At 40.3% G+C, this 53,362-nt stretch overlaps 3 protein-coding genes across 8 annotated transcripts in view; 1 reads left to right on the forward strand and 2 right to left on the reverse strand.

Moving 5' to 3' along the window:
* Nucleotides 1–3,080, reverse strand: part of marveld3 (MARVEL domain containing 3) — an 8,400-nt gene extending 5,320 nt beyond the window's left edge. The window contains exons 1-3 of one of the 5 annotated variants that reach the window (XM_012961255.3): nt 2,938–3,080; nt 1,510–2,080; nt 679–782 (exon numbers count right to left, since the gene is read on the reverse strand). In XM_012961255.3, coding sequence (XP_012816709.2) covers nt 679–782; nt 1,510–2,080; nt 2,938–3,013 — 751 coding nt within the window. In that variant the 5' untranslated portion in view covers nt 3,014–3,080. Of the gene's footprint in view, nt 1–678; nt 783–1,509; nt 2,081–2,711; nt 2,870–2,895 lie in introns of those variants that run through there. The other 4 variants (XM_012961258.3, XM_031900155.1, XM_012961256.2 and 1 more) reach the window with 4 other exon arrangements.
* Nucleotides 3,081–3,227: 147 nt separating this feature from the next.
* On the forward strand, nt 3,228–9,426 carry tinf2 (TERF1 (TRF1)-interacting nuclear factor 2). The gene is given in 7 exon segments (NM_001143925.1): nt 3,228–3,255; nt 4,578–4,771; nt 4,848–4,946; nt 6,673–6,774; nt 7,179–7,277; nt 7,722–7,860; nt 8,999–9,426. Coding segments are annotated over 7 exon segments (1,089 nt in total).
* Nucleotides 9,427–15,544: 6,118 nt separating this feature from the next.
* Nucleotides 15,545–51,907, reverse strand: spire2 (spire-type actin nucleation factor 2). Of its 2 annotated transcripts, none has more exons than XM_004913632.4 (15): nt 51,793–51,907; nt 31,933–31,976; nt 31,102–31,443; nt 30,960–31,028; nt 30,550–30,714; nt 29,910–29,996; nt 29,692–29,815; nt 26,245–26,408; nt 25,831–26,047; nt 25,200–25,321; nt 24,788–24,922; nt 22,923–22,999; nt 22,465–22,492; nt 17,723–17,838; nt 15,545–17,191 (listed from the first exon to the last, which is right to left on the reverse strand). In XM_004913632.4, exons 3-15 carry the CDS (start codon nt 31,441–31,443, stop codon nt 16,993–16,995), a joined length of 1,845 nt encoding a protein of 614 aa, XP_004913689.1. In that variant the 5' UTR covers nt 31,933–31,976; nt 51,793–51,907; the 3' UTR covers nt 15,545–16,992. The 2 variants fall into 2 exon arrangements, with proteins under 2 accessions (XP_004913689.1, XP_002933730.2); XM_002933684.3 differs by lacking the exon at nt 51,793–51,907 and adding an exon at nt 47,750–48,028.
* Nucleotides 51,908–53,362: the final 1,455 nt, after the last annotated feature.

Genomic DNA, 53,362 nt, shown 5'->3' on the forward strand with positions numbered 1-53,362 from the left:
AGTTATTTTAGTTAATAACCTGCAACACCGGCCCTCATCTCTTAAAATGCACAGGTCCAGGACTTTTTCTAAGCACCATGCCTAAGCATGCCTGCAAAGTTGGGCATATGTGCAGTATAGAAATCAGTGTACTGCACCCTAAACAGTGTAATGAATGCACTCTGAATGTTGCAAGGGAGGCTTGGGAAAGCAGAAAAAAAAATTTTCTGGTTGATTTTTTTGCTTGGGGTAGCAGATTAGCAATTAGAATTAGTGTGTGCCTAAAAATGTTATCTTAACATCTCTTTGAAGGCACTATGGATCCAAAACCACCTTAATTTCCTTGTGAATGCTAATTAGCTTAGTTTCCAATATTATAAATATTGTATTTATATTACATATATAATTCAATACAACTATCAATTAGATTCACATTCTCAGTTAGTACACGTTTTTGTCATCTTTATTAGTTGCTTTTTTGTTTGTAATCTTTGAATGCTGGAGAATATCCTAGTATGTACAGTACACCCATCCTACATCTGGGCAACTCCAAGCTATTTAAAAGTCATACAGGACAGGGATTATTCTTTATTTTACCATGGTATAAAAATACAATGTTAATGGTAAATACAGACCATAATTTATTGTAGCCTTAGCATTTTTTAACAATGTTTTGCCAAATCCACGCTGTGTACTTACCACGACTAGTGCAAAGGTATCTGCATTTATGGCAATCCAAGATTCCACCATCTGTCTCATGCTCTTCAACATATTCCATATTAGAGCCATGCACAGAGAAGGTTCTGTATGACACAAATTACAGGATACAGTGACTATACACTTAAATCTTTATTAGTTGGCCTAGTATAAAGTAAAGAGTGTTTTGCCAAGGGCATGTCCCTCCTTAGCAATAACATAACATTCATCTAGCTTTAACCTCCACATTCACTTGTATGGCCATCACTCGAAGTAGACACACAACTGAATGCACTTTTTCTTGCAGGCAGTTATTGTACAACTGTACCGGGTATACCATGCTCATGGAGCGGCTAAACCCCCTGGCATCACATGCTAAGAATCATACTGTGTGTTATTGTTATAGGAGTAACTGTGTTTTACACAATGATAATTAGCACAGATTTTCATTACTAAGAAGAATGTTATCATTTAAATTTTAAACGGAGAACTGTCATGTTCTCAAGTTATACTACTAAAAAAAACATAAAATATGAGAATAATCGAAAATTTGCCAAGAGGCACCTCAAACTCTATGGGATTCTGGCGTTGCCATGACTTAATAATAAAATGGCAATCTGCCCCATATTTGAGCACACCGACAACACTGGAATCCACTTGAAGTTGTGCACACATGGCAGAAAATGTTCATTTGTGCATTTTAAGGCCAAAATTAATTCTATCAATGTGCAGACATACAGATTGGAAGGGGCCAAACTAGCATGTGCAATAAACCTTAAAGAGAAAGATCTCTATGTTGCTGAAAATATAATTATGCAAAGGGCTTTCTCTAACCTTTGATCAGCATAATATCGCTCCTGTTCTTTGCTATCCATTGGATACTGGTGACGATCTTTGTTGTATGAATAATTTTCACGATATTCATCTCTTTCGTGGTAGTCATTTTGACTTTTTTCTGTATTCCTCCTCCCTTTTTCTGTTTCTTTATGGTAATTCTCTTTTTCCAAGTATTGTTTTTGGCTCATATCCTTTTGGCTCCTATCTTGTCCTCTTTCTTTATAATACCCATCTTTGTCATCATACCGTCCCTGGCTTCTCTCTTGTTGGTTTCTGCTTGCTTCCTTTTCTCTGTAGTATTTTTCTCTCTGCTCAGACCAGGTTTGACTTTTTTTTTCTTCGCACATCTGGTCTCTCTCGGGATAACTGTTTCTACTTCTCTCCTGTTTGTTTCTAGATGGAGTCCTTTCATTGTGATATTGCTTTGAATATTGATCATTCTCCTGCATATGTTTATTATGAGGTTTATGAATATTGCGTTCACTGCTTAGATCATTTTCCTGGTGATGTCTATGTTTTCTAGGTGCCCGATTCTCCCTGTCTGTAGCAGAATCTCCCATTGTGAGACCTATATAAATTAAAAAAGTAGCAGCACATCACAGAAAGCATAATGCTTGAAGCCTACCCTATTAAAGGTGGGATAACTAACTATTGGGACTAACATAACTTTCTATACTAGCATAGTGGAATAAGTACACTGGTATGGATTTTTTTACAAAAACCTGGGGTTTGGGGGGGCTGATAACATATATTTATTAGATACAGCTCCACTGAACACAAGAGACCAGCTCTGTTTAGACCACTGATAAAAGAAGGCTGAATAAAAGAAATATTTATTACTGGTCCCTTGGTACTAATAATTTAAACAAATTGATATTGCAAACAGTGCTTAGGTTTGGCCAAACTTTAAATTGATTATTTCGTTTTTCTGTTATTTATCATATTCAATTTCAGAAAATATTTTAAAATTGGTATGATTGGTAAAACATGGTATAGCGTTTTATAGCTTTAAATGAAACTAATTATGAAGCATGAGAGATGAGGTCTGTATAGGCATGCATGCAAAAACGAAATGTACCCATAATCTGTCAGGTAAGTGAATATAAACTGTTTTAGTGACGGACACATTCTGCGCAATGAGTTAAACCCCTGCAATAGCCACAGAAATATATAAAAAGGAAGACAATAAAACACAGTACCAGGAAGACAACCAGAAAGAATCAATTGAATTTAAACCTAACTAGCACGGACAGCAGGTGAGCCTAAAATGTAATAGAACGTGTATGCTTAAAGTTATAAAGTTGCGGTATGTATCATAATAAGGAATATTTCGCTTTAAACAAATGTATATCGCTTATAAAAACTAAAGATAGCGCAACTCACCCAAATCTTCCTATTCCTTTCCTGCGTAGATAAACTACTTACCTGAACGCGCGCGTTTGATGCCATAAACACACCTGAATGCGCGCCGCCGGCGTACGGAAACGCATGAACGCGCCATTGGTGCTTGGAACGCACCGTGGCACGCATAGGAGTAAATCCACGCCCTGATAATATGGCGGCAAGAGACGAAACTGACTTCCCCTGTTCTGCTGGTTGAATGTTGAATTGATTATATGGCGGCAAGCTTAGTGGCTAAATAATAGTTTCCTCTGTGCTGATTGGTCAATGTTGGAAGGCTATGCCTGGTCTTGTCTGCGGAGCTGGCTGCTAAAATGGGAGTACAGGGTGATCGGGAAGCAGGTGATTGATAACTGGGTTTGGAACTTTTATTTGAAAATTAACTTAGCTTGTAGCTGCCGTGTACTACATCTTATGGGTCCTATCAATGTTACATCAGTTCTGCGTAGGTTATCGGTTAAGTTGTCTATTTAATGGGTTCGTATAAAGTAATGCCTTATGCACCTAAAACATATATCTATGCGGTAGTTTAAGCTCTTAGGAATTAAACTTAATATGTACAAAAACATGCCAGATAATCTCTTAATTGGCTTTGTATGGCAGCAGCCGGTTTAAACTTGTTAATAAAACAGTAAATCATAATGTTTAAAGCAAAAATACTATTTCCATGTTAAAATAGACTTTTGTTGTATTTGCAGCATATTCTTGTAATATACCTACATCTAATTAATTACAGTGGGTAAAAAAATAGCACCACATCCACCAATCTTTTCTTTGCTTTCATCTTTTGCCTAAAAGTTGACCAAGTCTAGTTGCTGAATGGTCACATTGGTACAATTTAGTAAATTACAACATATACACATTATGGTCTGACCTACCCATCAGACTACATGCAGATATGGAAATTCTGTACACTGATTTCTCTCAAAGAGTTTGAAGTCTTACAACACATACATTTGGCTATCACAGCTCAACTAGAGCATACATTAATGGTACTTGGGGAAGATTTATCAAAATGCTGAGCTTAATACATAAAAACTCATTCATGTTCTATTCATTCCTATGGGATTTTTAGAAGCGTATTTATCAATGGCTGAAACAAGAACAATGAAGGAATGAATAAAACATGAGTTTTTATGTATTAAGCTCTAAAAAAATTTTTTTTATAAATCTGCCGCTTAGAGTTGTGCAAAGCTAGATCTGATTTGTGTTAATGAATTGTAGTAGTTATGTTTTGGGCTGATTTATTGAAAATTTCTCCAAAAAGCCCATTAATCCTGTCCATCTGTCTCACTGCTGCCTCTTTTTCCAGGCTGTACAGGGGGGCCGGCACTTAGCACACCACACTGTAGGATAGCTAGTCTGACCTGATAGGGAACTAAAGCCTGTCTTTACGTTTTTGACTGGAGGTCTCATTTTAAACACAGACAGGGACCTGAGAGGATCTGTAGGAAGCTCAGATAAAGGGGCCATTTTTACAGATAGTATTAATTTTTAGAGCAAAGCAAAACCAGTACCATATATTATTCACAATTGCCTGCAAGATTACAGATGTTTTCATTTATTCCTTATGTCTCCTTTAATATGTAAAGGCCTTTCGTACTTAGGATTATAATGTTTCTGCCTTTCTGTGCCTAAAAATTTTTTATTTTTGCTTTCAATAGGTTCAGCTGAATCAAGTGTGGACTTTACAGCAGATCTTGCTGCGGTGACCAGTGCTGTTTGGCAGGTGATGAGAAGAAGAGAGACACAACACTTTGGGAGAATATTGGAGTTCTTGGAATCAGTCCATGAGCAAGTACCAGGTCTGCTTTGTTACAAGCACCATGCAAAACTCAGTGTAGGCCTAAGAGGAAAGGTGAGATGGGATGTCCCATGTATGTGTGTACAAATCCAACAGTGCCCATTTCCTAAATATTTTTTGCTTCCCACAGATGGTGCTTGACATGGTTGAGAAAAGCTGCTCACTGATGTCAATTCTGACAGCACTAAACCTCCATTTTCCCCCAAGGTTACCTGATGAACCAAATGCAGTAAGTATTTAATATAACACTGCTCAGAAAAAAACATTTTGTTTTTGTTTTTTAATAATAGCATACTTCTGTTATCTTTGAAAAAAAAGGGTAGTGTTTATTTTGAAAAATTTCTTTCACTACATTTTACATTGATACATACAATTAAGATCTTGTTGCTGGATTTGAATGTTTCCATAGAGAAAAGATTGGCACTAGACTAGTGCTAAGGAATGTAAAAGCTCCTATACTAACTAACTGCTAACTAACTAACTGCTAGAAAGGTACAGCCCAATTTCAGCTTGGGCAAAACATATGCAACTTGAGCCATTATAGAACAAGATTTTTCCTTCTTCAGCCTACTCATAAAAGTATTATTATTAGTATTATTATTTATATAGCGCCATCAATTTACGCAGCACTTTACAGAATAGAGGGGTACAAAAGACAGAACAGTCAACATGTACATATAAACAATGGTTTGCAATTACATTGGATGAGGATCGGAGACACTAGGGGGAGGGCCCTGCTTGCAAGAGCTTACATTCTAAAAGGAAGGACTGAGACATAAGGTCAGGGTAACTAGCATGGCGTTACAGTTCATGTAGGTGTGTAAAGTGACAATAAGTGCGGAATGAGAGGTAAAAACCAGTGGTTAGGGAATAGGTTTAGGTTATAGGCTTGAGTGAAAAGGTGAGTTTTAAGAGACCGTTTAAAGGCTTGGAGAGTCTGGCAGTGACTAATGGGATGGGGAAGAGCGTTCCAGAGGATGGGTGCAGAGCGTGAGAAGTCTTGGATGTGAGAGTAGGTGATGAGTGAGGAGATGAGAAGAAGGTCATGTGTAGAGCAAAGGTTACGTCTGGCGGTGTACTTGAAGATTAGGGTGGTTAAATAGAGTGGTGCGGCACCAGTAAGTGCTTTTTTATTTAGGCCTATAGCACTATACACACAACACTATATGTGATGAAAGGCACTAAGTTTGCCCAGGAGCAGTAACCCATGGCAACCAATAAGATTTTAAACAGGTGACCAGCAAATGCTACCTGCTAATTGGTTTCTGCTCCTTGGTAAACTTAGTGCTTTTTATTACATACAATATAACACTACATGTCATGTGGGAGTCCTGTCAGCTCAGCTGCCTATGGCCATGAGTCCCCAGGTGCTTTTGTTTGTGACATGTGAATAACACCCATGTGGCATGAAATGTAATCTTGTCAAAATATTTCAGCCAGCACAAGAAGTAAAGTGCAAGCAGGGCTTAGCCCCTGCGTGTTTATTCAAAAAGCTGCTTTTTGAATAAACACGCAGGGGCTAAGCCCTGCTTGCACTTTACTTCTTGTGCTGGCTGAAATATTTTGACCGGACTATGGGGAGAGTGCCGACTCTCTAGGCTGTGCACCAAGTAGTAATTCTCTGGAGGAGGTAAGGGTGTGCTGGTGTAAAAAATGTTTTCCAATTGCATGAAATGTAATGCCAGTGTCCCACTCATATGCCATCTCTTAAATGAGAGAAGGCGTCTGAGCAAAATCTGCCTTCAGGGCTGAATCGGCAGAAGGAGGTAGAAATCCTATTGTTTCTACCTCCATATCTGACGATTCAGCCCTGAACGTCTGTGGAGGATGTGAACGATCTTTCGTGTGACCAGTGGTCGCACGAAAGATCGAAAATCGCCACGTGTGTGGCCACCTTAAATGTTAATGATCACTTTGTTAGATTTTATTTAGTTATACTGGAACTCTTCATTTAGGTGTTGCGGGACCACTCCAGACTCCAACGGTGTCATTCACATTTCCGTAAACTGGTTCTTCGTATGATACGGGATGAGAGGTTCCGAAGGAATTATGTGAAGGTGAGTTACGTGTGAGATATCCAGGGCAGACTACTATTAACAGCTTAGGGTCACCAATTCTCTGGCATCAAGTACCCTTTTTCTAGTCTGTCAGGTTTTTGTTGTCTTTTATCATATATAGCCATCAATGGACACTGCCTATAGGTATTCAAAGGGTTTGTGGTTTCTAGCCATGGTAGAGTGGAGTCTTGGCCAACATGATATGTCACCAACCCTTGGTACTGTTAACTTTGAAGCTTCATCCATGGCCATTATGGTGATGTCTTTATCTTGGTATTATGCTCTCTTTTTGGGGGTATGTGGTGTTTCCCAGTTTTCTTTTCTTTCTCAGTTTTGAAAAATTGTGGACATTCCATAGAAAGATAGACAAAATGGTTTCATATGATATGAATGTGTTGTTACAGACAAAGCTACACAATGAATATGGGGAAACCTTCATGGCCAGCTTGGAGAAACTGCTGTGGGAATTTCTTTACCAGCTACAGACTGTTTTAACTCACCAGGTACATTTCTTATTAAAGACGTTCTGTGCATCATTTTTTCGAAGTGAGGTTTGATGATGTCCCTTGAATGATCATACTCATATGTAAGACATTTATACTGTGTTAAACTGAAATTTCAAATTCAAAAAGACCTAAACGTGACAAAAAAAGAAATAAACAAAAAGACCAAATTCAGATTGCCTTAAAATGCCACTGCTTACATCATACCAAAAGAAAATTTTATGGTAAACTACTCTGGAGAAGGCAAAAGAAACCAAGGGGAATGCAAGTTGCAAAAAAAAAAAACCCACAGGTACCAACATTTAAGCAGTTTGCATTGTTTTGAAACAAAACGCTACAGAAATTTTGTTCTCTGCTCTGTAGATGTTTCTTTTGATATATTATCTCACTGAAAAATTTCAAAGTGCGGTTCTGTTAAGATTTGAATTTTGCTATGTTTTGTAGCCTTCAGAGAACCCAGAGGAAAGTCTACTAACACAGCTGCCTGGAACCCAGAAACAAGATATTTCAAACAACTGGCTCTTTCCAGGAGATGACCATACTTCGCCCAGCTGTTCTCTTCTACAGAATGAGTCACATCTAAGTAAATAGAACTATGTACAATTTAAGGGTTGGCTTTATATCACTGTTCTTAATGTACATTTGAAATATAAAATGCTATTTGATTGTTGGAGTTGTCATTAAGGTTATTTTTACAATGTTTTAAATATTCTTTTCTATATCAAATTTCTGTTATTTATCCTCATCTGCTATTTAAACAACTACCTAGTTGCTAGGGTAAATTGGGTCATAGCAGCCAGAGAAATTTTAAAATAAAGGTCTTCAGGGTGAAAAAAAAAATAAAGATTGCAAAATATCTTATAATGCCCCTTTCTACCTCAGACTAAGTTTTATTTTAAGGTAATTTGCAACTTTAATATTTTATAGAAAGAAAGGTGAGTACAAAATATTTTTTGTCTTTTTTCTAAAAACAGCAATTATGTTGTCATAAAAGTGTAAGCTACCAAACACCCGTTAAGTAGAAAAAGCCTTCAGGGTAGGCGTGCCCTTTATAGGGCACAGGGAACATGGTTGCTGCCTAGAAAAAATGGGAGCAAAGCATTGCTAGCCCGAGCAGTTGATATTGTATGCTCCTCTGAGGGCCAGTTGTTTTTTTGTGCTTGACTTTTACCTCCCAACACTATGAAAATATAAACATGAAGTCACCGTGCTTAAATAGGTACTTCAGTGTAATCAGAAATGGGCACCTTTGCGTTTGACCCATGTGGTGGTTATACATGACCAGTTCTTGTAACCATAATATAATAATACTTTCCAATGCTATAATCAAAAACCGCAAACTATGTAAGCTTATTGTTGAGTGCTTTCAAATAAAATTTTTATATTAACTAAGGGTGTCCAACCTGTGGTATTCCAGCTGTCTACTAATGAATGCTAGGAGTTTGTGGAGCATCAAGACTTTTACAATATGTGTCTACAGTGTATTAGAATAATCTGTATGTTATCCACATTTTCACAAATAGTTTTTTGAGAAACGTTTCAAAGATTTATTTTATCCCCACATAGATATTTCCTAAATTAATATTTTGCATTACCCTACTGTTGCTCCAGATTTTAGAACAGTTCCATTGCAGTATAACAAGATTCACGGTAAAAGACACAGTTGGTAACCAGGGCTCTAAAATGTCTTTAGTTTAAGTCACTAATTTATTTTTGTTTAGATTCTTCCAAGTCGCCTGCTATGTTTACTGTGGGGGAGACGAAAATGAGGAAAAACCATAATTCTGTCACTGTGGAAAATGGGGAACAAGATCCTCTTTTACCTACGCAGTGTGAGAGTGAACAGGATTCTGCTCAGCCAAAGCAAACCTTGATGGGTTCCAAGGCCTCGCTGCCACATGTGACTGATTTTGAGTCTTCTGGAGATGAAGCATTACATAATAAAAAACAAGTCACTGGTATTGAGCTTTGTAGTACTGGAACTTTATCTAAGCCCAGTCTAAAGAGACCACGGTGTAAGACATCTGTTTTTGATATTTTTGGATGGGATTGCAGTTTGAGAATGGAGGTAGATAGTCATAGAAACATATCTCCTCCAAACCCATTTCAGTCTCAAGAAATGGAAACAATGCTGGGAAAAAATGTGTGAAATGGGACATATTTTAGCCTCATACAGCCAGTAAGCATAATGGAACAGGTACGCACGGAAACACTTCTGGCATGAATGTAACAAGAGCTAACCTCAAGGAACACAATTTGCATAGAGTGCTGGGACACATTTCTGAAACTAAAGAAGAGAAGAGCCTGTTACATCCCACAGAAGGAACTATATGGACATACAAGCTGGGTTTAGAGCATTACTACTACGGAGCTATTATGCCAGTTGATGTGCATAGTACATGGCTTTGAGAGACATGGACCATGGCCCCAGACAGCCCTTGGTACAAACTATTGTCTAACTGTTATGTGATTCTTGAAAAAAAAACAATAACTTATTTTTTTGCTTAGCTAAAAATAAATGTAATTGTAAGCAATTTTAATACAATACATTTATTATATTTTAGATCCCTAGGCCTAAGTTTTTAATGTCATAACCAATTGATTTGTATTTTTTCCTTGTTTCTTTTCTTTCTCCTCTCAGCAATTTGTTGAATTGCGCTTTCTTGTCTATTTTTATAAAAAAATATTTCATGCTAACAATAAATTTTGGGTTAGAGAATACAATTTGGTTGTTTGAAAAATGTAAAAAGGGATTGATGTAATACTACAATTAGGAAGGCTACAGTTAGATAGAACTTGAAAACCATATAAGATCTGATTTACTTCTGATGTCTATATAAAGTTACTATTGCTGTTTTGTGCAACTCTCAATTGAGCTTCCAGTAAAATCCTGTTTTTTTTTTTGTTTTTTTTTTTTTAAACATGCTTTATATGGATTCTACTCATTAAGATATATTTTTCTGTATGAAGGACTAGAACAATAATTCTGGGCAGTTGTTGAGTATTGATAATGTTTAATAGTCCTGTTAGCTGACACTTCTAAAAAGTAACTTTTTTAGTATGTGTTTTTTATCTACACAAAAATAGAACACCCGTATATGCATTATTATTATTATATCTCTTTTTTTACATGGTTTGATCATTTACAATACCGGATATATTCTTCTTTCTCTTTACTCCTCAGTATATACTTACACTAATAAACAGCTAGAGGTGGAAATATGTACCCTTAACCGCACTTTGGTTGGGTTTGCTTGAAAGTATTTTTCCTATCACAGAAAAGTTGAGTTTTAGCACCATAGCAAGACTGGAACTGTTTTATGTCTGTTCATCAGCAGCTGAGGAACATCTCTATGTAAGATCAACATTAGGGGGCCCATTCATTCAAACCACAAATTTTCACCAATTAAAAGCACAATTGGAAAAATTTGGAGTAACCATGATAATTTCTGATGTGCAAAAATTCTTTTCTTGGTCATATGACAATATCGTGGTTGCGATCCTTAAGTCACAAAATTTTCGTATCCGAAAACTACGTGTAAACCTTTCTGGCTTTGAAACTTCAATCCATGATTTTGGAAGCCTTGCATAGGACTCAGCTCCAACCTGGCCAAAAGAAAGTCACATTACCAAAGCTTGAATGAATTCCAAAATGGTCATAGTTTTTGCAAAAAATACGACTTTTTCGTGGAAGTTAACGAAAACCACAAAAAAGTCGTACTATTTTAACTATATTATCGTGGTCATTAGAGAGATTTAGTCGGTGATTTTTAAAAAGCGAGTTTCAGTGAAAAGTCTCTTGTCTTTTCCTAATAAGCTATTACTAGAGCTTTCAACAATGGAGAGATTCTATCTCCCACAAATCCATGTGTCATATTCCCCACATTTCCCCCCCACAATTAGAAATTTCATTCAGTGCAATGGGGAAATCAGTGACTTCCCGTTCAGTGGGTTTACTTTCACAGATTCCAATACTTTTAAATGGCAATGCTTTCTTTGTAAAATCGCTCGAAAAAGGGTCTCATAGCAATTTGAAGTAGTGTTGTCAGTTTAGGTAATGGCGATTTATATTCTTCTCTACGTGTAGACAAAACGACTTGTTGCTGGAACTCGGTTTTTAAAAATCGCATCGAATAATCTCTCCGTGGGACATTATCCTTAAGGTATAGAAACCTGAACCATCCGAAAGCCAGCCCTGCAACTCCCCATACTGTATGGCTTTAATCAGTTAATTTTTTACTTCTATTATAAGAAAGTGCATTGTGTTTAATATTTACTACGCATTTTGTTTGTATTCTTTTTTGCAGAGAGTACCAACTGTTCCTAAGTAGCAGAATTATGGATCAAAGGCAGATTTATTACTCTAACATATATTACCAGTCTCTACTCCAAATAGATATTGGTACTGGCATAATGGAGTGAAAATTCTTCAGACAAAGCCTTCTGTCCTTCTTCCACTGTATTTATGTTATTTAATAACAAAACTTTTACAACTGACTTCCCTCTCTCTCTCCCAGTTTCTTAGTTCCAGCAACTTTTCGTCATTTGAAATGCTAGACACAGGTCCAGATGGTGTCTCTCCAAAAGTGTGCAGATCTCTTAGCTCAAACATATGCAGACATCTTCAATGCTTCCCTCAAGCAAGCCCTAGTATACCTATACCGAAAAAGCCTAAAATTGAGATCCTCAACGACTATAGACCCATTGCACTAACAGTTGCTATGAAGTGCCTTGAAAAACTGGTTCTCAAAAGTATCAACTCTTTAATTCCAAACTCTCTGGACCCACTCCAATTTGCATATTGACCAAATAGATCTACAGAAGATGTAGTTGCCTTAGCACTGCACTCTGCTTTATTATACCTGGAGAAACCTAACACATACATACGCATGCTGTTCCTAGACTACAGTCCTGCTTTCAACACTATAAATCCACACAAACTCATTAACAATCTGGCTACACTCACTTTGCTGCAGCACCTCTGTAACTGGATCCATGACTTTCTCACTAACAGACCACAGTTTGTCAAGGTTGAGTACAGCATGTCTACTACAATCTTAACCAGTACAGGCACACCACAAGGATGCTCTCTTAGCGCAAGCTTTTGCCCAAGCTTTTCTCCCTATACACTTCGGATTGTTCATCTGTGGATAACTGAAAAGTCTTCAAGTTTGCAGATTATACAACAGTCCTTGGCCTCACTCAGAAAAATGATGAAACAGGTTACAGACAGCTTGTATGTGACATTATCGAGTATAGCCGGAAACATGACTTGGTTCCCAACACAGCAAAAACAAAAGAGTTGATCATAGACTTCAGGAAACAACTGTATCGACATGAGCCACTACGAATCGAAGATGTCAAAATCGAGCAGGTTGAGAGCATCAGATTTCTAGGTCTACATATCGCAAATTCTTTAACATAGACTAACAACACTAAAGCCATAATCCAAAAAGCTCACCAACGTCTTCACTTCCTTAGATGGCTGAAGTGATGTGGAGTTATCAAATCAGTTCAAATTACTTTCTATAGAGCAACTATAGAATGCATTCTAACTGGAAGTATTTTAGTGTGGTATGACAGCATCACACACAACAGGAAAAAAATATCTCTCCAAAGTTAAAACTGCTGAATGGATCATCACCACACTTCCATCATTAACTGACCTAGAAACTGCCAGATGCAAGAACAAAATCAAACCATTACTAAATACATTACCAAGTCATCCAGGGCATGGACTGTTCATATGGAATAACCTTAACTAGTCTCTTGGGCACAAAAGGCCTGGAAGTATAAAAGCCAGGAGTAAAAGACTATTTAACAGCTTCTTTCCAAGAGCAGTCGGACAACTTGCAAGTGAGCCCAGGCAACAGGAAATATATAACCACTAGCCTCTTTTGATTTATACACTGTTTACATATTCTAATACATATCTGTACTTACTGTACTCCAGTATTAACATATAAATGTATAAATCTTTGTAGCACGCAACTCGCACAGCACTTTATCTTTGTAATTATGTATCATAGTGTAATTGTGTAACACTGCATAATTTAAAACGTATAGTTGAAATATGTCTTACTTCTCTATGCTGCACAATAATTCCTATGTACTTTTAGTACAAATAACAATAAATTGCTACTTGACTTGACTAGACTGGGTTTCTTAACCTTTCTTTCAGGGGACCCGAATTTAGCCTGGGAGTCTCCTTCACACCTTATTTTAACTACTATTACCCATTGTAGCAAAACATTTTGCTTTATTAAAAAGAGGTAATAAAGATCCTTCCTAACCGGCATGGGTGCACAATGCTGGGTCCTGACCTATAAGTTAAGGATCATTGTCCTAGAACATTCTCATTTTGCAATTTGTTTCTTTTGTTACTAGAAGGTGTATTATACTGTACAGCGCTGCGTACATAAGTAGCGCTTCATAAATAAAGATATATACATTCAAGTATAACACAATAAAATATATTTGAATATACAGGTATGGGACCTGTTATCCAGAATGCTCGGGACCTGGGGTTTTCCCGATAAGGGATCTTTCTGTAATTTGGATCTTCATAACTTAAGTCTGCTAAAAATCATTTAAATATTGAATAAAGCCAATAGGCTTCTTTTGCCTCCAATAAGGATTAATTATATTTTAGCTGGGATCAAGTACAAGGTACTGTTTTATTATTACAGAGAAAAAGGAATTTTTTAAAAAATTAGAATTATTTGCTAACAGGTTTCCGGATAAGGGATCCCATAACTGTACTACAAAGCCAATATATAAATTTATTTATATCTATGTTAATAAGGACTTTAACCTCTCTTATGAAAATATATAGATCAGTAGTACTCTAAAGTCAGGGGCCCCTCACTCTAAATATTAAATCTCATTTAGCCCCAAAAAAAAAACAAGGTTTGTATTAATTCGTATGGTAAAAATACACAAAGATCAGAAAATAACTTCAAATAACAATGTCATTCAGTGGCTACTAAACCAAATAAAGTGCGGTCTTCCATATAAAGGGCTTTAACTCAAGAGCTGAAAACTTTTTTGCCTCCTTATAGGTCTCTGGTAAGGCCTCACCTTGAGTATGCGCTGCAGTTTTGGGCTCCAGTCCTTATAAGAAAAGGAAAGGTAAAAACTAAGTAAGCTTTATCAGAAAGGTCTATGTCAATACCCTTAGGAGTGTGTGACCTGAGCTATAAGGACTAAGCTGCAAGCAAGAAGTTATGAAGACCAAGCTAAAATGGCAGCTGCAATCTTAGAGAAAGCTTCTAGGGCTCTTTACTCTGGTATGATAAAGCTTCTCTTTATGCAGAATAAATATAGCATTCTAGGTGGCATAAGTGTGGCTAATCTATTGGCAATAAAATGCCAAAATGACTTTACTTCTCCTTTAAGAAGAATATTAATGAGCTAGAGAGAGCGCAGAGACGTGCAACTAAACTGCTAAGGGGGATGGAAGGGTTAAACTATGAGGTTAGACTGTCATGGTTGGGGTTGTTTTATCTAGAAAAAGGGCGCTTGCGAGGGGACATGATGACTCTACAAATACATTAGAGGGGATTATAGGCGATAGGGGGTGTTATTTTTTCCCATAAAAACGATCAACGCACCAGAGGCCACCCCATTAGATTAGAGGAAAGGGACTTTCATTTTCAGCAGCGTAGGTGGTTTTTCACAGTGATGGCAGTGAGGTTGGGGAATGCCCTTCCTAGTGATGTTGTGATGGCAGATTCTTTTAATGCCTTTAAGCCCCAACAAATCCATGCCTTTCTCCATTTCGTAGCTACAATACTTACCAGATCACTTCATGATTCCATGCTCAATGACTGCCCGTTAATGTCATGACCTCGGTCATTGTGACATCACTGGCCCACCCATTTATGGCATGATCCACTCCCTTGTGGACCTGCCCCCCACTCTGGCCAGTGTAGTTCCAATAAAAAGGTGGCAACCCGACTTTGGAAGCAAAAAAGCCTGGAGATGTACACTTAATATGACAGACGGTGCCTCTTTATCTAGATTTTGGGCTCCGGTTGCTTATCGTATCTCTCCATATAAATATATTACTATTACACCTCTTTCTACCGAAACATACTGTGCTTGCTCCATCTTTCCACTGAAAGGGAAGATTAGTCATTTTCTTTCTGCTGCAGCTGTAACTAACAGAGATTCCACACATTTGTGCCTTGCAAACATACAGACAACAAGCACTGCATGTATTCATGCCTAATACCAGATATACCATAAAGTACTGCAGCAAGATATTTTTAGGTAGTGATGCAATTTATATTTACAGCAGAAGGTTCACATTTTTTAAAAACTTTTTTGTACAATTTTGTTATAAAAATATGATTTGTAACATTGTAGGGCTGGAGAAGCCTGTGAGATTTTGCACTGCAAGAGATCATTTTTGGCCCCTCCAGCCCAACAGACAAAGTGAAAGTGAGAGAGGCGAATCTCGCTTGGCGTCTCTGCACTGAGGTCATCATCTGAGTAAGAAGCACATGGTGAGATGTATAAAAATGACAAGGGAGAAAGCATGGGAGAAAACTTGCGCTCAGCATAGAAATGTATTCCCACATGCAGCGCTTAAGGTTAAATGGGTGCACCCAGTTAAAAACTGGCACCAAGCTCTAACAGGGTATTGGTTGCGCCATGCTATGAGAGCCTAATGCTTTGGTTTGGTTAGCCACAGTACATAATCCAGCCTTTTCAAAAGCCCTAGATCTCAATATGTATAGATTAATACAGTGTTTGCAAATTAAATTTTTAAACAAATGTCCTAGAAATCTGGGGCAAGCGGTCGACCTTAGATTCTGTTACCACCAGAGGCTATTGGACTATATTGCTAATACACTATGTGGCATTTCGGCTCTGTTTCATTTGTACTTATCATAGGAAAATGTACTAGCGAAATGCTTCTCATTATAGATAACAGAATTAGCCTGCATTTGTGGCATATATAAGCCAAAAATATGGAGAGCCCCTGTTTTTGACAATGCCTCACACCTAACAATTCTCACCAATATCACAACCAATATGCTTTGTCGCCCTAAGACAAAAATAAAGAGATGGCACATGAGGCATTAGCTTAAAGGATGGCTTATGGACGTAGCAGCTGCAATCACACACATTTCAAGGCCTTAAAATTGTGTATGCAATAATGGTTTACAGGGCAACACTATACTGCAGCTTCTATACCAGTGTTCTACTGAGAGACCCACCTGGGATCAACGTATGTGCAGTGAATCCACTGAGCCAGCTCTGAGATTTTAGGTAACTGATAAGTTAAGCTTGTAAACAAGGTAAGGGGTATCCAGTGATCCAGCCATGATACCCGTTTAATCTATATTAGATTGAAAAATACTTTAAACCCAATAAATACCAGAATTTAACAGCCTATCCCAGATCTGGTTATTCTGTAAACCCTTTGGCGCATTACACCCATATAACTTAACCAGCTTTTAGCTGCCTCCAAAATAACATAACGGTCCAAACAGGTTCCATTGACTTCTTTTGGTGGACATTTAGGTAGGTCAGTTTAACTCCTTCAGGCACCAGTGCTTCTGCATGCATCCTTCATTACAAATATGCAGAAATTCCTTTTAGTAGCTTAGAATTCATACATATAGATATATATCTTGCAAGCCATTGACACCAGGGTGTTTTTTTCCTTGTTACAGTAGTGATGGAATCAGGTGCAATAGTGGTGTCACATTCTCTTGGTAGTCAAGTTGTGTGCTTGAGCTTGTGTTGATCTGGCACCAATATTTAAAATGTCCACGCTTTTTCTGCTGGAGGACACCACATCTCTAAAGAAACCAGCACAGTCAGTACACACGTCCTTCAGAACAGAGCCCTGGGCATAGATATGTGGAAATTGACTCTCTACATTCCTCCAGGAAGGACCACTGTAAGATCAAGTATAGGAAGATGCAGTTAAACTGTGGAAACACACTACAAGTACTATCTTTTTAAAGATTTTCTCAGTTAAATGTAAAAGATACAAGTATCCCTATAAGAAGAAATGCTATGCATGTTATGAAAAACAGCTAAAAGAGTGTCCCTTGGAATTTTCACACACCTACTATAGTAGTGAAACAAATTAAAGGAGATAAACGTTCCTTACCTGTGTTGATAGGCTATGAGTTAAAGTGTTGCTGGACTTTAGGATGTATGAGGCAAAGTGAGTAATTGCACTGTGTAGCCTGACTGGGGCAATTTAACAAACTCTGTGTAGCCAAGCAGTTGGGCCAGATAATTATATTTTTGGCTTCCATTACCCCACAAATGTCTCTGTACTATTTTTGTCTGATCGCCCCTTTTAAGTACACTTGTACACCAATACTGTACAAAACTGGCCTCTAAAGTTCATGTTATCCAATTATTTTTGTGATGTTTTATTGCATTATGTATCAACAATCAGTACTATAAAAACTTACTGGGAAATGTCAGTCCATCGGGAGGCATTTGCACTTGAGCTGGTTGATCTGGTAGGAATATCAAACCCTACAGTGTACACTGGAATATGGTCCAATTTCTTGGCAGGGAGCTTCATCTGATTATGAACAGAGATTAAATAATGAGGGGTAAGTACAATGATGTACCACTACATGCAATTTTACAACATTAGGTTACATTTCAGTGCTTTGCACCCTATTGAGCTCTAAGCCAAACAGTGATTATAAAATGTGACTAATCACAGGGCAGATAAGCAGAGACCATGTCTCCCAATAACTGCACCTGTAGGAACCAATCAATGATTACATTAGGGTACTGGCACATGGGGCTGTTTATCACCCTGCATATATGTGCAGGCCAAGAAACAGCCTCTCCCCTCACTTGTGTGCCTCTACCCCAAGTCATTGCATTAGCCTGGGTGTAGACACATGGAGCAGATATTGGCATAAAAAAAAAATTGAGTATGCATTTTAGTGCTAAAATCTGATCTGTGTGTCCAGGCCAACACAGTGACCGAGTAAAGTGAGCAGGTACCAGTGGTTCAGCTAATTCACGGTCTGTGCTTATATGCCAGGCAAGAAATGGCCCCCCAGGTGGCTGTACCCTTAGCCCTATGTCTATGGCAAAACATAAAAAAAAGGTGTGGACATTTTAAATATCGGTGCCAGATCAACACAGGCTCAAGCACACAACTTGACTGCCAAGAGAAAGTAACAATGAAGTAATGCATGCCAGTTACATGCAGAAAGGGGTTACTAATGTAGGGGTTTGCTAAAATGGGCCCCTCAGGATGTATACCCCTAGGATAGGTCCCTGGGAGGGTAATGGTTAAGGTACAATGGGTATAGCCTGGTACATCTATAGTTAATGGGGAGGACCCCTGTAGTTCGGGTTATGGCCACAGGGTGGTGCATAGGCCCATATAAGGGAAACAGCCATGTGCTGGGGGCCATCTTAAGTTGGGAGCCTCTCAAGAGAGGAGCTCCCCTGTGAGTTAGTTAGTAGCATTCTGTAAGAGGACACTTTAGGAGTGTCATGTAGACAGCATGTAGGTAAGAATGGGCCGCTCTGCCCCTCCAGGAGTGTAGAGGATTAAGATCCTGCCAGCATTACATCAGCTGGAAGTTAGGGTACACAAGTGTGTAGGTAAGGGAGAAATAGTCTCCAAGAGAAAGTAGGATCCTGCTAAAGAGTAGGTCAGGTGTAGTACCGGGGGTGAGTCTCTGTGGAGAGTTTGCTTGACGTGTGGTACCGGGGAGAGCCCTAAGATAGGGTCTCCTGGCGCGTAGTACCGGAGGAACCTCCTAGAGGAGATCATTCTGGCGTGAGTACCCTGGGTACCTTTGAGCTAGGGCCTTGTGCTATGATGTAATTGGTGGATGTACCCTGACTGTCTGAGAATACACTCCTGGAGAGGTCTGCCCAATAAAGCTCAATCTGTTCATTTGCAATCTGCTGTATTCCGTGTGTGTGTACCCAGGACCACTACAACTGGTAAGGAGTTACCCCAGGGAGGGGCAAATCAGCCTGCAGCCAGTGGATCCTATTGAGGGGTTAATACACTACATCAGTTCCCAGGGTGGGAGTTGTAGTTCTCCCCTAGCAGAGCCCTGGGTGGAGGCACGCCATTATCAAAGAATTCCCTGCTTCCCCCATAGTAAGCGGGGCTCAGGACTCCTGGAAGCGCCAACCAGTGAAATCTCAGCAGGTAGTGCCACATCTATTTATAAAGTGGGCTACATTTGGAGGCACTGCTGAGATTGTGAGCAGGAGCTGCTTAGTAGAAAAGGCCCTAAAGCACCTGAGGCCTAGTGGACTGTGAACCCTCCCCTCCGTCCGTACTAAATTTGGGCCACCCTGAACCGCATCCCAGCCAGGGGATCTGGCGCGAAACTGAGCTAGGCAGAGGCTCCCAGCCAGTTGGAACGCAGGGGTTTTGGCGCCAAGTGTTCAGGAAACCACGCGAGACTTGAGGCGTGTAGGGGGAGGTGTTGGACTGAGCTACCTAGTAAACATCAGTGAGATTGCCTGTTCCAATCGGGAACCACCAGAAAGTGCGCCAAGAATAAGGGGCGCGGCTTCGCGAGTGACATCATGGCGGCCATTTTGGGAGATTCCAGTCGTGTGTCTAGTGGGAGTCGCGTGAGTGACTGGCTGCTGCATTACACGCTGGACATGTCTGCACCAAGTGAAAGCGGTAGCGCGGGCCTTGGGTCCCTACCAAACCAGCAACAAAACCGGATCGCATATGACGCTGGATTCCGGTATGTTTGGCTGGGGTCGTTTGCTAAAAAGACAATGTCGCAGGGTGACCCTACAATGGTACCCTTGTGTGGAGAGTGCGGCGCCGAGGCCTACCAGGCGTTTAATCAAGCCATGGGGAGGTGTCCGCAGTGTGGCCATAAGTGTTGGATGGGGCCCCTGAGAGATGAGACCCGTAGAGGGGAGGCCCGACCCAGTGAGGAAGTGGTACAGAGGGCCACACTCCCATTTTGTGTACCCCCATCATACTTCCAAACCTTGAAAATGCGCTTCCCCAACATGGTGTAAAGGCCCAGGGGCCATGTTAAATCCCAAAAGAGGGAACTGTGTTCAAGGGGTGAGTGACACCTACGGTTTTGGTGTGCCCCCAGGAGGGACTTGTCCTTTTCCAAGAAGGAACTGTTGGAGGTGGGTGAGGAATACCCACACTGCAGCCAACCGGCTGGTTGGGAGGCAAGTGCTGCTTCTGTTCAAATTCCCAGAGGGGAACTTTTGAGTTGACCCAGGAGGGTCCTGTCAGTCAAGAAGGACTGATCCAAGTGCCCACCCGTTGGTGGAGGAAAACCCAAGGTGGGATCACCTTGGGAAATGGACTCCCTCAAGGAGGAGGGGGGTTCAAGAGTATTTACTTTTCTGATAAATAGAGTTTTCAGTTTAAGGGCAATTGGTTGTCCTTGCATTTTTGAACTTGTGTGAAATTTCTCAAGGGACAGAGACTCTTGTGTGGGACTTTTCACATGGCGGGTGGGACATGTTTTATGTGCCTGACCTTTCTTTTCCAGGTATACCATTGTACCCATGACAGAGCCCAGGTGGGACTGTTGAAGAGTGATGTTAACTTGATGGTAAAAGTATAAGTATTGTGTTTATTTTGTGTCAGCCAGGAGGTGACAATTTTCTTGCAGGGGGAGAATGTAGGGGTTTGCTAAAATGGGCCCCTCAGGATGTATACCCCTAGGATAGGTCCCTGGGAGGGTAATGGTTAAGGTACAATGGGTATAGCCTGGTACATCTATAGTTAATGGGGAGGACCCCTGTAGTTCGGGTTATGGCCACAGGGTGGTGCATAGGCCCATATAAGGGAAACAGCCATGTGCTGGGGGCCATCTTAAGTTGGGAGCCTCTCAAGAGAGGAGCTCCCCTGTGAGTTAGTTAGTAGCATTCTGTAAGAGGACACTTTAGGAGTGTCATGTAGACAGCATGTAGGTAAGAATGGGCCGCTCTGCCCCTCCAGGAGTGTAGAGGATTAAGATCCTGCCAGCATTACATCAGCTGGAAGTTAGGGTACACAAGTGTGTAGGTAAGGGAGAAATAGTCTCCAAGAGAAAGTAGGATCCTGCTAAAGAGTAGGTCAGGTGTAGTACCGGGGGTGAGTCTCTGTGGAGAGTTTGCTTGACGTGTGGTACCGGGGAGAGCCCTAAGATAGGGTCTCCTGGCGCGTAGTACCGGAGGAACCTCCTAGAGGAGATCATTCTGGCGTGAGTACCCTGGGTACCTTTGAGCTAGGGCCTTGTGCTATGATGTAATTGGTGGATGTACCCTGACTGTCTGAGAATACACTCCTGGAGAGGTCTGCCCAATAAAGCTCAATCTGTTCATTTGCAATCTGCTGTATTCCGTGTGTGTGTACCCAGGACCACTACAACTGGTAAGGAGTTACCCCAGGGAGGGGCAAATCAGCCTGCAGCCAGTGGATCCTATTGAGGGGTTAATACACTACATCAGTTCCCAGGGTGGGAGTTGTAGTTCTCCCCTAGCAGAGCCCTGGGTGGAGGCACGCCATTATCAAAGAATTCCCTGCTTCCCCCATAGTAAGCGGGGCTCAGGACTCCTGGAAGCGCCAACCAGTGAAATCTCAGCAGGTAGTGCCACATCTATTTATAAAGTGGGCTACACTAACATAGCTGCTGTCCCAACATCCCAAAAACTGGGATGTTTATAATTAGGAACCTTTTCCCATTCTGGGTTAGTTCATTAGATCTCATAAAGCCAACAAGTACATTTAGTAAAGCTTAAACAGGGTCAAAAAGGCAATCTAAACAATTGTAGTCTTCTAAAACTGGTACAGGATCTATTATTAACAATGCTCAGGACCTAGGGTTTTCCAGATAGTGGGGTCTTTCGGTAATATGGATCACCATACCTACTAAAAAATAATTTAAGAATTAATTAAACCCAATAGGCTTGTTTGCCTCCAGTAAGGATTAATATTACTTAGTTGTAATCAAGTACAAGGTATTGTTTTATTATTTCAGTGAAAAAGAAAATTCTTTTTAAAAATGTATATATTTGAATCTAATGGAGTCTATGGGAGATGGCCTTTCTGTAATTTGTCTCTGGATAACCCGTCATCCAGAAAGCTCTAATTACCAGTAAATGATCAGCATTGTCTATTTTTGTAGCCACAACAAGTAGCTGTTACTAGTGTGTCTTCGCCCTTAATGGTTGAAAGAACTCTTACCTTCATATTGCAAGCAGCACAGACAGACCTATAAAGGCAAGGAGAGGATAATATTAAAATAAGCCAGCAAAAGTATATGCAGTGTTTAAAAAAAATGTTGTTAAAAAGTGATTTAACAAGTATTGCAGGTCTGTGGTTTATTAATTGTGCTGATCTGAAGTACCCACTTTGGACTTGGAAGAGTATCGGTGGAGGAGAGCATGGTTTATGCTTTGTAGGACGTCCCACTCAGGTGACTGTGATGTGACGTAGAAAATGCTTTAGGAAACTAAAAGTGGCCAAACACGGGCAGTAGTGATGTGCGCACCCGACCCTAAACTGCCCGCTCCCAACCCGACTTTAACTGTACTAGGAGATTCTAATATAGCCATAGATCAGTATTACTGGTCTGGCCTTGCCTTATACAGTACCCATATACAATCTGTTTTCCAAAGTCCCATCCATCAAGCGTTTCTCACCTTTTACAGAAGAGGCAATTCGATGGTCGGGAAAACAGAAGAATGAGAGGGAACTTCACTTGGCAACAGCAACAAATCTAGGGGACAAAAGGTGTATTTTCTTTTTTACAAAAGGTAACAAATTGTGCAACAAATAACTATATAACTATTTGGTAGAAAACACTAGAAAAGGGTAGAAATAGTATACACACAACTACAGGTACCAGCAGCTCTAGTATTATGTTTTAATACTGGAACATGATCCGCCCAAGCAAATATCTATAATTCAACAGTAAAAAAAAAAAAAAATGGTAACAGAAGAAATAGAAAAGAAAAAGCAGTGTAGGGGACTGGTCGAATAGGTATTCTTTTCCCTAACAGTCCCCTAGTAACTTAGATACCTTAGAGGGGTCCTTATGTAAGATGAATAGTAAGTCCATTTCCTGGATCAAAGTATGACCATTGCAGTTGATTATTTTGACCACTAGATGGCAATGTGTAATATATAAGGCAGAGCAGCTATGTGCTCTGGGTCCATTTTGTCTAGAAGCCGTCTAACCAGTGTTGGGATAGCCATGAAACCTAGGGGCCTAGATAATGTCAGGCTATACACAATAATAGGTCACACTAGGGTTTACTATTGTACAGAAGTAGGGAACAGATGGGTTTACCATTGTACAGAAGCAGGGAACAGATGTTCATACTCGGGGCTAGGCAGAATATGACGTAGTTCCGCTTGGAGAAGGATTCCCAGAAGCTGGGGGTAACCCATTGTTCTTGTGCTAGTCGGGGGGGATGATTATTATATAACATTTATCTGCAAGTATATACGTGCTATGAATGAAGCCTGCATTTCTGTTTAGTGCATACTCCTATGTGGACTATGTTAAATAAATCTGTTAGAGTTTTGAGTTATATTTGAACGACACCCTGGCCTCCATCATATGCAGGGGCTCACCCCTGAGAGAAATAGTCTCATCCAGTAAAATTTGGCCTAAGATGATTGGCTTTGGGGTATATCAGGTGGCCCCAATTAACCATAAGTTTACAGTAGAAAAGAATGGAAGGAGAACCTGAGAAGAGGCATCAAATACCCATACCACTCACCAAAAGTGCATCTATATAGTACTATCGACACAAAATTTGTTTTTGGACACTTTCCCGATATCTTTTTTTTTTTTTAGCCATATAGGTAAAGACAGTGGAGTCATTTATCAACACTGGGCAAATTTGCCAATGAGCAGTGACCTATGTCAACCAATCAAATTCATTGTTCTACCTGCGGTTGGCTGAAACAAAGGCCTATCACTGATCGCTTGCTATGGGCTACTGCCTATGGGCAAATTTGCCCACTGTTGATATATGAGCCCCAATGTCTGTTGCATAAAGGGTCATCCAGTTAGTACCCTGCATGGATTTCTGTCAACATTATAGGTTGTAAGACTCTTCTTTGCTGTAAAGAACCACTGTGGTATTTCTTGTAGAAGTGGGGAATAACTAGGCTGTGATAGTTCAATGATGTCTCTCTGTACAGGCTTTAAGGAAACATTTAGAATTCCATTTCCAGCTCTTTTCCACTACTAATTTTCCAGAAACATCAGATCATGCCCAATTGACCAATAGTTCATGCCCCATGTGGTGTTCTTCTAAGAGGATTGTAACACTACAGTGTAAGTTATCCCTTCTAAATTTTCCATGACAAAGGGGTCATTTAAAAAGAAATACTTCTTTAAACTTTGTAGTAACGGCATAGCTTGGTAATGATCCCAAGTTACCGGTAATCAAAACAAAAAAATATATCTTATTCCCCACAATCACTTTTACAAAACATTTTATGCTATAATTGTTTAGGTTTGGATGTGCTGTTAGTACTCTGACTTCCGTACCTTGCCTTTCTTTAAATTGCTGTAAAGTTCTTTGGTCTGTAGGAATTTTTCCATCTCAGCCTTTACAAGGACCCTGCGGACATTGATTACCTCTTCCACTGTTAGGGCAAGTGTGTCCACCGGGTGACTGAACTCCTGCACAATTCAAACCATAAATTTACTGTATGTAATGTCTGCGCCTTTATCATGCCAACACCATTAGGTTAGAAAAGGTCTATGCTGCCCTCTACAGTTTTAGTCTTAATAAAGCATGCTAACATTAACACACAAACATAAGTGATATTTCCACCATATTTAGATTAGCCCTCTGCAGCACTTAAGATTTCCATATAGCATACATTTCTTTTTTCCCCCCCTATATTCCTACTTCTAAGCATTTATCCTTTTCCTGTTGACTGAATGTATCACTCACCAGCCACCTGTGCTTGGAGTTGCTGTCTAATGCAGAATCTGGCTCTGTCCACTCCTGCACAGAACTGAGCGAGCCATGGGAAGACGAGGAAGTGCCTTTAAGTCCAGGAGTGTTCTGGGATGCTATTTAAAAGACCATTTCAATATGAGGCATTTACTTTGTTGTATGAAACTGTTACACAACACTATACATAAAATGCATTCTACCACATTACAGTAGCAATATACACTTTAGTTCAAAAAGAACCAAATGAATGTGGCTTTTGTTCTAGACATGTTCTGCCTATTGGTTAAATACAGTAAAATGACAGAAATACACATTTTCAGGTCTCCTATATAACAATTCCCTTCATATTTATCTCCTGGGACACAGCAGTATAAAGGGGAAAGAGTGGTCTCATCATGCAGACCTGTTAACATCTCAGCTTATCCAATCAGTTAATTGCAATTGGATAAAGCAGGGATACAAATCAAATAATCATCCATACATCATTTTAAAGCAATGCAGATAGAGAGACCCATGAAAAAAAAATTCTGGGCAGCCTCTGCCTAAGCAGGTGCATTCTGCCCCTTTTTATTGTGAAAGTACTGACTAATGAGCCATTAGGGCAGAAGGTACATTATTAACTTACCTAAGCTCCTGCCTAAAGGTCTGTGAGTGGTGGTCATGCTGCCCGAGCGCTCTCTTGTTTCTGTCCTCTGGTGCCCCAGAGCACTTACTCGCTGTGGAACGTGTCCCATTTCAGTCTGCAGTTGCAATAAGTCCTGCTCTGAGAAGGAGCGGTCACGTTTAAGTGGCAAAGGAGCACTTATCACCCTCCGGACCTCTGAATTTGGAGAGTCATCCTCCTAGAATCAAAAATAACCACAACATAACATAATAAAAACTTTCACCAAGAGTGCAAACAACTGTAATAGAAACATTTTTGTCTAGAAAAATCTGAAGAACAGTGATGGTTTTGAGGAACACATGAAACAGGAGTACAGACAGGATTTCTGCACCCTCCTGTGAGACGCACCTCTGCAACCATGTGCTCTAAATTTACCTCGGACAGATTCATCTCCTCCATCTCTTCCAGTGTGGGGGCTTTAAGCAGTTTTCGAGGCCGTGGTCGAGGGGCTGCAGGTTCTGGTACTGAGAGGTTAATGCAAGATGTAGATTTTATGTCCTTCGAACAGGCTTCCACAATACAAGGCAGGGAGCCAAAACCTGTAGGATAAAAGACAAGGTTAAGAAGCTTCTACTCATATGAATTATTCCCTCCTCTGCTTAATACAATGTGCCTTCACCGTAAACTTCATTACAAGCCATGTCTATCTACCTAATACTTAACTCACCTCATGCCATCTATCTAGAGCTAATAAATTGGCACCCATTTAGGGGTTTTATCCCTGAAAGCAAGCAAATTGCAGGTAAAACTCAGCCCCTGTATAAAATGTATAATGAAGCAGTAGAATTCTTAATGAATCAGATAAAAGTGAGTTTAGGACTGGCCAGAGGGGAGGACTTTGACTTAGTTGGCCAGCTTGAAGTATATTGCAATATATGGACAAACAACCCTAGTTTTGTTTAAAGAGGAGGGCATTTCTTGGTAGCCTTATACATAGAATGTCTTAATGTCCTATATATATTGATAATGGGTGAGTGCAAAGGACCTCTTGTTGTAAATTATAATTTGGCTCTAAATTATAATATCTAGCTTTATAAAATACATTTTTTTGTCCAACTGTCACATGCGGCCAGTGACCCCCCCTCTGAGTGGCCCGCCACCTGTCTGGCTACTGTGACTGCTTACCTTTGTGTAAGCTTTAAATGGTATCAGTACTGAGATTAACTGGGTCCCTACATGGTTCACACCTCAGATTCAGGCTGTAAAGCCCTGTATTGTTTAAACATGTAATCCCCTGTGTTGTTCACACCTTTTAATCCCTGCATTGTTCACACTTCAGGCTCAAACTGTTCACTCAGATTGTTCACACCTCAGACAGAATGTAGGAGCAGTGCCAGCATTGTGTCACTGCATGCTGCCTGTGTGTGCACCATACTCTGCCTGCCCTATGCCGCCTGTGTGCCATACTCTGCCTACTCTACCCTGCCTGCCCTATGCTACCTGTGTGCCATACTCTGCCTACTCTACCCTGCCGGTGTGTGCCATACTCTGCCTGCCCTATGCTGCCTGTGTGTGCCATATTCTGCCTGCCCTATAATGCCTGTGCACCATACTCTGCATGCTCTACCCTACCCTGCCTGTGTTGTGCCATACACTGCCTTCCCTATGCTGCCTGTGTGTGCACACTCTGCCTTCCCTATGCTGCCTGTGTGTGCACACTCTGCCTTCCCTATGCTGCCTGTGTGTGCACACTCTGCCTTCCCTGTGCTGCCTGTGTGTGCCATACTCTGCCTTCCCTATGCTCCCTGGGTGTGCCATACCCTGCTTGCCCTATGCTGCCTATGTGTGTTTCTCTGTCTGCCCTGTGCTGCCTGTGGGAGGTGAACCTGGCAGGGGTTTGTTTTGGAAGTTTGTTAGCATTTGGAAATAGTCATTATATGGTCCCTAAGTTGTGTAATTATATGCTGGAGGTTGCTGTGCTATCCACATGGGAGGAGGAGGCATATGGATTTATGGGTGTGTGTTAATATGCCTCTTAATATAATTATTTCACATATGAATGAAGGGTGATATCCCTACACCATATGTGTCAAACTCGCGGCCCGGCATGTAATTATATCCGGCCCGCGAGTTCATTTTATTATTATTGTTTTTAATGGCCTGGCGATATGAAGCGCCACACAATAAACTACATATCCCATAATGCAGCGCTTCAGATTTAAACTAATTTCCTTGGCCTTCTTTAAAACTACCCTTTCCAAACCCCTCTCGCATGTGTTATGCAACTTAATTTGTGCTTAAGAGCGCTCCTCCACCCCTCTCTTTGCCGGCAAGTACCTTTATATACTGACGCGCTCTCTTCTAATCACACTGGCGCTGTGACACATGCACAGTAGGGGTTGGCGCGCACATACACCGTCATTCAAACGGCAGAGACACAGCTGGCGCGTCACAAAATGTGGAGAGAAAATATAAGCAGGAGAAACCGGGGAGTTCTGGCACTTGCTGCTGGCACAGGTAGAGATGATTTGGGGCCAATATATGATTTTTTGGCCGCTGCTGCCTGCTGGCATAGGTACAAACTGGGGCCAAAAAATTGTGTATGTGATGTGGTATATACAATACCCAGTCCTCAGCGCTCTCGATCCAATAGTGTTCCGTGAATAATAGCAGTGAAAACGTAGTCTTGCAGCTCCTCCTTCGATCAACCCCTTTGACTGGGTCCCAAACGCTTACAAAGAAATATAGCAGGAGCGCATGTGTATAAAAACAAAAACAACTAATAGTGCAAAACTGCTTGACAATAAGATTGTTTGATAGTGAGAAAGAGGTGCAGCCACCAAATAGAAGTGAAAAAGGGCTTATTCACTGTGCAAACTACCATATGCTGTTATGTCATATGCTCACCAGATGGCAATAGTAACTGGCCAAATGTATGAGGAATATCCAATACCAAGTTGCAGCCGTATCCTCAATGTAGGCACAAAATGCAGAAGATAAAATTTGATGGCCATTTTATCTTCTGCATTTTGTAAGTAGCATTCATTTAGCAGTTTTTTGTAATAAACAATCTTGCACTATTTGCCGTTTTTTCTCTTTTTGTGCCTACATTGAGGATACGGCTGCAACTTGGTATTGGATATTCCTCATACATTTGGCCAGTTACTATCGCCATCTGGTGAGCATATGACATAACAGTTTATGGTGGTTTGCACAGTGAATAAGCCCTTTTTCACTTCTATTTGGTGGCTGCACCTCTTTCTCACTATCAAACAATCTTATTGTCAAGCAGTTTTGCACTATTAGTTGTTTTTGTTTTTATACACATGCACTCCTGCTATATTTCTTTGCAAACTGGGGCCAAATTGGGTAATATATAGTGTTGGCTGCTGCTGCCACAGGGACAGATGGGGGGCAATATAATGGCTGCTTGCACAGGTACATGGGGCAATATGGCTGCTGGCACAGGTACACGGGGCAATAAAAAGATGCGAGGTGTCCAGCTCTGATAAATTGATATAAGAGCAAAGACAACTGAATTTTAGTGTGTTCAATAAATGTTTATCCTGTTCGGCCCGCAACCTAAGTGTGTTTTGAATTTTGGCCCTCTGTGCAATTGAGTTTGACACCCCTGCCCTACACCAACCATTTGGGTTTTAGCTGTGCTACCACCATAAATGTGGCTATGGTCTTAAAAGCTCTTGTGATAACATGGGTGTGGTTTAAAGTGGGTGTAGTTTAAAAAGGGGGAGTGGTCAAAACTGGCTTCCATTATTGGCCCTCCACCATGTAGACCAGAAAAATTCTGGCCCTCAGTACCACAGAAGTTGGACAGCACTGTTCTAGAACAACAACATTGTGCTTTGTTAATATTTTACATACCTTTTTGCCCCCTTCCACTTGCATCCACAGGTCGCAGTTTTGGTTCTTTTTTAATTTCCTCAAGCATCTTCTCATGAAGACTCCTCTGTCTATGAGGCATTGGGGGCAGGTTCCTACTGGAAACCTATGAGAAAAAGTATGTGATTCTTAAATAGTTTACTTGTAACTTTGCACCCTTCTTGCCTATGGATTTAGAATAATGGGCTGAATATAGTTACCGGTTTCAGAGGTGGCCTCGACCTAATAAAATCCAAGATAACTTCATGGGCATCCTTCTTCACCTTTGGAGGAATGTCTCCTCCTACCTGCAAATTAAAGAGAATAACTGGTTTACTCACTTACATGAGCTTCGAAAGAATATGCCTCAATGTAATAGTGTGTTTGTGTGGTTTATTTGGTACTAGCGAAGTTGTGCTGGTAATGAGGCTACAGAGTGCCTCTACTCACTAGTTACCTTACTGATGCTTTCAGTTAACACATTGCTGCTTAATATTGAAAGTTTTGTTTCCACATATAAAGTGACAAACACTGTACTTCATTAAATTTAGTTCCTTCCACTGGTATGAAATCAGTGTTTTCTTCATGCTAAAGACCAGAAAAGGCCTTCTTGTCTCCATGAAAATATTTCTTGGCAAGACTTGTAGAACCAAGAACTAGAAAATTTGGGGTAATTAGAGGGGAAAAGTGGCATTCGGGATAGCAACACTAGTTTGTGTGTGCTCTAGCAAAAGGGGTGAGTTGGGGACATAATGTGTGACCTAGCCAAAGGGGCAAGCTGAGGACAGCAACAATTGTTTGTATGTTGCCCTATAAATGTTATCCCTGCAAAAATGGTTAAATCCATGGCACCAAACTTACCATGACTTTGCGCAGCTTATACTTCTGTGCCCTGATGTCCTGCATGAGCATTTCGAAAGGGGTGAGCTGGTACTCAGTGGGTAGAGAGTTAAAGGTCTTCTCTCTGACCTTCTTCAACTGAACTCCATGACGTAGGTCTCTCATCAGCTGTACCCACAGGCGTGCCTGTACATCAGACACCACCATAAGTGACATGCATATGCTTACAAACGAAAAAAGCATCAAACTGGGGAAACATCTCCATACAATACAAGCAAAAATACACATCTTAGAATGTAATAGACTGAACATAGATTTTGACATACAGCACATCAGACAAAAAAGTTTTAGACATTTTATATGGCACAACACGTTTAAAACGCAAAGGGTAAGCACATAAATGCTGTAGCGGAGCATCGGTTTCTACTCACCCAATCAGTGTTCTGCAAATTTACAAGTCCATCTGTCTCGGTCTCTTCTGTATGTAACTTCATCAGTGTCTGGGAAAGGAGAATTTACGTTACCTAACAGATTCAACACACAGAGCCCTGATTTCCTTGTTTAACTACTAACCTCCTTGGTCTCTCTGATCTCACTCAGAAATGCTTTGAGCTCCACAGTCTCAGCAAAGAGTGCTCTACAGACTGCTTGGTAGTGTGTCTGGGCTTCATGGGGTTCTGGTAGGCGTGATGCACAAACCCGCAGCACAGCAGAGAAACTGCGTACAAGTCGAGGCTGGCCCTCCTCATCCTCATCCTCTGGTCCATCATAGCCTTCATCTGTGACACCTTCTGAATCGCCATCAGCCATAAGATCGATAAGCTTCTCCAGCTGAGGACTGAGCTCCCTCTCCTCACTCTCATCAAGGCCCCAGTCCAGAGCGCGGTATATGGCAAAACCCAGGTACTGTACCATCTACGATGGGAAGTAAAGTCATTGCAGAGAGCAAGTGAGTGAATATCTGAAGATTTCATACATTTGCCACAGGGTGCCTCCATTAATGAGAGACTCATATTTATAGGAGAGGACCTGAATAGAAAAATAAGTGACAATAACAAAATTGTAGCCTTACAGACTACTAGGTTTTTGGCTGCTAGTGACCCCCATTTCAAAAGTAGAAAGAGTCAGAAGCAAACCATAAAAAAAAAAATAATAATGTGTTATATATATATTATATAAATAATGAAGACCAATTTAAAAGTCGTTTAGAATTGGTCATGCTATAACATACTAAAAGTTTACTTAAAGGTGAAAACCACCCCTTTAAGAAATATCAAATCATCAGAGAAATAGTGGGATAGGATCTCTTTGGTTTTCAGTCTGAATTATGTGGTGGTGTCCTCCTTTTGATAATCTAAAGAAGTTTAAAAGCAAGCAGATCTTCCCCCCCCCCATTAGTTTTACCTGTGTCTCCGTGATTCCTGACAGCGGGGATCTTGGTACAGTTTCTTAAAAAAAAAAAAAAAACACACAACTCATTATTCTGCAATTTCAATAAATAACAGCTACACAGGTGAGACAGAACATTTTCCAGGAAAGACAAAATGGAGCACTTTGGTGAATGTCTGCAGTATGGTTTGTAAAGTAAAAAATAAAGAGGATGAAGAATGTTACAGTACTAAAATAGTGTTATATGATTCATATACTTGTTGTTTGAAAAACCTGAAAATCTTAAGTCTTTCTTGGAAACCAGTAAATTGGAACCTCTACAGTGGCTTGCAAAAGTATTCGGCCCCCTTGAACTTTTCCACATTTTGTCACATTACAGCCACAAACATGAATCAATTTTATTGGAATTCCACGTGAAAGACCAATACAAAGTGGTGTACACGTGAGAAGTGGAACGAAAATCATACATGATTCCAAACATTTTTTACAAATAAATAACTGCAAAGTGGGGTGTACGTAATTATTCAGCCCCCTTTGGTCTCAGTGCAGTCAGTTGTCCATAGACATTGCCTGATGAGTGCTAATGACTAAATAGAGTGCACCTGTGTATAATCTAATGTCAGTACAAATACAGCTGCTCTGTGACGGCCTCAGAGGTTGTCTAAGAGAATATTGGGAGCAACACCACCATGAAGTCCAAAGAACACACCAGACAGGCCAGGGATAAAGTTATTGAGAAATTTAAAGCAGGCTTAAGCTACAAAAAGATTTCCAAAGCTTTGAACATCCCACGGAGCACTGTTCAAGCGATCATTCATAAATGGAAGGAGTATGGCACAACTGTAAACCTACCAAGACAAGGCCGTCCACCTAAACTCACAGGCAGAACAAGGAGAGCGCTGATCAGAAATGCAGCCAAGAGGCCCATGGTGACTCTGGGGGAGCTGCAGAGATCTACAGCTCAGGTGGGGGAATCTGTCCATAGGACAACTATTAGTCGTACACTGCACAAAGTTGGCCTTTATGGAAGAGTGGCAAGAAGAAAGCCATTGTTAACAGAAAACCATAAGAAGTCCCGTTTGCAGTTTGCCACAAGCCATGTGGGGGACACAGCAAACATGTGGAAGAAGGTGCTCTGGTCAGATGAGACCAAAATGGAACTTTTTGGCCAAAATGCAAAACGCTATGTGTGGCGGAAAACTTACACTGCACATCACTCTGAACACACCATCCCCACTGTCACATATGGTGGTGGCAGCATCATGCTCTGGGGGTGCTTCTCTTCAGCAGGGACAGGGAAGCTGGTCAGAGTTGATGGGAAGATGGATGGAGCCAAATACAGGGCAATCTTGGAAGAAAACCTCTTGGAGTCTGCAAAAGACTTGAGACTGGGGCGGAGGTTCACCTTCCAGCAGGACAACGACCCTAAACATAAAGCCAGGGCAACAATGGAATGGTTTAAAACAAAACATATCCATGTGTTAGAATGGCCCAGTCAAAGTCCAGATCTAAATCCAATCGAGAATCTGTGGCAAGATCTGAAAACTGCTGTTCACAAACGCTGTCCATCTAATCTGACTGAGCTGGAGCTGTTTTGCAAAGAAGAATGGGCAAGGATTTCAGTCTCTAGATGTGCAAAGCTGGTAGAGACATACCCTAAAAGACTGGCAGCTGTAATTGCAGCAAAAAGTGCTTCTACAAAGTATTGACTCAGGGGGCTGAATAATTTCACACACTCCACTTTGCAGTTATTTATTTGTAAAAAAATGTTTGGAATCATGTATGATTTTCATTCTACTTCTCACGTGTACACCACTTTGTATTGGTCTTTCACGTGGAATTCCAATAAAATTGATTCATGTTTGTGGCTGTAATGTGACAAAATGTGGAAAAGTTCAAGGGGGCCGAATACTTTTGCAAGCCACTGTATGTTTTACAACATTGTGTGTAGTACACTACTTGCCTTTCAGGGGACAGCTTTTACCTTTCTTTGAGCTACAGAGCTATCAAATCTGTTGGAGCTTTCATGGCATCTTTCTAGCTAGTACCCGCACTGCCCTATTAAAAGAATATATTTTTTTTTTATTTTTATTTTTTGCTCAAAATACTTTTTTCTAAAGCACATTTGCAATTTATATTATTTTTTTGTTTCAAAGCAATTTAAGTTTTTATTAACTGTATGGTCAGAAAGAGAGAGAGGAGAGAGATACATTCAGAAGGAAAACAGAGAAGTGTTCTGATGTTGCTCAGTTCAGGAAAGAGTTAGAAAAGGTTTTTACCAAGCAGAGTAACATCAGGACATACAGTATATCTGTATTCCCCTGTCTCCTACCTTACAGTTACAGAAAATACCCAGCAGGTGGCACTGTTAAAAAAGTCATTATACTGGCAATTAACAAAATAGCTTTGAAGTTAAAATAATTGCAAAAGTGCTTAGTAAAGCAACTTGAGCAAATTTTTTTTTTTTTTTTGAAGTTCTGATTTTTATGCTGTACCTTTTATTTCAAAATTACACTGTTTACATTGCAAATAATTTACCATTTAAATGTGAAGAAATGTAATTTGGTGTTGTAAAATTGGTATGTAGGTAACAATCTGAGCAGTACTGCTTTTGTTTTTTTTTGCACCAAATACTTACATTGCTGGGGTTTTTTTTGCATGCTAAGTGAGTGCCCTCCATTTATGTATATTTACTATATGTTCTCCCACTGTACTCATCTCTAATTGTTTTTATACACATGCAGATATTAAATGCCAATATCAGGCGTTCTTAAACAAATAAGCAGCCTGTTGGCCATTCTATGGGTCCAAAGCTTTCTGTTCTCAGAATATGAACCCACCCATCTGTTATACTAACGGTATAGCATATGATATAGAAATAGTCAACTTCTATTACAAATCTTACATGCAGTATAGCTCCTCTCCAGCTAATACTAGTGGCCACCGGAGGAATAGATCTAAAAACATAACAAGCACCATAGCAACTCTAAGCATTAAAACCTAAATTACCAACTCTGCCTATGAGACTCTTTGTAATGCACTCCATTATATGAAAATTAAGTAAAAATATTAAAAACTTATTAAAGATGAGCATGCATCAAGGAATAATGTCCTTGTACACACTGTAAGCTTGCTTACAGTGGAGACTGTTGTCCTACCCCTCCCTGACGCCCATTGAAGTTGAATAGACAAAAAATAAAATCTGGTCTACCGTGGGCAACACAATCTCCACTGAATGCTTTCCCACCGGTGATAAAGTGAAGCACCAGTTGCAAAATATACACAAAACTTTGTTTTTCCAAAGTCATCCGAAGTTGCCTTGTTCCATGTGCCACCACCCTTAGAGCACATAATCCCATTATATATAGGCCAAAAGCTTGCAAGTCTGGTCTTTATCTTATCAGTCAAACAAAGTAAGATGTTTTTCCATACTGCAGGAAAACTTTTCACAGTGCAAGTCTATTGAAAATGACTACTACTTGAACACAAGGGAATTTTTATTTAACCATAAATCTATCAGTGTTGAAGCAGATAGATTTTACTGCTACATGGTTACTGGCAGCCCTGTTTTTATATAATCAGGCAAATAGTATGGCAAATTAGTATGATTCAGCGCCTCTCTCTTCCACTCCCAAGGCGTCACTGAGCTACAAGTGTTTAGTGAAAACACAGAATCATTCCTATAAAATGGGTCAAAGATCTTGCCATTAACCCTCATGAGATAATCACCGAACAGTTTCATCAAACTACAAGACGACAGAAGAGACACATTTGGAAACCAAAGATTTACACTTCTTCATGAAAGCAGAAAAATAGAATACTTTCTAAACTGAGGCAAATCACTCCACCCCCTCCCCAAAACACTTTTCTACTATAGTGAGAATCAATTTTTTTCAGACAAAACTTTTTTTTTTACCCCTTGTAATTTTTTTTAATTAATGTACCGTTTTATTACAGAGTAATAATTTTTGAATATATCACTTATTTGATTAAAATGGAGTCTATGGGAAATGGCCAGATAACAGATCCCATACCTCTATATATATAATAAATATAAAATTGTAATAACAGTCTCACAGATATAGATCCAGGGGTAGTAAGAAAATACACAGACCTATTTGGTTTAGTAGAAGGCTTATTGCACATAAGGCTGTTTATCCTCCTGGGCAAAAAAAAAAAAAAAAAAAAAGCAGACAGAGAAAAAGCAGATTCAAGTGTATCTGCTCGCTCATGTATGTTTGACAGGCACAGCATAGTCCTGTGTGCACACATGGAGCGGATTTTGGAATGAAGATGCATATATTCAAATTTCTGAAATTCACTTGGTTTGTACACACACACAAACTGCCACAGTGCCTGTAAGTGTACTTACAGGAGGAAGTGGATCAGTTTGGATGGCTTTTTCTCTGCTTCCATCTCTACGCAGTAGGAAAAAAGCCTTGTGTGCCATTAGCCTAAGGCGGCATGTTTGCAGGCACAAAGTCTGAGGCCATCTACTTCAGTAATCCACAGCAACCAATTAGATCTTTCCTTTAATTTTTGCAACTGCACTAAAGTACGAGCTGCTGAAGGCAATTGCAAAGCATCTCTTTTCCTCCACCACCCAGTTCCATTCAGTATATATATATATATATATATATATATATATATATATATATATATATATTACACCTGCATCCTTACACAATATAAAGACAAGGTGTGCCAGGTTATGACTTATACACGTGCAGAAAAGCTCTTTGCTAAAGATCAAGTTTTACATCAGTTGATCTCTGAACTCCTTAGTAAGAAGGAAGTTGATTATATAAAGATAGGAGGCCAAAGGCCAAGTTCTATCACTGTGAAGTGACTTTTTATATCCTCGTACTTTGAAAAAAAAACTACTACTACTATGAGTGGCACAAATAACTACATTAAGTATCGATTTTGACTATACTTAGTTATAAAAATATATTTTACAGGTTGTTTCTTTGGAGTATGATATTTTGAAAATAAACAAGAACTATCAGATTCCTGCAAATTATATAATTATCAGGGCCGGAACTAGGGGTAGGCAGAAGAGGAACTTGCCTAGGGCGCAATAGTGAGGGGGCGCTAGACAGGTACCTCTGTGCCTACCCCTAGTCCGGGATCTCTTACCCAGCCCTGCTCCCCCCTCTACAGCGTCCCCGCGTGTGCATGCATTCATTCATGTGGCCAATCGGATCGGCTAGGACACCCATCCAACTTGGTGCACCTCTGATCCTTATAAATGGTGTTTAGGGATGTCATCAGTTATAAAGGGTGCTTAGTCACATAACTCACTGAAACATGTGCATTATAAAAATAATGAAGGCTTCCCTTTTAATATGCACAGTTCTAGTAATTTAGCTACTGACGCATGGGTCACTCGGGAGGAAATTCAAAAGAGACTTGACCATGTAAAGGTAAACAAAGGTCCAGGACCGGATGGGATTCATCCCAGGGTATTAAATGAGCTGAGCGCTGTGATTGCCAAGCATTTTCACATACTTTTTCAGGATTCATTGAGGTCTGGCATGGTGCAGAGAGACTGGCGAATTGCTAATGTGGTGCCGTTATTTAAAAAGGGATCCCGTTCTCAGCCTGAAAACTATAGGCCTGTTAGTCTGACATCAGTAGTAGGAAAGATTTTGGAAGGGGTAATAAGGGATAGGGTACTTGAATACATTGCCGTTCACAATACTATAAGTCTGTGCCAGCATGGTTTTATGCGTAACAGATCTTGCCAGACTAATTTAGTCGCCTTTTATGAGGAGGTGAGCAGGAACCTCGATGCTGGAATGGCAGTTGATGTCATCTACTTGGACTTTGCTAAAGCATTTGATACAGTACCTCACAGAAGGTTTATGATCAAATTAAGGAATATTGGCCTAGAACATAATATTTGTAATTGGATAGAGAACTGGCTGAAGGATATATTACAAAGAGTGGTGGTAAATGGAACATTTTCTAATTGGACCAGTGTGGTTAGTGGAGTACCGCAGGGGTCAGTCCTTGGTCCTTTGCTTTTTAACTTGTTTATTAATGACCTGGAGGTCAGCATAGAGAGTACTATTTCTATTTTTGCTGATGACACTAAATTGTGCAAAACTATAAGGTCCATGCAGGTTGCTGCCGCTTTGCAGAGCGATTTGACAAAATTGGAAAACTGGCCAGCAAACTGGAAAATGAGGTTCAATGTTGACAAGTGCAAAGTTATACAGAAAGAATATAAACGCGAACTATCTACTGAATGGTAGTGTGTTGGGGAGATCCTTAATGGAGAAGGATCTAGGGGTTTTTGTAGATAACAAGTTGTCTAATTCCAGGCAGTGTCATTCTGTGGCTACTAAAGCAAGTAAAGTGCTGTCTTGTATAAAAAAGGGCATTGACTCAAGGGATGAAAACATAATTTTTTAATTCTTTATAGGTCCCTGGTAAGGACTTACATTGAGTATGCGGTGCAGTTTTGGGCTCCAGTCCTTAAGAAGGATATTAATGAGCTGGAGAGAGTGCAGAGACGTGCAACTAAACTGGTAAAGGGGATGGAATATTTAATTTACTATGAGGTTAGACTGTCGAGGTTGTATGTATGTATGTATGTATGTATGTATGTATATCTTTATTTATAAAGCGCTACTTATGTACGCAGCGCTGTACAGTAGAATTCATTAATACACACAGGGGGTTGAAGATAATGGATAAATACAAAGTACAACAATAAATACAAGGTACAGTTGCAATAAGAGTCAGAAACACAAGATGAAGGAGGTCCCTGCCCCGTAGAGCTTATCTATATGGGAGGGGTAACTAACAGATACAAATGGGCAAATATAAGTGCTGTAGGTCACAGTGGGTGACACTACAATATAAGAGGTTGGGGTTGTTTTCTCTGGAAAAGAGGCACTTGCGAGGGGACATGATTATTCTGTACAAGTACATTAGAGGGGAATATAAGCAGATAGGGGGTGTTCTTTTTTCCCATAAAAACAATCAACTCACCCGAGGTTACCCCTTTAGATTAGAGGAACGGAGCTTTTCACGGTGAGGGCAGTGAGGTTTTGGAATGCCCTTCCTAGAGATGTGGTAATGTCAAATTCTGTTAGTGCCTTTAAGAGGGGCCTGGATAAGTTTTTAAACAAGCAGAATATGCAAGGCTATTGTGATACTAATATCTACAGTTAGTATTAGTGGTTGTATATATATTTTATGTATGTGAGTGTATAGATTGGTAAGTATAGGTTGTGTGTGCTGGGTTTACTTGGATGGGTTGAACTTTTTTTTTCTTTTTTCAACACTATGTAACTACTCTCTGTTGTAATGTATAAAAGCATTGTCCATATGGCCTGTAATAGAACCCTTTCAATGACATCTAAAACCCTGATATATGCTATTATTTAATGAGGGTACATATTTCTTACATATGCTGAACATACAGTATTAGTACAGACAGGTGAAACAATGATGGCATTAAATTAATATATCTCAAAACTTAGGTGTCATTCATACATAGGCAGAAGTTCCAAAATGAAATCGCAACTCCTGTCATTCTCAAATACAGCACATGATACTAAACAGCTCTCAAGTCAGCTGAAAACTGACCCACACATTTTAGTTTTTTTGTTTTTTTTTACAGAAGCAAACATCTAGTAGTTTATAAAGAAAGGAAGCTACAACGCTTGTAATCAATACGTCACAAAGCTTTAAACCATTAAGTAATCAACCTGGTGTTTGCAGTAGATAGGGAAACTAATCCACTAAGTTTGCCAGCCATGGAGACAGTGCTGTAGTGATTGCTACAACAAGGGAACTTGCACACAAAAGAAATAGGATACGTCAGAACTCCAGCTAAAACAGGCAAAATGAAAAGAAAATTCACGCACTGAACTAGACCCCGAGAGCTCACAGTTAAGCAAATTGCCTGAACAAATCACAATGCTGACTACTCAGTTTGCTCTTATTGGGGAAAAGGATGAGCAGAAAAAAAATCAATCAACAATCTTCAATGAAAATTTTAATTGGAACTCAAATCTCAATTTCTAGCTTTACATAAAAAAAAGTAAATTTTATTTTTGGTTTTATCGGTTTGTGATGTTAAAATTTAAATCTCTTTCTACTTCAATGTGCCCCCTTTAGGGTAAGAACCCACGGAGCACTCAGAAATGGCTTTACAGTGGCAACATTAGGAGCCGTAGGTAGGAAGCCCTTGGCATCACTTCATTTTTCGAAGTCGCATGAAGTTGCCTGCAGGAGGAAACTTTGCACAACTTTGGATTACCAAAGTGATGCAGAGGGCTTTCCACCAGCGACACCTAGGGGCTGATTTACTAACCCACGAATCCGACCCGAATTGGAAAAGTTCCGACTTGAAAACGAACATTTTGCGACTTTTTCGTATGTTTTGCGATTTTTTCGGATTCTTTACGAATTTTTCGTTACCAATACGATTTTTGCGTAAAAACGCGAGTTTTTCGTATCCATTACGAAAGTTGCGTAAAAAGTTGCGCATTTTTCGTAGCGTTAAAACTTACGCGAAAAGTTGCGCATTTTTCGTAGCGTTAAAACTTAAAAGGTGCAAAGTTTCGCGTAAGTTTTAACGCTACGAAAAATGCGCAACTTTTCGCGTAAGTTTTAACGCTACGAAAAATGTGCAACTTTTTACGCAACTTTCGTAATGGATACGAAAAACTCGCGTTTTTACGCAAAAATCGTATTGGTAACTAAAAATTCGTAAAGAATCCGAAAAAAATCGCAAAACATACGAAAAAATCGCAAAATACCGATCATTACGAAAAAAACGCAATCGGACTCATTTCGACCCGTTCGTGGGTAAGTAAATCAGCCCCCTATTGTTGCCGCTGTAAAGCCATTTTGGAGTGGTCAGTGGCCCATGATAGAGATCTATTGCAGGTGACTAAACCACTCCATGGGTTCTTACCCTTAAGGTGGCCACATACGTGGTGATTTTCTATCTTTCATGCGACCGATGGATCGTTCCCACCCTCCACAGACGTTCAGGGCTGAATCGTCAGATATGGAGGTAGAAACAATAGGATTTCTATCTCCTTCTGCCAATTCAGCCCTGAAGGTAGATTTTGCTCAGGCGCCTAAAATGGCGCCCGATCGAAATCTGTTAACCCGCCCGATCGGCAAGTCGACCATTATCCGCAGCCTTTTGCGATATCGGTCACCTTGCCGAATCGCCTTACACACACCGAATATCGTACAAAATGAGGTTTCATGCGATATCATCGGTGCGTGAATGGCCAGCTTTAGTCAGTTACTAGCCCCAACTATGCATGCCTGATGTAGGCAGAGAAGTTCTGCAATTATCTAAATCCCTACACAGGCACAGACTAATAGTGGCCATGCACTTTACAATTATTAACCTTTCCTACAACATCGTTCATACCCTCCATTAACATTCAGAGCTCAAAAATTATAAAAATTTTCCACGCCGCCTGATTGACGAGATAACCAATATCCAAGGCCTTTCCGATATCAATTGCCTCATCTCCCACCATACACACCGAATATCTTACAAAAATGGTAAGACCATTGCATGTATGGCCACCTTAAGCAATAACAAAACACAAGCGGCTTTTTGAAATTTTTTTCTGAACACTAGCTTACTTATGAAAAACCTCAAACCGAATAGTGACATTTTCATTTTGTCACAGAAAAAAATTTGGGCACCAGCAAGATATTGTTCCACTTATTCTCAATAAGGCTGAAAATCTTGCATGCTTTAATAAACTGGGAAAATAAAAGAATAAGTTGTTAGAGAAATGTACCCCTTTCTTTGCCGTACAAGACATGACTGACTAAGTAAATGGTAGGTTCCCATCATGGGAGACCCTGAACAATAAAGCTCCAGGCTTTTCCTTACTGTGGTACGAATACCTTTAGCTAAAACACTTTTTTACCCCTATATTGTTAGCAGAAAGAGGAGATCCCCTCACTTCTTTCACCTAGTGGTCCATGGCCTCCCCCAAAAAGGCCTGATTTTGACTATTTACAAACTATTAGCCAATCCCTTTAGGGGGAGAGCTATATTATGTATAAAATAACATGCAAAAGTGGGATACCTACATTAAGTAATTGATGAAAATGAATGGGAAGCCATATGGAACAACATGAAAAGAGGGATTACTTGTGTAAGGCAACAAAAAAATATTTATAAAATAATCATGTTCTGGTACCACACACCAGTTTAAGCTCCATGCACTGTTTCCAGAAACTACACACAATTGCTGGAGGGGATGCGGACAGCTGGGGGACCATCCCACATTTTTTTGGCTTTGCCCTATAATACAACAATTTTGGGATGAGGTCTTGACACTATTGCACCAGATCACGTTCCTAACCCTAGATAAGGACATCCTCACTTTTCTCTTGGAGAAGGCCTTTTAACAACTCTTTAAACATACACAAAAGCTGGTCAACCAGGTACTCTTGGTTGCCCGCATTTCTATCATAGCTAAATGGAAGACACCCACCATTCCAGCCCTCTCAGATGTGAAAACAGAGGGTTAAAACTTCAAACAATTTGAATATGGTTTGGCCCGGTTACAGAATAAACCGCCGCCCCAATATCTTATAGTATAGTCCCCTTGGGAATTACTTTCACATTAAGTTTAACCACAAACTTATGCACCCCATATAGCCACAGCCAAGTACTCCTATGGTATTTTTCTCCTTTTTCTTCCCAGTAATACCTTTTTTTTTTCTTATGTTCTCTGCTATTTTTTTTCACTAATGATGACGTATGAACAATTGTGTGGACGGTCTTAATATGCCTTGTTAACTTTACAACAAAGCAATAAAAATTGCAACTTACAAAAAAAAGAAAATGAGATGGCTAGATTTATATTATCTATTGTATTGCTTATCTATACAGACAAATTAACATTTTTTTTTAACAGATAGGTGAGGCTAGCAATGAAGCAGCCTTTAATGCCAACTACAGAACAAAAGAAATTATGAAACAAAATGTTATTGCTTTGGACTGTTAGTGTCAATTTGATACTAAACTTCTGCTTTATTTAATCCTGTTTAATATAAGTCTGCTCAATAAAATTTCCTTTTTATACCACAAGACTTTCATATCAAAAACACAAATCACCATGAGAGCCAGGGTGAATGCTTTCAGTATATTAACAAACACTGTATATATACAAAGACATGATGTTTAGGTACTGAGCCTAGCTGTTGTTGCAAATGTGTCAACTTCTGCATTATTCCATGAAACCTTAGTGCTAAACAGGAAAAGCTTTCTCTGCATGAAATTCTAGATGCTCAGAATTTATAGGAACTGAAGAGACTGGGTCTGCCAGACAGAGAATATGCTGCAAGAGCAATTTCCTGCAGCCCCAGGCCTACATACCCCAATCAATAACTTGTAATATCTTTATGATGAGCTGTAAGGGGTCACTCATCTATCCAATGATTAGAACATACTTTTCAAAGACATGTATCCTATTGGGGAATGTGTCATTCCTAGCATTCATTAACAGGAAGATGTGGGCAGGTAGGTTAAGACATCTTATTAAATGAAATTGCATGTTAGCTTACAATGCACTAATTGCCCTGTAACTCACACAAAGACATGTGTCTGAAGACATAAATTAATCAGAAGTATGTAATAAATCTCCATTAGCATAGTCTATATGCACGTGTTTCTGGATGATGTCATGCTAAGGCAGCAAGACAGAGAGCACTGAAAAAGGAGAGCAGCGTAGTAATAAGAAGTTATGAGCACAAAGGGATCCAGCAACACTAAAGGAATCTCCAGAGAGAAGGTCTAGTGTGCATTACAGCACGAGTGGGAAAGTGCTAAAAAGAAATGAGGACAGGCAGCAAGGAACAAATCATGGCCAGATTGGCTTTGAGTGCATTATGTGAAGGTCAGAAAATAATCCCTGCCAATATTAATGTGTAAAAAAAAAAATATATATGAAAAAAGACAAGCAGAAAAGGTGTCAACCCTAAAAAGCACTGTATGTGTGATTTGGTTTAGGATAGTGTCTGGAAAGAAAATTAATTCATAAATAGAAATAAAAATCTAGTGATATAGATCAGGCCTGGCTCACAGTTAGCATTGCAATCCAATCCAAAGGTGATCAGTTGTAATAAAGTTAGAGTTTTTGCAGACCAGTCAAGTTCTGTTCTCCTGAAACAGGAAAGAGCTTTTACCAAACTGTTGCCACAGAGTTGTCAAGAATGTAATTATACAGTGAAGCATTATGCTTAGCTTTCAATGGATTTAAGGGTCCAAACTATGAATATCAGCAACATGTCCCATAAACAACCAACCAACCAATGTATTACACACCAAGTCACCCCAATATAAAGTATCTAAATGGACAAACAGAAAGTTTGAATCAACAGTAATGACTATCATATGGTGCTTCAGTACATCACATTCTACAACAAAAGAAAAAATAATTTGAGTAAAGTGTATTTTAAATAAGATTCATGCCAATGCTTTGATGCTAGAAGCTCAAGTACATCACTCTAATTATGAATTATAATCTGAAGTCAGAATGGCAGATTATGGGACTGCCAGCCACTAATGCAGCTCATATAGGATATGTGTGCCCCACTGAGTGCAAGTCTTCCTGATATTTGCTCATATTTTAGAATTACATCTAATCTGTACATTGCATTTTGCAGTGTTGCCAGTTTCCTTGCACCTTCTCTGGCTACAATAATCATTTTGTTGATAAGAACACAGCAGATTTTCTTTCAAAGGGAAACTAACAATCATAGTCATGTCACTTTTTTGACAACACCATGGCAATTATACTTCACACAGTGGCTTTTTAGCACCCACCTGACCTTGCAGGTGTAACGTGGCTTAGGTAGTGGTTTGCTGCACACATGCATAGGAGAATGTCTACGACAGCAACATAACTTCCTAACCAGGCCACACAGTTTTCTAAACAATACGCACTTTTGAATAAATTATCCCTTGGATATTGGGTGCTGAGGGCGATTTTTTCTTTCTAATATTGTCAGTATGCCTGTCTATTTAGTTAAATAACTCCTGTAGTACCTGACAATTTAAATTGCTTACTGATTTTGTTACCTTACCTTATTTGTCCTTCACAATGCCAAGGTTTGCCTCAGGGCATGGAAAGTTTTAGTTTCACAGATTGGCAAAATGATGAACTTAAATACACACATGTATGCATTATTCACGATAAAAGGTTGAACTTTGATACAATGATCAGACTATCGAAGAACTCTACGGTTACATGCCAGCATGCCAGCATGCTGGCAGTTTGAAAAGTAGAGGAAAATTTCTGCAACCAATCAATATATTGCTACACTTGGTGCTAAAGATTTTCACCTCCAGCCCTGCACCAACATATGCTAGGCTTTAGCCATCACAACTGGCATACACAGAAAGTCAGCCACCAAGTCATCATTAAAAGGAAAACTAAACCCTAAAAATGTATATGGCTAGAAATGCCATTTTTTTTTTTTAGAATGAAATTACTGCGCCAACCTATAGGTTCAGCAGCCCATTAACAATAATGATCCACACCTCAGATTTGTTTGTTTACTGAAACTGTGATTTGGTATCTAAGAATATATATTTTTTTTTTCACTCACAGTGTGAGACTGAAACGTCGAGTAATAAACTTTTCTATTTTTGCATTTCCATTCTGCTCGCAATTCTTTAAATCCTAGGAGCGCTGCCCTTGTTCCAGTAATAAAATATTATATGTATATCTATGTGTGTATATAAACACAATGCAGAAGAATGACACGGAACAGAATATTCTGAATCAATTTTACAAAGGTTTATTTTGCTCAAAGTTTCGGTCCCCCATCTTTGTCGGGAGTCAGTGAAACCAGATCCACAGTAGTGTGACAGGACTGCTCTCCATTCATTTATTGATTTATTATTATATAATGAGATTATATATATATATATATATATATATATATATATATATATATATATATATATATATATATATATATATTATATGATTAGATGAGTCAGCTGGAAATATTAAACACTATTAGCGAGACAGTAAATGAAAATTTTTGTTTATAATATGTGAAAAATACTATTTATATCTAATATCAAAATATTGATTACAGTGAAAGCAAACAATAGAGTAGCGGAAAATGAAAAATAAGGTTTCTGTTTTCAAAACACTGTTTTAAGATAATGGGCTAATTATGCTGGCTTGCATTAACAAAGCAAGTCTGGTGATTAAAGTCAATGCTGTTACTTCTATGTCTGGTTATGACGATGCCAACAAAAACAACTTTACAGCCTGTGAAAGAACTAATCCTCTTTTCTTGTCTGTTGCCAACTACCCAGCTAAGATCATATGTGTTTTTGAAGTTAACCATAAAATTTTTTTAACTGACATTATGTAATGCTATTTCTGCCCCAGTTCATCCGGCCTTATAACTTAAATGTAAAGGTTTTCTCAGTATGCTTCTAAAAGGCAGCTCTAAAAACAGAACTGGTTCCACTATACATACAATGGATCAGGGGAGTGAAAAGCAGAATGGAATCCCTTTAATCTATGCAGGATCACATTTGGCTCAAAATGTGAATTTGAATGTATCTATGTCAAAGACATCTAAGCTGTAGCTATCATAAATAACAAATCCCAGGAAGAACTGGGCTTTACAAATGCTGGGGTACCCATGAGATACAGAGGGCTAGTGGGGCACTGAACAACAAGCAATTCCAATATTTGAGGTGCCCTCAAATTATTTTGCACTAGGGGCTTGAGAAATTTTAGTTACTCCACTGCAAGGTAGGATTGCTTTATTATGTTCTTGGGAGTGATATCATAAACATCCCACATACAGATTTACTATGCTATCAAAATACCGTGACATGCACTGAGGCCAGGGTGCTGTGTGCGCTCTGCAATGCAATGGGGGCAGCTGGGGCTCACTCCTGGCATGATGCTACTGACAGGCCTGCTGGCTCACTCCTGGCATGATGCTACTGACAGGCCTGTGCTGCATAATGTAAACAATAGTCAAAAGCATGACAATTCAGCTATTTGGCTTGAAGATTCAGGTAAGTCTTACAAAATATTAAGGTGCTTACAACATGTTCCAGAGCCAGTGCCAATATGTTATAAAGCTGAAGGTGAGTCCTCACAGCATTACATACACATTCCACCTGTGTGCAGCTTGCCCAGCCTTTTCCCACAGGCAGGTGCTGGCTCTCAGCCTAGGGAGCACCCAGCATGTTGGGTTTAGGTGGTTTTCTATATAAAGAATTGGACAGACAGGTGCCAAAAGCCTTGGTAGGGGGTACTATAGGAAGGAGTTGGTACAGAAATGAGAAATTTCTTCCCAGGTCGCATTTTATCTCCCATGGTTGTTTTCCTTAGCTGCTACATTTTTAACATGCCTTTCCCAAGCCAGGAGTGCCCAAGGCGTGCCACACACACAGAAAGGCTTGCAAGCAAGGTTATTATAAGGGTGAATGGGATATCCATGGGGCAGTGGAACACTGAGTCAGGCATGAAAGATGCGCTTATGGCAAAGTGTCACACATCTGCATGTTTGTGGTGCGCACACAAGTTACTCATCCCGGTACTTTGCGTGCCTGTAACGTTTCTCTCTACTACTCAGTCCGTGTAACTCTATCTTCCCCCGAGTTTGCGCCAATGCTCAGCCCCAAACCCTCCACACACCGTGCCATTTCTTACTACTGGCCTTACAAGCGTTATGTATAGGATTCGTTATAAGCAAATAACGTAATAGTTCTCCCTTTGTGCCACTAAAGTGCAAGCTCTTCGCCACAGGAAGACAGAACACCATACAGAATGCCACTCACCCGCCGTGCCCTGGGTCTCCGGTAGAACGGTGATTGCCCCATCCCTGTGCAGTAGAAGACAAGAGGGATCCCGAATTCTGCCCCTCGGTGGCCAAGGCTGCCCAAGCAGCCCCCGGGAACATTGGTAACACACGGCCCACGCCTGCTCCTCATTGATCGGCTGTTCGTAGGATTTCAGCACTTCCTCCAAGGACAGCTCCCCGCTTCCCCCCGGGACCCCCCCGGTACTGCTACTACTGCTGGCCTGTGCCATACGGGCAGCAGCTCCATCACCGGGCGGCTCGGCACCGCAGGCTGCTCTTCATCGCACGGCCGGGCAGGCAGAGTCCGGTGCAGGGGCTGGGCAACCGCCTCCCTCTAACCCTCCTACCGGGACCGTGTCATCATTGTTTGGGGAGGAGAGGGAGGTGGGGAGAGAGGGAAGTTTGAAAATGAGGACAAGTGGGCTCTATAAAGCGAAAGAGGATTGAGGACAAGTGGGCTCTATAAAGCGAAAGAGGATTGAGGACTGACCAAAAGCCAAGAAAGGGGTAAGTGATGCGATAGCAGGTGGGAAGGTAGGTTTCCCCACAGCGACCTGAGGCGGTTGGGCACAGGCCTGGCAGCTGCTGTACGAGTGATAAAACATAACTGAGTGGGAGTCATACAAACTGCCTGTAAGGGAGAAGCGAAGGATTGAGTAACGTGAGGTAAATGTGCAGCCCAACCCTGTGCAAAGCTCAGCCCCTATCAGATAAGTGCCAGCGCACTCACGCACCCTCAGTCTCTGAGCAATCCCTTTCTTACTGCGCAAACTGAGCGCTAATTGGGTGGGACGGCGCTATACGGATTATAGAGAAAAAAGGGGAACTTCTCCGGCTTCAGTCCAGTACAGTACTACAACCAGTGTTTGGTAAATGGTAGTTCAACCTGCTATTTAGTTGGTGCTAGCTAGAAGTGCTTTGTGGAATTCCAAAGATCACAGACTCTCTCGAGATCTTTTCTGACGCCATGGCAACGGGGACATAGTGATCCAGTCCTGGCATTGGGAAGACTATCCCTTACCATTTTTTTGTAAAGTTGGTTGTAGTCTTAAAATGCTAGAACTGGATCGGTTATGTTACTGGTCAACATGACAATTTTTTAGGGCTCTCTCGCAAATGCAAAAATAAGACATTATTTGCAAAGATTTATTGAAAAAAGGGCTTAGTGACCCACTAGGCTCCGTATACTGTACTTTCTTGGCCCAAGAGCATGTTCAGGGTCTCCTATCTCTTTAGTTAGGCATAGACTGCCTCACCTGCTCCTTCATAATGTCTACTTGGTCGACATTTTTGGGACTACTGGGCTTGAAGGTGAACTTTGTCCACTGACAGCCCATAGGTTCAGCATTTCAGCTGTAATTTTCACCATGGTTGGACTGGGCTGGCAGAACACTGGGTCCCATCAACCCAGACTTGATCCCCACTGGCACCCCCCCCCCCTGATCTCGCCTAGGTAAGTATCAGATATGTGCACTTTGGGGGAAGGGCAGGGTGTGTGTGGGCAGCAGGGGCCCCTGGGATGCCAGCTCTTGTTGGCCCACACAACCCAGTCTGACTCTGGTTACCACCCACTATCTGATACATATATACAATTCCATTTGTCTCCCTAATCAATAACTAATTATGGGTCATACCAACAACAGCCTCAGCCTAATTTGGCCCACCACTTGGATTTCCAAATTGGGCAAATAATTCCAATTGAGCAGATCTTCCGGTGTATGCCAGAGTGTTGGCTCCACTGCTCTCAGCTTGTGCTTTTTAGGCAGGAGGAGAGAAGTGGATCTACTCTCTTCCTCAGCTCCATGTCTCTTTACTGACAAGTACAGCATTTGCTTGAGCTGCAGAAGAGACTGGATAAGCTTCTCTCTGCCTGCCTAAAGGCAATGACACACAGAGCTACTATATGTTGCAGCTATGAAATAGACAATACTGGCAATTGTCTCTATGTGTTTTAGCAGAGACCAGTGTCGGACTGGCCCACCAGGATACCCGGAAAACTCCCGGTGGGCCGAGGTGTCAGTGGGCCCTCCAGCTCCTGATCATTTGGTCTACTTCATGGCCATTTCCTATTTTTGAATGGGAACAAAGGTGAGAAATAGATGGAAAAATAGATGCTAGCATGTAAATAAAAAAGACTAGGAGAATAAAGAGGTTGATTGAGCAAAGGGGGGGAAAATAGTTTGAAGAGTGGGCCTATGGTTTAAGGTTTTTTGGTGGGTCCCTGGCAGAGACAGTTCTCAATATTGTCTTTGTAACGCTGGATTTGCCTTTCAGACCACCCCCATTCTCCACCCCCCCAGGATCGCGCATCCGTACACCGTGCACATGGAGCAATGGGGATGGGATGTACTGAAGTTTTTGCTGCGTCCCGTCCCCAGTTCTCCGTATGTGAGTAAATTCAAGTCCGGTTGGGCGGCATGCCACCCCAAAATTTATGCCGCCCTAGGCCCGGGCCTGTGTCTATGGTAGGGTATTCCGGTGTTTTGTAGCTGTGACAAGTAGCTGGCTACAAGTAGCACCACATTTCATAGCCCTAAAAAACATAGGCAGAGAGCAGCAGAGCACACTCTGTGTGACAAAGTGCAATATCTACAGCACAGCAACCTGTTAGATAACACTAGTTACTGCAGATCAGTTTAGTAAGCTTCTATTTATAGCTCATACACATACTTTGCACTGTGGGCGTGTAATTATTACCATTACCTTAATTATTTGTTTTACCTAATCAGGCTGATAGAATCTACCTTCTGTGTCACCTGTAAAAAAATCTTTTTTTAGGCGTTAGGTCAATAAAATAAGCATGTGTTATAATTTATACAGCCATCAATGTTTGCCAAAATTAAAATAAAATCTCGTCATGCTCCCTTTAGTCTTTGGTTACGTATAATTTTTTTTTCTCAATATGGTTTTTATTAATTTGGGTAACAGTGAAAAGAAGGGGGGGTAAGTACACACATCTGCATCTTACATGCGTTACGTATACTTTGCCTAAAATCTGGAAGGAAGAACTTGTTACAAATGTTCATTACTTTAATTAACTTTTTCTGCTCTGCTTTCTTTCTGCAAACCATTAAAAAGCTGGACAACTGATACACAACATGCTGACAGTGCATTTTGACTCTAACTGTAGTGAAAAGGGTAATGCCAGATAATAGCAGTGTCTCATTTAGGAAAATTAGCCTTTAAGAAATCTGTCTCTCTCTCAGCTGTGCATTTGGCTCAATATAGTACATAGGGATTATTGGTTATTGCCCAACATAGACTGCTCTGTGTTTGAGTGATCATCACTTGTACAGGGCAACCTTCTACTATTTAGTTTGCTCTCAAATGGAAATCAATTGCATTGAGAACCAGGTATTGATTGGCGCTGCCTGCAGTAGTGATCAAAACACCTGGTATAATGGGGTATATTGCACCATTGCGGGTTGCTATTATATTAAACACTGTACCTCCATCTTGTCTTTAGTCCTAAGGATCACTAGCAGCTGCCCTGGGTGGTGTGCATATACAGTAGAGATAATTTTGTGCTAAGTTTTGACTTTATGTTTGCTAAAGAGATTATAATCACTGGGGCAGGAAAACGACCCTGTGGTTGCAGGGAGGCACAGACTGCAGGGTCTGCTTTCTCTGTAGTTGTGTAGAAATCCTCCTCCCCAGCTGTTCTACCTGTGAGTGGGCAGGGGGACCTGGTGCCATGTAGTTACAACACTGACTGGGGGGAGCCTGTCCATTTGGCACCCTCCAGTTATTAACCCTTCACTCATCCTTTAATAAAATAACATGTCATAAAATGTATATTATAGTCACAATACCTTGGAAAGGCAGCATTTTTGTTCACTTTGGTACAACTTGATGTAAGTTTTTTGGATCTCACGTTAATAATATCAAAATGGAAGTTAAATTCAAAACACCTTTTGACATAAAAATTATTTGCATAAGATAGGGTTAAAATCTGAAACCAGCATAAAATACATTTGATTTAGATTTAGGATAACAGCACTTTTTGTGAATTGGTCTTACCAGTATGGTTGCCACTTCATTAAGCCTGGACACATGAACTTCACATGCTGAATGGCTAAATAGCAACTACTTTATATGCCCATAGCAGAGGTGCAAAGAGACCAGTGCAATCTGAGGTATGCAGCTAAATAAATTAAACACTTAATTCAGGATGTGAGTTAATTGGTTCCTGCTGAAAACAACCCTAGTGTGGTAGAAATTTTAGGCTGTAAGCTCCACTGGGACAGGAACTGATGTAAATGATATATATGTATCTCTAGAAAGCACTGTGCCTTATGTCAGAGCTGTAATAAAAAATAATATTAATTTTAAAAAGTGCCTGATTTTAAAGGGATGAGCTGGGTTTTGGTAAGTGATTTGTATAAGATGCATTGACAATATGCTGATTTTCTAAAACCAGCTTGTGACTTGTGTAAGTGCTTGTGTTATGAGATGGACGTGGGTGGGCATTGAGTGGAATATGTTTTAGGACTTTAGTTTCCTTTTAATATTAGATGTTGTGTCTTTCCTTGCAGACAGTCTTGCCGACAATGAAATGCTGATCTTCCTGTTTGAGACATTATTATATTTCCTCACACTGAGGTTACTGGATGCCTACAAGAGGATGTGATATTTTTATTCAAGGTCACATAATGGGTCTCTTCGGAGACTTTATTGCTAGGCCTATGCAGTGCAGCATTAGCTCATCCTACAAGGACACAGGAGGAGAGCTTAACTTTGCCATTTAAATAGGATTTCAAACAAGAAAACAAAAGGCAGGCTCATTTAAAAGAGAAAGAAATGTAAAATTTATGGGGATGTTTATTTGTTAGACACACACCCTTGATGAATTTAATAGCCAACCTCGTCATGAGTCTATTCTTTCCTATTGGCGGTGTACTCACACAAGTGTATGTAAGCACAGAATGCAACATGCTGTGTTAACTCCACTGTCAAAACTGATCACTTTTTCTTACGCATTATTGTCAAAATCTGTCCCTTTCTTTCACAAGCAACAGCTACGATGCTCATGCATGCTCTTATCCTATCCTGACTAGACTACTGCAACCTGCTACTAAATGGAACGCGCATCACTCCCCACTACAGTCTGTTCTGTATTAATTCCTGTTGCAAGAATCCTTCACCTTTTGTCCAAGAGGGTACAGCCCCCTCCACTGCTGAAGTCCTTATCATGGCTTCCCATAAAACAAAGAATAACTTACAAACTCCATTCCTCTGCACCTCACTACATCTCTTCTGTGTCTTCAAACATTCCTGGCAACTCCTCTGCCCCTCTCAGAGCAACAGCCACCCCCCACCCCCCCACTATTACTGCTGTAAAACTGCTTTAAACCCTTATGCCTTGCTGTTTCTTACATTTGGAACACCATCACTGAATTTCTTTAGAGAGAATCTTTCCTCTGTCTCTTAAAACACTTGCAGAACACTGGAACTGGGATCTGGCACTTATATTGCAGCACCAACCACTGGAACCTGCAGCATTTAACATCCTCCTATTTGTGTCTGTAAGTTACCCTCCCATTTAGATTATAAGCTCTACTGGACAGGGACCTTCTTCCTCTTGTCTCTT

Source organism: Xenopus tropicalis, chromosome 4, assembly GCF_000004195.4.
Source record: "Xenopus tropicalis strain Nigerian chromosome 4, UCB_Xtro_10.0, whole genome shotgun sequence".
NCBI lineage: Eukaryota > Metazoa > Chordata > Amphibia > Anura > Pipidae > Xenopus > Xenopus tropicalis.

Coding starts and splice junctions, on each gene's coding strand:
- spire2 (XM_002933684.3), bottom strand. CDS start 48,002: ATGGCACAGGCCAGCAGTAGTAGCAGTACCGGGGGGGTCCCGGGGGGA. Junction 24,923..25,199: donor ACTCCAAGCACAGGTGGCTG/GTGAGTGATACA, acceptor TGAATTGTGCAG/GAGTTCAGTCACCCGGTGGA. Junction 17,192..17,722: donor CGATGGACTGACATTTCCCA/GTAAGTTTTTAT, acceptor TTGATCTTACAG/TGGTCCTTCCTGGAGGAATG.